The following is a 72,089-nucleotide window of genomic DNA, read 5'->3' as shown; positions in this document are numbered from 1 at the left end:
AAACGAGGAAATGGTAGGTGCGGGTAGTAACAGATGATGGGAGCAGGACGCACAAAAATTAGTAAATTACTGTGAACACAAAATGGCTAAGAAACCATTAGTTACAAAACAGATGTTGCAGAGAATGAAAGAGAAAAGACATGGAAATATGTTGATATAAAAGAGAGCAGAAAGATATACGGGAAACTAAACAACGAGTCACGAAGGGAAATAGAGAAAGCAAGGTAAGTTTTGTTTCTAAAGAAAATGTGAAGACATAGAAAAATTATAAAGAGTTGGGAAATATGAGGAAATGTTTATACAAGAAGGTGAAATCTATGGAACTTCGGAGGAAACAAGGGGGTATTAATACGGAAGTAGAAAATAACAATGTGAAGGTAGTCAGCGACAAAAGTAAAGTCGTAGGAAGATGGAAAGACTTTTTTTCAGGATATACTGTATATGAAAGTAGAAATAGATTGTGTGACTAGATGTTGAAGTAGTGAATGATATACACGAGTATGATAAAAGGGTTTAGTATTTTTTGGTATGAGATTGACAAAGCTATATCAGAGATTAGGAATGGAAAGGCAACCGCAATAGATAATATACTAATCGAATTAATTAAAAATATGGGGGACAAGAGCGAGAAAGAATTGTTTTGACATCAATATTTTCATTACGATGTTAGCAAAGTAACAGTATATACAGTATGTTAATGAAATGTAGCCCAATTTTCGATTAACCATTAAATTTTTATATTCCAAAGAAGAGGTATATATGCTATTCTGGAATTATACTGACAGATCTTTTACCCGAATTTACGGATAAATTCGACGCCATTTAATGGGCACTTCGGCGGAAATGTGCGAAAAATAAAACATCCACTAACGTAGATAAGCTTGCATTGTGTTGGAAATTATCTACGTGATATACCTGTTCCACTCAAGATCGTTAGGCTGTCGTCTGCTAGAGGATGTTAATTGCACGCGCTTGATTTCACATTGCGTTAAGAAGATGAATAAGCTAGGAAATTACTTGACAACTCTGCTATATTAAAGCTATGAACAAAATGAAAGGTATGTGTTTTTCTACGCACTAATATTGGTATAGGAAAGGCATAAGTATCAGAACAATGTATATTAATAAACTTGAACCATCAATATTGGGGGTGTCCATGATTGGTAAGATAAACGTGCTATTTACCAGTGTTAGACACCCTCCGTCCATTACTGGTAGAATTGGAAAATGTCTCAATAACACAAATGTCCACACTCCAGTCATGTACACCTATAAATTCGGCCAATAATGGACACTTCGGCGGAAATGTGTGAAAAATAAAATATTCACTATCACAGGGAAGCTTGCATTGTGTAGGAAATTATCTACGTGATATGAATAAACTCGCTCAAAGAAACTGGTAGCTTGTGACATTTACCAGTAATGGACAGTGGGTGTATATTACTGGTGTAGCTTAGTAACTTTCATCCAATTATGCACACTTTCCGCGTTCCAGTTCGTATGTACGGGGTGATTCAAAATAACTACTACAACGCTTACGAGGTGATTCTAGAGGTCAAAAGAGGAAAAAATATATCTGGCGTTGTTTCCTATAGGACATCATTCCATTGGTAGGGTCCCTTAAAGAGTCCAAAATGTGAATGATATGTTTGGATTTTCGGCAACTTTGGTTGAACGTGAGACAATGAAATGTGAGATTTTGGCGAGAAATTGTGTAGGACCTATTCGTAAGATAATATTCCGGCATTTGACTGTTAGAAGTCAGAAACAGACATAACAAACAAACGGCTCAATTCGATATCACAATTTCCAAATAAGCCACTTATTTCCATGTCTAAGTTCCAACGGAAAAATACCGGGATTTTATTTTACGAATAGGTCATATACAACTTTTTATACGTCCTATACGAATATGGGCAATATCCAACACCTTTTTCGTTTCTCATATTTAGCTACAGTTGCCGAAAAGCTGAAAATACAATTAAAATGTGAACTCCTGAAGGGACCCTACCAACGGCACAAGGCCCCCGAAGGAAAAACATGTCAAATAAATGTTTCTCTCATGTCGAATAAATGGTATTTCAACAAACGACTTCAGAACAGCTGTAACAGTTATTGAGTCTCAAATTTCACGAGAAAAACTATTACTATGTAAACGTAGTTTGGAGGCCTTGCAACCATGGAATAGACCCAACGAGGATGCATCTCTGTTTAATCTCTGGAAGGAATTAAAGTCACAAAGCTTCCACGAGTCAGTGCAAACCGAAAATGTATCTCATATGAATGATATTCAGTTTGTCCAAGAAATTCTTGCATCTTCCCACGATAATATTTTGCCAAATCCAACACAGCAGATTCGGATGAATATTTCAAAGAGTTGGGCCTTAGTCGGACCGTAAGTCCCGCAGCAGATGACGTTTCAAATAGTTTGTTCCTATTCTCTGAAACAATGTCCATGCCTTTTCAACATTCTTCTGCATTTAGAGAAACAAACAGAAATTCAGACGTCTGTGCGCCAGCATTCTTGATGACGGAATTTGATACAAGGGACGCCTCTTGAGAAACAATAGAAGTCAACAATTCAGAACCAATTTGCTTTCTTATCAGCTACATCGCACAATTCAATATGGTCTGATCCTGATGTGCCAGCTCCTTTCAAAAGCGCCCTCTTTTGGCCCGAGGACAAACCGAAGTTGTCCAAAATAAATAAGAAGGAACGGATTCCTGCCGACTAGTGAATAGAAACTTAAAGAAAAAGCCAGAATTCAGCAGGAGAAGTTACAGATAAAACGTGTGATAGAGTCGGAGAAGAAAACCGACGCGCAGAACAAATAAAACTGGAACGTGCAAAGCAGAACTCCAAATAGAGGCAAAAAAGATCCTTAAAGAACTTTTCTTTTGCGTTTATATCGGAAAATGGACCGGTGCCTTTCAGAATAGCCTTTTGCTTTATTGTCAATTTTTTCGGTAATAAAAGTGGTATTTAATTTCACCAATTGTTCCCAAACACATGCCACTTCTAATGAACATTGGGCTATTTTCATTTAGTTTTCACACAAGTACTGGTTTTGCTTAACTTTTTTCAAGTGCAAAACAAATAAGAATCCTACACACAAATGCCGGTTACGTATTAAATTACACCTCAACAGGTTAGACGTCAAAATTTGTTGATTTTTCTTGTATGTCCATCACTGGGTGTCCATAACTGTGGCATTCACTTTTTTTAAAAAAAATATCCAACACTGGTTACAAAAATCCGGTTACAAGAAGAACTCAAATAGTACTTTCTACTAGTTTTCTATAGGAGTAACCAGGGTGCGAAATCCTGGGGGGGATGAGGGGGAATTCCCCCTCACTTACTGTTTTTTTGGAAAATAATCCCCCCCACCACAAAGTTACTGGGGGGAAGAGAGTATGCAGGTATTTGCCAGAAGTCATACAAATTTCTTGAAAATGTAACGTTAGTTTCCCTACAAAATACTTTCAAAGGCACACGTACCACATTAATACAAGTTCTACACACCTATCAATATATTTGCAAATATTTCAGTAGGAAAAGTATAATGAAAGTCATCGAAGTGCAGTTAACGTTAAGCAAAAATAAAAATGCAATGAATAATTAAACTATGCTTTGATCTGGCAGCTCTGAAAACAAAATAGAGATGGGATCTGAAGTAGTTATTCTTTTTTTTTTTTCCTTCTACAACTAAGAGGATCATACTTGAGTGCGGTGTTATTGACTTCTTGAATGCAACAAAAATGAAACGTAGGAAGAGCGCTACGAATAATGCAATTACAAACTACTTCAACGTTAATTCTGAGTCAGACAATAAAGTTCGTAAACTAAATAGTGACAATTCACTTGTTACTAATCACGACCAAAAGCAGTGACGAATGCAGTAGTGGTGAAACGGGTAAAGCTGAAAAGAAATGTTTTAGTGCAAATGTGATGGAAGCTTCTAAAATACATTTGTCAGAGAGTTCGTGTGATAGAAGTGATAAAACAATATCAAGTAAAATGAACCAAAATGTAACATTGTTCACATCGAGAAAGCAGACGCAAAACCAATAGAAATGGAGATCATTGAAACTTTCGCAAAGGATGGCATTGATTCTGATATTATTAAAGAGAAGTTTGTGGGTCTTGGATCAGATGGCGCATTGGTTTTCATTGGCATGATGCAGTTGCTGCTCGTTTTAGAAGAAATTTTGCTCCTCACTCAGTCAGCATGGCTCATTGGCTTGATTTAGTAACGGAAAAAGTTTTTGGAGTCATGAATGCAGTACACCACTTCGAAAATCTGCTTGACGAACTTTATAAAGTCTTCAGTAATCCTTCTGCATTTGCTCGCCAAGAAAACACTGCCAAAGTCATTGGCGAAGAAGGTGTTTTGAAAGTAAAGAAACTGTTTCGAATCCGTTGGATTTCCGGTGAAAAAGATGTGCTCTTAGCCGTATACAGAGACTATCCATCCATAGTTAATTAGTTGTCTTCTGCCGAAGTGAGAAAAGAGTCCAGTGAACAAACGGTGGCAAAATTTGAAGTTCTGTATCGTAAGCTAACTTCAAGACAAACCATAGCTATGTTAGGGTTGCTTTTATACATTGCACATGTATTAACTACGGTCAGTACAACAATACAAAAACAATCTGTATTATGTCGAGAAATAGAAACTCAGCTACATACTGCCTGCACAACTCTTACTGAAATAAAAGAAAATGATGACATTTATCTCACGAATTGCAAAGAGAAGTATCTGTGTTATTGTATTGACAGTGACTTGACATCAATTCAATTCGAGCGAGTAAGATGTCAAATCTTACAAGGGATTTTAGATGAACTACAAAGAAGATTTCCAGCAGATGAACTGATTTCCTGCTTCAAAGTATTTGATGAAACTTTAAGCTCAAAAAACCTTAGCCCATTGTTCGGCAATTCTGATGATTATAAGGCTTCTGAATTATTGAGTATAGATCCATCTATAGCTGTAATGGAATGGAGACATTTGAAATCTGGTCTCAAATCTATTGATGATCTTCCCGTATTTAAACTTGTGTTGTGGAAAATAAAATCAGTTCCATTGTCGACTGCAGAGTGTGAGCGTGGTTTCAGTGTTGCACATGACTTGAAAAGCTATGAAAGAAATCGATTAACAATAAATACATTAGAAGTCTTAATGTGGCCACCCTTGAATTTGTGGAATGCATTAAGTGGCACAGTATTGACTTAAAGAGGGGCATCATATTGTAGACAGCATATATATACCACTATACAGACAATGAAGATGAGTATGAACATAATTTGTTTCTAAAAAGAGTATTAGCAGGTTACCGGTAGTCTCGTGTTTGTCAGATTTAACGAATGGCTGTAATTCTTATTTTTTAATACAGCTTCTCATTTCGGTATTGTTCTAACTGATAACCTACCGAGTTCTAACCTAACCAGTATTCTTTTGACTTGTGGTTATATTAATAAAGGACATGAGCCAATAGACACGGATTTATATTTGAACAAAAATAAATACTTAAAATGGCCAATCATTTTCAGGTGTAACACAAGATAATAACCTAGCCTGGTAGGTCACCAGCTACACCAGTACCATTATTTCTATTTTGATGGCTTATTAATGCAAGCTTGTAGAACACATTGTAGGTCAATAGAATAAAGCACAACGTTTTGGTTCAGAGTATACTTTTCTTGTATTGTTCATGTTTTATTCAACACGGAATAGCATAATTAGAAATGAATGTGCCGGTAAGCTTAGGTTAGCTTATTTTCTTCCTGATAGGTTACGATTTTGTGTACAGGTATTACGTTTAAAAGAACTTCCCCCTCACTTTGAACGAGATGATTTCGCACCCTGGGAGTAACGACTACTATTTAATAGACGCAAGTGTAAACTATGCCTACCACTACGAAACAATAAGATTACTACAATTATTTTCCATCTACAACATATTTTGTCAAAAGTGCTCTTAATAGTATCCATGACTGGGGTGTTTACCTTATTCAGAACCTCAATACGAGGAAACAGTTTATCAGCGATTTCGGCCGAAAACGACTAATTATGGAGACGGAACAATTTAAGATAATTAAATGTGGAATTGGTAGCAGGAGAAGAAGCTACATTAAAACGACCCAATCTCCGTAATTAAATGTTTCCGACCAAAGTTATAGATAACTTTTTTCTCTTGTATTAAATGTCCTGGCAACGTATTTGAAGTTCTATCGGTTGTTTTATTCAGTGTAGCAACCTTATGATTATATTAAGTTGATCTTATCTCCTTAATTAGACACATGGTGGAAAGACTTCTTTCTTTCCACCATGATTAGACCTTTATTACTAGTGGCTGATAAACTTTTTTTTGTGTATTAAACTCCTGAACACACATGCACAGTTTATAGATTTACTCCAGGAATACCTTGTATACAAGGGCGCCCATGTTATGGTTTCCAAGAGGGAGTAATAATAAGCGATGTTTCAAAAATAGTTTCAAATTTTGCTGTAACTAATGTAAAAATTCTATTGGATTTTCGTTATTCTGAAGTACAATTTCCTCTACGGGGGGCCAAGCGCCCCACCTTGACCCCCTGATGGGCGCCCTTGCTTGTAGAATCGATAGATCATTTTATATTGAGCAAAATAGCATGTTTAATGTCAAATTCTTATGTGTACTTTTCGAAGGAAAGTAATAATTCCATTTTTTATTTCCTTATTAGTAAGTAATAATTATATATGCCACATAATTTCACGAAGATATCTGTAGTTTTTTAAAAATATATTTTTGACAGTTTATCGTGTTTTACTTATTTTATTTCAACTGACGTTTCAAACGGATTGACTGCATTCATCACCAGAGTTCAACTAATTTCAGAACGTTTTTTAAAAAAAATAAGTCTTTTGTGGTCGATATGATGGAGTTGATATTGTTGTGTTCGCCTGCAATAGATTATTTCGTTTTCTTAAGAGTATATACTATGTATGAAAAATATACACCGTTAGATACAGATTATAATTAATATATTCGTTTTAGTTCTAATAATGATACACACATGCTACTTGTAAGATTTCACAATCAGGCAACAATCCTACCCGCTTCCAAATAATTTGAAATCATTTATAATGAATCCAAACTTTTAGGTTACGTTTTGGCGTTGCTTTCTCATTATTGCACTCATATTTCTCTTAATGTGCAAGTATTGCACGAAATAATATCGTTAATGATTCGTGGTAATCAGCGATTGTTCTTTTTTCACAAACAAAAAAAAAAAAAAAACGAAAAGCGAAAATTCATTACGCAACCACTCAGACAAATTACTTGATATTATACAATTCTTAAAATATCAGAAGATATTAATGGTAAAGGTGTATTCTTTCATGAAACACGGTATGCAAGTTTATTATGTATGACTAACATTGTGCGAGGAAGAGAGAAACCAAGACGAACGGAATTAGAAGGAAGAACCTCCTTTTTGATTAAAGACTGATTAACCGGCGGCGTATTGCACTCTGGGAAAAGTTCACCTTTCTTTACAGTTCACACGCGGAGAAAGGTGAGCTTGTAACAGCACAAGCGGTAATAACAAAGCACCAAATCATATCTTAGCTCATCTGTGGAAATAAAGGGGAGGGGTGATATAATGCTTGGTTTTCTGCACAGCTATATGAAAATGTTTAAATCGTGGTTCTTCTCCAGGAATGTTAACTATTACTTCACTCTTTAACTTCAGCCGTATCTTTTAGTAGCAAAAGAAACCAATTTGTTTTATGACACTCAACTTCTCGGATAATTTACTAAATGAGAACTTTATTTTATAGTAACGAGATTATAGGTTAAATGATTTTCTTTTCTTTTTTCCAATCTGTGAAATGATGGTAATGAATTAAAGGTATCAGTAGTCTTAAATTATTTCTCGCATTTACCTACTAACCTACATTCTTGCTAGAGTTCTATGCTAAGATTAAGTCGAAAGGGCTCTACAAAGAGATTTCTACGTATCTCAAATTAGTTACAGACAAAGTCAAATGAATAAATCATCTATGTTTCCAGAACAGAGTTAACTCTTTTTAATAATATAAACGAAGAAATAATGAACTAGGTTAATTTACCAACTTATCCCATAGATGTCCATTTTTTATCAGAATTGTTTCTTTTTGAAGAAATTAGTCCGGCGTTGCAAGAAAAACGCAAGCGTATCTTAGAATGTCCTCTATTTTATGCGTTCTATTTTTGGCTCGTAGTTGCGTAGTACAATCACAAAGTGTAATTTTAAAGACACTTCATGTATGAACTGTTATTTTATTCTCAAGAACTACTTGATGTATCGCCGTCCATTTTTCCAGGATGAGAGGGTCAAAAATTACAGATAGAGTTTGTTAATTGCAATGAAATTCGATTTTCACATTGATCACTATTCGAATGAGAACACAAGCAGTAATAGATAGCGTCGAACAATTTCCTGCAATCGATTAATCGTCCTAAGAATATGTTTCGTCTCCATCTTTAATTTTCTACTAAAACCGGAAGTGATAAAAATCTAGTACAACTTCCGGTGTCAATACACATTGACTGCCACTGTGTTACTGAAAATATACCTCTTCTGGGCCAATACGATTTTCCTCTTTCAGACCAAATGTAAAGTAATTATATATACATAACATTTCCAAACAATGAACGGTAAACTCATTGTTGACGTTTTTTGTATGTGTATGCATTCTTATACACGCGGCGCAGGGTTGAAATTTTACCTTGTATGCCACCTGTATTCGATTTCATACACGCAAAATTTGTACTATTTTTTAGTATATTCTACCTGTTTTGTTTGTAAGTATCAAATTAATTTCAAATTGTTGTGAAATAAATGTTGTCCGCACCCACTTCCTGTGCTTTGTCACAAAAAAAGTTTAAAAAATCCAATTCTGAAAATTATTATACAAAGATTTATTATTTTCCAACAATGAAAACTATTTATGACATGGCTTTGCAACAGTGATAAAAACGACTGAATGCTATGTGTATGCTGCAATTTTGTTGAGAGTCGTGAATATTATTGTTCTATATTTCCTGTGAGAAATGGATGAGGACCAGATTAGACTTTACCTTCACGACGATGAAGAATTGAGTGATATGAGAGGTGAGGATCTAATTTACGATTCCGATCATTACCCCGAGTGTCTTCCAAGCGAGGATTGTGATGACTGTTCAACTTCCTACAACCAAAGACTAGAAATCGCATCATCTTCGAGTCAATCGCCTTGTGGTGATCATCAAGACAGAGATAATAATGAGGAAGAAGCTACAAGTCCAGCAAGCGGATACTTCTCAGAACACTCGCCGTGATTTCAGTAACTTACTCTGGGACATTCCAAGGGGTAAGCAACCCAATATTCTATTCAATGGAAGAGCGGGAATAGATCCAGATTTGGCGGCAACGTTATCATTAGGTGAACCGCAGGATTTTTTTTCAGGTCTTCATAAATGATGACATAATACAAGTAATGGTCGATCAAACAAACCTTTATGCAACACAAGTTATGTTGGAGAGTGATGTGAGCCCGCATTCTAGACTTCACAATTGGGAGCCTACCACCAGTGAAGAAATGAAAAAATTCCTTGGTCTGTTAGGATGGATGGGCTTGGTAAAAGTACCAAAATTGTCCGACTACTGGAGCACTAGTGGTTTGTACGATTTTCCTCTTCCTCGACGAGTAATGAGTAGAAACAGATTCGAATTACTCCTACGACTGTGGCACTTCGCAGACAATTCACGTGCTGTTTCAAATGATAGGTTATACAAAATTAGGGACATCATTGAAAAACTAATTTCACGATTTCAGGAAATATATACACCAGGAGAAAAAAATTGTGTTGACGAAACGATGATACCATGGCGAGGAAGACTTTCGTTTAGGCAGTACATTCCTTCCAAAAATAATAAATATGGTGTGAAACTTTTCAAAGTGTGTGCCAGCAAGGGCTATATGTGGAACATTTCGCTGTATGTTGGAAATATAAATACGTCCAATAACATGTCAGTTCCTGAAACAGTTGTTTTCGATCTTATAAAAGATCTTTTTGGTGAAGGACGGCGACTATACACAGAAAATTATTACACTAGTGTTCCTCTTGCTTACCTTGCAATTGACAATAATACACACCTAATCGGTACAATTAGGTCTAACCGTAAATATTTGCCACCCGTTGTTCAAGACAAACTGAAGAGGGGTAATATTGTGGGTAAGGAAACCCAGGAAGGTGTGACGGAATTGAAGTGGAAAGACAGTAGAGATGTATTAGTGTTATCTACAGCTCACTCTGCTGAAGAAGTAACTGTGACGGAAAAACGTGGATTAGAAATTAGAAAGCCTACTGCAATTGTTGATTATAATAATGGCAAGTCCTTTATTGATGTAAGTGATCAGTTAGCTTCGTATGGCAAATCTCTACGAAAGACTACAAAATGGTATAAGAAAGTGATTCTAGAATTGATATGGGGAACGTCGCTCGTGAATGCCTATATTCTGTATACTGAGTGTATCCATCTCGATAACCTACATATAAACGAGTTCCGGGAACGTATAATTCTAAGTCTATTATCAGGACAACTACCTCCAGCAAAAGACCTTTCTTCACCTGAGCAACAAGGAAGAAAAACTCCAACTCATTATTTGATATACAAAGTAGGGGATAATGGAAAAAAGAAGCAAGGACGCTGTGTTCATTGCTACAAACTATATGGAAGACATGGAAAATCTGACTCGACAGGGAGAAAATTTACTAAGTGGGTGAAGACAGTATGTGACAAGTGCCCCAAGAATCGTTTTATGTGCCGAGTGTGTTTTAATAAAAATCAATGAAGTTTCAAAAGTACTCAGGCAACACTCATAAATCTTTATAGGTTATTTAGAGAAAAACCTAAGACTAAAAAAATTGTACCAAAATGATTATATATTGAAGAGTTTTCTAAGAGTTTAGATGTATGATTGATGAGGTACATAATGTATAAACTTGTGAAATCGAACTTGAAACACACTGTATTTTGCGAAGAAAATCTCTCTTTCAATTGTAAATAGTAAATACAACAATTCGTAATAGTAAATAAAGTTTTCAAAATTTTTTATCTCTTGCGAAATGAAAGAACTTAAAATTCTTACTGCCCCGTCTTAGCTGTACGCCATAACTGTTTAACGATCATATAGTTTTGCTTGAACTGTGTATACATTTTTATACACAAGGCCTAGAATGAAGATATTCCTTGTGTATGGAATAGCATACACGCGGCGCAGAAGCAAGACGCCATGTGTATGAAATAGCATACACATGGCAGTCAATGAGTTAAAACAAAAGCAATAAGAGATGGGAAGAGATAGCGAGAATGCTTATTTGTAATCAGAATAGATATCATCTTTTCTCTTTAACCCTGTATTCAAAAGGAAAGTTAAAAAATGAACCACTTCCGATTTTAACGTTGACCGCTGTAGAGTGGAAACAGCATTAGATACCGAGAAGGGGCTTTCTGCAATTAAACAAGCGTTCCAGAAATGTCTTAGCTTCAGAGCTTAAAAGGGAGATTTAAACTAAAAGAAAAAAGAAAATACTACCCCTTTTTTTCAGTAGCGAATTCTCAGAAATGTTGAAAGGAAAAAGATCTAGCTCGAAATATTTACAAGTTTTACATGAATTAAAGTTATAATGAGTCACAACAAGATCCCTTATAATGTATTAACAGTTTTTAAAAAGCATTGGAACTGGAATAAAATTATCTCAGAGTTCAGCAAAACCTACAGTAAACTACGAGTAACTTGTTTTACTCTCATCTCAAACATAGCCACTAGGCCCTATACACGCTTTGAGAACATTAACATGTATCTAATGATAATGTTCTCAAAATGGAAAGGAAAAATAATCGTAACACAACTGTCGAAACATTTTTGTAAAAGCAAATACGCATTTTGAATCTTTCCTCCATGAAATTTCCGCGATTTTTTATAGTGCGTCATCTTAGGCGAAACAAGGATTAGGCCAAACGATGCAAGATCAGAGAAATGACACACGCAAAACAGAAGGATGGAGAATCGACGGACGGAAAAGATAAATGAATTAATGCCAAGAATTTTGAACAATTTTGAATTTTGAACAAAATTCTTGGTTATTCTGAGTATTTCAACAACTAATACTCACATAGAAAGTTTTTTTTTCCTTATATGAACAAGGAATAGTATGATCATATTATGATGTAATTTAAATTTAGTTAATGCTGAATTAAGAATCACAATGAATTTTGAGTGTAAACTGACACTTACAGAGAATTAACATATTATGTAAGGAGAAATTCAGAAGTTTAGGCTGCTGTATAAGATATACCTACCTACACAAATACAGCTTTAAATAAGGATTTTTGTAGCCTTCAAATTATTTCATAATTATTATGTGTTTTTCTTTAATAAAAAGTTTTAAATCTAAGCACTTCTATTTATTCGAATAGTCGTAAGGTTGCAAGTCTTTCTCTCTCTCTCTCTCTCTCTCTCTCTCTATCTATCTATCTATCTATCTATCTATCTATCTATCTCTATCCATCTACCTTTTCTTAGAAATTGGGCAGTGGAGGAATCAGAATAACCCCAAGAAACACATTGGGATAATTCTCATTACGAATTGGTATGTTCTGGGATCGAAACGGAGACTCTTTGTATCTAGTGTAAGTGCCACATTATATTATATACATGCAGTGAAACATCTAAATAACGGACACCTGCAGGACATGATTATCTGTCTGAAATTAAGAAGTATTTGTTAAAGAGAAGTTACAGAAATTTAGATTATTCATCACGCATGTGTTAATTGTACTGAATATGTAGTAAATGCGTTATTTATCAGCATAAATATAGGCTAATATTGAAATATTGTACTTATAATTCCAATTTTAGGGGTAATGAGAAGAGAAACAACTCTGTATAGAAACATAAGTATCTCTGGGAGATAAGCCTATACTGTATATGTGCGCACATAAAATTTAATGAATGTGTGATAATTTTCTTCTTAAGTAGATGTAAGTCCCTCAGTTTGTTGACCACTGGCGCAAATCCCAAGGGGGATGTGGACGACATGTTATCTTTAAACTTGGAACTGTGAAGACTGTTCTCCCAATAATCCCATTTGAAATGTGTTTTTTTTTTGGGGGGGGGAGTTGTGATGATTTGTGTCCAATTGCCACAAAAGAAAGTGGATTAAATTTTTTGTCACCCCAGAATAAGCCTCGAAGCTGCCCGCCTCCCAATGTTGAAGACAACTCTGCTAACCTGATCCTCCACAGCATCGTTTTCAACTTCAAAATATTTTGAACATTGTTTCAAAAATATATTATTATAGAAACCCGTCTTACTGGTCTCCCCCCAATGTTGAAGACAGATTTGCGCTGCTGTTGCTGACTGGCTGTATTAAAAAGTAAAATTAGCCCATAAGAACATGTAACATTATTATTAAAATGTAGACTTACAACCAACCAATTACGACGGTTTATTAATTTCTTGAGAGAAATGTTTACGATAGTTATCTGCCTTGTAACTTCGGAGGCACTAATTTTAGGTCAAAGCTTACGCACTTCTAAATTGCTTGATCAGTTGAAGGGATTAATTGAATAACTATTTTCAAATTGCAGACATTTTTTTTTTTTTGGTACTAAATACGTATGAGCTGAGAATAAAATCTTGTTCGTTATGAAGAGGTTAGTAAAACATTGAAGTTAAAAATAATTTAAAAAAAAAAAAAATCTGAGTCAGTACCTGAGAGCATCCGTATTCTCTCCCATAATAATACTTATAATTATGGCTGAACAGAAAAGTCTGTCCATACTATAGATGTAGCCGTATTCCAATAAATTTACTTCTGATGTACATTATTTATTACATCTCTGGAACGTATTACATAAATAACTAACAATTTCTGACCAGAGCTTCATACACTTATTTATTAAAACTAAAACTATCGTATAGTTTCAAGTGTCTGATTGAGTACCTGATGAACACGATCTTTATTTATTGAAATTATTCATCATCATAGGTTTTATTCCAATATTAGCAGGACACTTGCCGCAAATGAAAAGTTTCCAGGATTTTCCGCTAACTTCTTCGTCTTCACGTACAATTTTCCTGTTTTGATGTTGTCCATCAACTGTAGCCTCCTTCGCCTCTCCTCCTCTTTCCTGCCATCACACACTCTAGTAAGTCCCTCACGATACAGTTCCTTATTAGCCAATGTTTCTCTTCCTTTCCTTAATAATATCTAAAATTGTTCTTTTCTCCCGTACCATTTCTAACACCCTCTTATTCGTTTTCCGTTCGACCCAGTTAATCCTCTCTATTCTTCTCTACATTCGAAAGCTTCCAACCGTTTTTCATCATTTTTGCGTAATGTCCACACGACAGTACAACACGCCATACGAAGCATTTTATGAGTCTTTTTCTCAACTCTTTATTCAAAGTCCCACAAAATAACTTCTTCTTTCTCCTAAAGGCTTGTTTCGCCATTGCTTTCCTTGTTTTTAGTTCACGTTCACATTTCATGTCATCACTAATAAGACTACCTAACTATCAGAAACTAGACATTTTTCTATTTTACCACCTCCTACTTCTGTATTTGACATCAACCGCTTCGGTTTTTGTCTTACTAACATTTATTTTCCTCCCGTATTCTTCAAAGCGCTTCCCCAACTTTTCTAGCATCTTAATTTTTTTTTTCTTTTCAGCTTCCACAACAAGCGCCATATCATCTGCAAATCGTATACATCTAATCATTCTACCTCTTACCCCAATGTCAGCTTCATTAGGTAGGTTCTTGTTCTCTATTTCTACTAGATAGATATTAAAGATTGTTGATGAAAGACAACATCCCTGTCGAACGTCCCTTCCTATTGCACTCTCTTCTGTCATTTCCTCCCCTATTCTAACACTTGTTGGTTCTTGTAATACTTTAATTTTAGTTTCAATAAAAATGTGTAATACACTCTGCTCAGAACGTGTTACGTATTTATGTACTTAGCTTCTTTGGGAAATGATTCTTCAAGGTCTCATTGATCAGAACAAGGATATTCGAAAACAAAGGTGTATGTGCATCTATTGATAATATCCAGGTACGAGTCAGGCAAAAGTAGAGTAAAGTAAAAAAAAAAAAAAAAAAAAGTTATCACCATATCCTACTATGAGAAAATGTTTACTCTGACTACACAAGAATTTTACCATCTACTATTACATCACGCTTCACGCCGACGAATCTTCTAGATTTTCATCTAAGTATATTTTGCACTCACATTTCCACAATCTAAAGAAACATAACAAGAAAAATTCTCTCTTAATAATGATAAAAGAAAAATCTGTAGTCGTGCGAGTATAGTCCAATAATACTTATATATAGACAAATGCTTGCTCATGTCTTCGATGACATAACCAAGAGAAACGGATAATTAGGGATAAGGCTATTCAAGGATAATAATTTACTAGAAATTACAGCCTAGAAGAATAAAGGTTTAGAAATAATAATGAAGCCAGATGATATTCTTGCAAATCACGATCGGCGTTGTTATTATTATTGCGCGTTTTGCTGGAACTGTGGTTAAGTATTTTTGTCCAGTGGAGCCTTGTAGGGATGATTGCTGTTTTCGTTACGTTACGAACTGAAAATAACGCCAATATCTATCAATTCTGCTAACACTTTAATATACTCGCTGTCAGTGATTTCAAATCACTCTTTTTTTTATTGTAACAATATAGATTATGATCCTCTCTGTTTTGTATTAGTTCTGTTGAATGAAATGTCCAATATTAGCCTTCAAAGTAGAATGTTAGCAAAAGATGACATATTTTGCCTTTCTTTAGAACTGGTAAGAGATTTGAACCCTTAAGTGGAACATCATTTTTTTAAAAAATAATATAGTGAATATGGTTGGAAAATTGTCATAATAAACACGATGCATCCTAATCCGTTAATGGAGAAAAATGTTACCTGTAGAAAATTATGTAACTTAATAAATTGTAAAAATGCATTAAGAAAAGAATTTTAAAAAATACTTGGAATCTCTTTTCCGCAAAGCCTTGGGACTTGTGTTGGTACATTATAACATCATTATCATCGTTAATCTCTGCTGTCACTAGCAGGTCATCTGTTGCAAATTTCGAAGTTTTCACGCACGAAAAACACTTCATAACCTCTACTTTCTCGTCTTGATATACAGGTTTAGGTTATCTGCTTTCAATCCGGTAGCATCATTTGATGATTTTGCTGTGGAAAGGCGATAGTACGTTCCGATGTTGGTAGAGTCTTAGTTTCTTCATTAGTTTATTATCATGTTATACACTAAAATATAAGTATACAGTATATAAAACTTAGGACGAAGAATTCTTCCATTGCACCTCCAATTTGATACCCTTGTTTGTATGTGAATTGTTCTTATTTTTTTGTGGTTCTTTATTCAAACAAATAGAAAATAAATTCGTATTCTTTCTTGCTTGTTTCCCTGTAGATTGTTCTTTATTTCTGTTTCTTCTTTTGTTTTAATTTCTGGAAAAAAAATCTTTGAGTTTTACGTCCCACGGTTATGCCGGTTAGGCTAAAGGAGACGGTGATTATGAGAAATGAATGAAATGGTGGAATGAAGAAAGTGGGAGGAAACAGGAGAACCCCGAGAAAACCCACGCACATGGTGTTTGTCCACCACAAAGTTCACTTGGCGGAAGCAGGGTTTGAATCCGGGACCCCATGCACCAGAGGTGAACGCTCTAGCACTGAGCCACCACGGCCCCCATTTTAATTTCTGGGTTTATATACCAGTTTGTTATGAATTCTTAAAAATCCCTATGTCAGTCACTTCCAATTACCGGGAGTATGACGTAATTACGTGCTTTAGCAATTAAAAAAAGCAATAGGAAACACAATAAGCAAAGGAGGAGAGGGAATAAAGTAGAAGCATAAAATAAACTATGGTTGACAGTAAAAAAAACACCGTGGTGGACAAACACCGTGCTTGTGGGTTTTCTCGGAGTTCTCCCGTTTCCTCCCACTTTCTTCATTTCACTCATTTTTCATTATCACCGTCTCCTTTAGCCTAACCGGTATAATCGTGGGACGTTAAACTTAAAGATTTCATTTCATTTTACAATATGCTTCGAAGGCATAAAGGGATTTATATGTGTCATTAAAAGATTCTTCCATCACCAATTAGTCGACCTCCTTTAGCATATCCAATAGTCTTAATAGCTGCAAGAAGAATTTCAATCTTCCGCTATTAGAACAAGGGTAATAACGGCAGATCATTCTTTCTCTAAACCATTAAGTTCATTTGTAAGAACCGAAAATTTTTCTTCACTTTAGTTTCATGTTTTTGCATCAAAACGTTGTTACACAAGAACGGGAACACCAGACGTGAAACACATAGTTCTTTTTGTTCTTCATCCAATAATAAGAAAAGAAAAATGTCAGACGACCAAATTCCTCACAGCATCCCTAGTTTTATTCTCTTTTCTTTTTTTTCTTTTAACTTCAATGTCTTCCCCACCGTTTCCTTTCATCATTTAGCATTCCCAGAGACCTCTCGTGGCTCAGTAGGTAAAATGACGTTTTTGCCCTTTACGAAAGAAGAACACACGCCCTCTGCTACGGAACGATAGATTGGTATACGAGCCAAGAGGGCAATATCCCACCGCTACTAACCAACCATCATCGTCATTATTATGTTGTGCATCCCTTTCACTTTCTGTTCCATTATGATGTTGTTTGTACGGTGTGTTGCAAATGCCCCAGAATTATTATTCACTTTTTTCTCAGGACACAAGACGAGCATTATATTACAAACGGGGCGTTGCAGAAATTGTATGTGATAGAATTCTGTTTAGTAATTTAGTTCATCTTCACTTAGATATCGGGTTAAATGAAAGCTGTTTTTGATCACTTACACGCTAGGTTAATAATGTATTTCTTAACATAGAATTTTGAAACTCATACCTAATAAAGAATGCAAGTCACAATGGTATTTCCCATAAAATTGTGCACGTATCCAGTATACAAATTACAGTTGTTATGGTTCTAAAGCATGGTCTAAGACATGTTTAGGAAACGGTTATAGTTTAATTTATAGGTTGAGTGGTTTGGCATAATTTACCGTAATTCATGCATAATCTTCCCATATATTAGCTTTCAAGGGTAGGATGATTCCTTGCTACTGGTAAAACACTAAAAGTGAAATTGTCTAGTTATGAGATACCGTTATTATGCTTAAGACTTTGAAATAACTTCATGAATGTGAATTCGCTTTAGTGCTATCTCATTTTTATCAATTTCACCATAGATCTATCTTTCCTGTCACAGGAAAGGTCCAACTTCAATTCCAGGGCATATCTGATCCAGGTCCGTATCTAGGGAGGTCTAGGGTGGCCGCCCCCCTAAAATTTTCACGATAGACTTGGAATTGAACTATAATATGGTTGTAAGAGCCCCCCTAACTTCAGCCGGACCCCCCTACATTTTTGGGCTGAGTACCGGTCTGATCTGATCTGTGCCTCTACAGATGAACATTTCTAGTGCTGCAATGTCATTTCTCACTATCTTTACATGTTGATTGTATTTAGGCTTTATCGTTAGTCTTGTGGAAACAATGATAGCTTTCAATACCGGTGACGGAATGTATCACCAATTTCGTGACGTCTGAACAGCAAGACTTGGTGATCAAGTATGATGGATCAGACTAGGAGACCATAAAACTTAGACATAGGCTGCACACGCATGTCCAAGAATCTAATAACATATTTCTAACAAGGGATCAATGCTACCTATCCCTACCATCGGATACCGCGTTATACTGTAAACCTGTAACTTAATGAGATCCACTTATAATTTTTAACTGTATAGTGATAAAGAAATAACGTCACATTGGGATTTTACTCGCTTCGATTGCTGTTTAGCATCCATTTCAGCATCAACATTATAAGAGAAGTGGATCTGCAGCTTAACTTGCAATTCAAACTTCATGAGGTCGAGTTGGAGTCGAACCCGGGTCTCTCGTTATCACATCGGGAATTGAACACATGAATAATTTGGAATTGAGTAGTGAGTATCATTCATACGTCTTTCAATTCTGCAGTAATGCTGTAGAGTTGATATAATTTACACTGCTTCCCGATTAGATTGGATTTTGATTTTTTGATTTTTTTAATTTTCTGAGTCAAACATCTGAGAAGCAAGATACACACAAGAAAGACCCAGGGAGAAAATTCGTGACCCAAGTAACCCAGGGAGATCCTCGTGTCACTAGTTTTCTGTATGCTCATTTTGAAATTTATACACTATTGGAAGTAGTAGGTTTAATCGTATCATCAATAGTTGGTCCTGTCCTTCAGATCTCTTTGCTCGAAAACGTAAAATTCTAATTAATCCACTTTTAATTGGGCGCTTACAACATCCTCATTTTATTAATCTCAAAATGGATAGCAATGACACTTCAATCAAAAAAATAAATAAATAAATAAATAAAAATTAAAATAAGACGTTTGAAAGTCGATGTGGAAGAGGAAACCTCATGGCATCGTCGAACATATCACAGAAGAGAAGTAATATAGACGTGTTAGGAAATCTAAAACGGACACAGAAACAATAGATTTTGGTTGTCAAAATCATTTAACCTTCAAAATGAATTAGCAAAGCACTAGAACTGAGAACCTGAAGGATATTAGGAAAGAACAACTACGTATGTTAAAAAAAAAAATCCAAATCCAGCTGACGTGCCCGTTCATGCCTAAACTGGGGATTAAATGTCATCTAACTAACTAACTAACTCTATGGCCTATGGAACCCGGAGGTTCAATGCCGCGTTCACAAAAGCTCTCCACTGACTTCTATCCTTAGCTAACTGCATCCAGTTTCTACTTTGTATTCCAATCTCCGCGAGATCCATTTTAATATTGTCCTTCCATCTGCGCCTAGGTCTTCCTAATGGTCGTTTTCCGATTGGTCTTCCAGTCAAGACTTTGAAAGCGTTTCTACTTTCTTCCATTCTAGCTACATGACCCGCCCACCTAAGCCTCCTAGACTTGACGACCCTAACAATGTTGGGTAAACCATATAACTTATGTAGTTCCTCGTTATGAAGTTTCCGCCATTCCCCATTCCCGTTCCTCTTGGGTCCGAATATTCGTCTCAGGATCTTGTTTTCAAATACTTTCAGTCTATGTTCTTCCCTCAGAGTAAGTGACCATGTTTCGCAGCCATACAAAACAACAGGCATGATTACCGTTTTGTATATTTTAAGCTTCAAATTCCTCGACAGAATTCGCGACGACAAGAGATTTTGAACCGAATAGTAACACGAATTCCCTGCTTTTAGTCGAAATTTAATTTCTTCGTGAATATGATTTTCCTCTGTTAATATTGATCCTAGATATATTTGAAACTATCCACTTTATCAAAAGTATTATTTAATATTTTAACGCATCCATAATTTGCTGTATTCCGGTCCCGATGCACTTCCATGTATTTAGTTTTATCTGCATTTACTTCTAACCCCATGTCCCTGCAAGCGTTTAATAAGATTTCTGCATTTCTTTCTATTGTTCTCCTATCATCCCCTATTAAATTTACATCATCAGCATATGCCATAACCTGGTGAATACCGTTCAACTCTAGGCCCTGGTTGCTATCTTTGATTTTCAATTAAACGTCTACGTCATCACGATTGTAATCTAATAGCTTGATGAACCAGGCCGGTAGCCAGCCCCAAAATGTAGGGGGAGGCCGGTAGAAGTTAGGGGGGGGCCGAACCAACCATAATATAGTTCATCACTATATTATAGGTCATTTGCAAGCCTACCGTGAAAATTTTAGGGGGGCAGTGAAAATTTAGGGGGGCTCGGCCCACCCTACCTCCCCCGTGGATACGGGTCTGTGATGAACCCAAACTATGAATTTGACGTTCATCTTAGCCATTTGAGACATTTTGTTTTCACCCCCTTGCCGATGGAGTCTGAACTTGGTCTTTAAAGCTATCGGGAGTGTAATTATTAACCTCAGCGACATCTAGAACTATGGATTTGAAACTAATATCGGTCGTTTATCGATTATTTTTACATGGCATGGCAACACCTTCGCAACACCTATGGGGTGGGGTGCTAATAGAAGTTAAACGTAAACTGAAATGGTATAGGAGTGTCGCTAAACGGCCATTTAGTGAATCATTTAAGATACAAAACAAACGCAATGTACAGAGACGATCAAACAATGGAAAGGCATGTTTATTGAAGTCAACTTCAATTCCATATCAAGGTTATTAAAAAAAAAAAAAAAAAAAAACGAATTTTTGTCTCTTGTGCTAAACGTACTATTATTATTATTATTATTATTATTATTATTATTATTATTATTATTTTTATTATTATTATTATTATTATTATCATTATTGTTAAGGAAATGTAAAATATAATTCCCAAATAGTAACGAAACAAAGTCTAGAGTTGTTACAATAGTAGACCTACTGTTTATTAAGGCACTCCCACTCAAGAATGTTCTAAATTAAACAAAGAAGTTATTCTCGTATTAAACCTTCTTGGAGGAATGTATATTTCCCTTTGACTGCACTATTGATAAGAGAGATGTTAGAGGTATTGCCCCAAGGTGTCTACCAATCAATTTTCCATAGCAAGTGTTTCGTTTAATTAACCACTTAAATTCGACATTTCAGTTTGATTGACATGATATTTATTTAAACACTTTCAAATAAATATTACTTATCAATAGCTTCTTTCACTTACTCGTACATTATTGACATACATGACATTAAACTCCCATAATTCTAGCTGTCATTGTTTTTGAAGGTATTCATAACAGAAGGAGATGGATGTTGCTAAATGGATGACAATAGGGCACGCGCCTTTTCCCTAATGATAAAACTACATTTTCTTAGACTTCTGAACTATGTTATATGCAAAATATCAGAAATCTTTACAGAACCCCTATGACAGTCTTCTGTCTTTAGGCATAAGACCAAAAACGGTTAGTGATAGCAAGAACTGGTTTTTGTGGTATCCAGGGTTGGCAAGGTAATTTACTTGTTACGTATTTTACGTAAATTACGCGTAATTTACTAGTAATATACGGCATGTAGAAAACCAGTTTTTTACGCAGACGTAGAAAACTATATTTCTTTCATTAAAACTAAGATCATTTTGAATAGTCGGTTATATTGTAAGCTTAGGTTTCTTATTTAAGCATTAAAACATTATTATCTTCTAAACATTATATTTAAAAGTAATGATTTCATGCCAAATCATAGTAATAAAAGATAATTTTGGATAGCCCCTCGCCGGCCCACTACTACTTTCCACTTATTAGTGCACACCCAAGCACAACCACCCAACATATAAGCACACACATTAAAAATATGTGTTGGTTCGGATATGCTTGAAAGTATCAAGTAACCTTTTGATTATAACAATTTATTGTTATACCTTTGCAGCTTTTAATATAAAACTCGAAACATTTCAGTATACTTTGAAACTTCTATTAGAAAAGAAAAAGAGATTGACTGTTAGGCTCATTTCACCTTCATATTACACACTAAGATACGAAAAATACTGATCAGAATATTGAAATAATGAAATTTTAGAATAAACTGATTTGTTTTTCTTCCACGTCTCAACGATACTATATATACCACTTCATTTAGCACTGAGACATATTGAATTTTCGAATGATTCTCATTTTAAACACACAACTGAAAAAATATAAAAGCACCCAACAGAACATAATACTAAATTTTTCGGAATGAACTCATTTATTTTGCTCTTTTCTTCCAAGTCCAACAACACTAAATATATTACTTCCCTTAGCACTTGACTATCATTTGAACATTTAATGTAGGCATTTTTCATGCTCATAATAAATAGACAAAACTGAAGAAAATACTCAACAGAATATTGAACTACTTGTTTCTTCGGTTTTTTTTTTTTTTGTGTGTGTGTGTGTGTGTGTGTGTGTGTGGAAAGAAACAATTTGTCTTTCTTCCTAGTTCGAATACTGAATATATTTTACTTGGTTCCAATAAAACTGCGTATATCATTTCATTTAAAACTTAGCCACTATTTTAATTCTAAAAAAAGTTACTTGCCATTTCGATTATAGTTTAGTACAATTCGAACACAATACTCTTAATCACACTAATATTCATAACTTGAGTGGTCTTGTAATTTGAGGGTGTAGTGTATTTGAAGTAGTTTCTTCGAACGTTCGAAGCTGAGCCGGTTTCTTGTGACGAAGGACCAATTTGAGAAAAAGTCTTTCAATTTGCGCTGAAGATGCTAGGATGTTCAGTAACTTCATAGCAAATTCCGACAACTCCTTATGTTGCCGGGTAGCGAAATACCAGAATGTGCGTGGTGTTGTATTTCCCTTCTTCATAAGTTCTTCAAAATTTCCACATTTTCCCCGATATTGCTGGTAGCTAGTTATTCCTGAAGGGCCGAGGTTTTCCAACAGAAACTCCTCTACTTGTTCGTGGTGCTTTTCTCAGACATTGCAGAAAGTCGTCACAAATGGAGACCACGAAGGCTTACCATTGTTGTTATATTGCACAATAGTTTCTTCCATGGCTTCTCTGGCATAAAACTTTTCTCGATTACAGAAGGTTTAAAACATGAAACATGATGAAATGGGTTTTGAACAGTCACGCATGCAAACCTATTAATTATATAATGCTACTTTACAAAGCCAATACAAAATTCCCAGTGTATGCTTACGGATTAAGTTTTGCAAAATCCAGCTAGATTCCATACAATTTTAGGAAGAATTTTTTAAAGCTCAGCGCGTAGAACGTTTTCTTTTAATTTGTAGACCTGTTTTTAATTTTTTACGTACTTTACGTATTTTACGTAAATTACGCGTTTTACGTGTATTTTACACGTCACGTAGAAAACCTTTTATTACGCGTAATTACCCAACCCTGGTGGTATATATTCATAATTCCAAGACCAAATGCCATCTCCTTCAGCTTTCTATTCAAGCCGGAAGTAGTAGTAAACAATATTTTCCTGTGTTAACATTGATCACAATAGGACAAAAACAATCACGCATAGCGAGAAATAGCGCTTTGGAATTGGCTTAGCGTCCCAAGAATAGGTCTTATCCTCACCATTAGCTACCAAAAATGGAAGTGATAGAAATTTACTACCACATTCTGCTTTAATATTGTTAATATATATATTTTTTTAAAATTTGGGATTTAGCACCAATTTCAACACCGATACTATGTGAGACGTAGACCTACAACTTGGCGTGGGATCCAAACTACATGGCTCCAGCTGGGAATCGAACCCGCATCTCCAAGCTTCATAGGTGCCTACGCAATTGATCCGATTAGAACAATAACTGTAAGGGATAGCGAGATATTTATTTTATAAGTGTTAATTCACCGTGTCAAGAAGTTTCATCAGGACCTTTATCCTCCTATTCAAACAAGAATTGGTGAACTTATTAATTTTTTTTGTTTCAACACTATTCGTCATAATGAAAAACTGCTACAGGTAGCCAAAACGTATCTATCTGTATATACCTAGATAAACCTAAAAATTATATATTGTTTTATGGATTCAGTGTGCAAGAATAGACGGCATCGTCGAATTTAATCCTCTAATTCAACCGAAAGTGGTAAAAGAAAACTTCATCCACATTGGATTCGGTGCTATATTTTGACCTACGAAAGATCATTGTATATACATATGTTCTTCTGCTGTCAGCAAACTAGGAAAAAATGATGGACGATATCAAAACAAAAATCGTATGGCCGGCAAGACGAACAGGTTAGCGGAAGACCATCGAGCATGGAATCTTCTCAGTTGTGACCTGCTAATAATGGCAGAATACCTATGATGATGATGATGATGACGTTGTATTTCCAATATTGTTTCTTATAGTACGTAAACAGTAACAGGAAACAACAGTCCTTGTAACGGACCTTTTAATGGATTAAGATCTCAAGCAAAGATTTCATCTCGGCTTTTGTTCTACGAAACCAGGAATAGCAAAACCTAGTAGAACTTCCGGTTTTAATGGAAGCAGGTAGAAAAGTAGGTATTTATTTCAATACGGTAATAATTGTAAGAGATTGCGAGAAACTATATATAAATTCAGCTTACGAAAATCTAATTTCATCTATGTCCTTATCCTAACACTTTACCTCGATCGGAAGTTAAAGATATACTACAACCAGTGTCAGTATTAAATTCGCATAGTTTAAAATTGTACCTTAGTTTGGAAGTGTGAAACGAAGCTCATTTGTAATTCGGTAATTTATTTTCCGTGTCCATTCAACCATTTTATGTTTTGATAGAGTACTACTATGTTTTCATGAGACGTTAAATCGAACCCAAAAAGGAAACATTTGTCGCACTCTATTACCATGTGTGTTCTACGGCGATCAACGTTAAAACCAAAAGTTGTTAATTTCAATCATTTACGGTTTCGAAAGATAGTTAACGGAGAATTTATTCTTGGGACGCTGAATTGACTGCACAAAATGCTTCTCGAAAACTCTGTCATTGTCACTCGGATACTTGTCGACAAACAGATAGACGGAAGGAAGGATAGACGAACACAGCCATTCTACGAAACTTTCGACACATCATGCATAGCATAGTTTTCAAGTCTAAAAAAAAATCCGAGATTGAATAAAATGTAATTTATGAAGCAACTTTTCTCGGTTTTGCCACAAAGAACTCCTGTCTCCTTTATTACTTTTTCTTGTGGAGAGTAATGATATAATTTGGAGAAAGTTGCACTGAAGCAGTTTAGGGGAGAGATGGGTATCCCTAGGAGTGCATTATCAATTCGCTAAGTAGCTCCATTCTGATGTATTGATAAAATTCATAATGAAGGATTGGGACTAGACCCACGTTTCAACTTTGTCTTATTTTTTCATGGCTATTGCGTAATTACGACAAAATGTTCCAAGCTTAGCGAAATGTAGTTGTGCTTATTTGTTAGACTCCCAAACTAAGCTGCACATAAGTATTAGAAGCGTTATAAAACGGCTAGATCTGTCGATCTATTTGTCAATAGAAATTAGCGAAACACAAATATATCAAGATTTTTTTTCTTGAATCAACTCAGCGTCTCAAGAATAGATTCCATTTCATCCCTTAACCCTCTATTCAAACCGGGAGTGGTAGAAATTAACCATTTCAAGTTTATTCCTTTATCGCGTAGAATAAAGGTCAATATTAGGTAGCGACAAACTTTTTTTTTTTTTTTTTTTTTTTAGAATTGAATCAAAGTCTTAAGGAAAAATACCTTGTTCGCCTACATCCTTCAACTAAACCGGAAGTTATAGAAATTTACTAGTACTTCCGGTTTCACTATGGATTTCCATATAGGTAGCGAAAATCAGTTTTCTTCCCTCGATTAGGCTCCCGAAGATTATGCTTTATCTCAATGTTATTCTTCTGTGCTACCGGAAGTTGTGTATATCTACTAACACTTGCAATTTAATATTAATCTTCATATAGCAAAAACCGTAAGATAGCGAGAAATGATATTTTGATATGGCTTCAGTTTCCCAAGAATATATGCCATATTTTTTCCCTATGCCTGTATTACAAATAGGAGTTATAAGTCTTCACAAGCAGATTCAGCAGTTCGCATAGTTTGTCTTCCGTAGTTCAGTGGCGTGGCGAATTTAGAAGGTAAAAAAACTAGGAGGGCAATTCGATTTTTATCAATTCGTTCATCTTCCGCTTATCTTCACGACCTCCAGATTGAGAAGCCCTCCTAGCCACACTGATGACCTGTCTATTCCTATGAAATGAGATATTCTTACTAGAACTCAAGAGTATCTGACTTGCTCAACTGTTTTAGGATATCAGATGGCGCTGTTAATGTGGTGTTCAGTCAGTGTAAGGAGCTACGGAAAGGAAACTTTTAGGGTCTTATAAACTTAAAGATAAACTCCAGATAAGAAAATAAATTTAAAATATCTAATATCTGATCTTCATAGTGTAACTATAACAAGGTAAAATTTTAAGATGTAGTCAAACTAGGGTAAAGTAATAATTATATAGATTACATTAAGAACACGAAGAAGTTATATTATGATTGTACAGTACTTTATTAGATGGATCGATAGCTAGATATGATTTCTAAAAATTACATCTTTCTTTGTTAGCCTAACAGGCATAATAGCGGAACCTTAAACTGAAATAAAGTTTTGGCCTCCAGGTCATGGGTCTATCCGGATCACTTGGATATCTCAAAATAATGGCAGTCCTGGTGAGATAAGTATACTCTGGGTCATGGTCCGGTGGGTTACTCCTACTGCTCACCGATGATGGGTCAAAAAATTCATCTCTGCTGGGCTCACCAACCTGTTTGCTGGAAGTGTAGAGTTTGCGATGTCAGACGCATAACCTTAGTTCAACCTTGGGTTGCATCGCTCAAGCGAGTTTTCCACCAAACACCAAAATGGACATTCCATTCGCACCAACCTAATACAAATCAATGAAATAAAAACTATATTCAGAAACTCGAATCATTACTCTCAACAAGTTCTAAATATGATTACAGCCTGTTAGTGGTAGCATGCTCCATCTGGGTTAGCGACAATTCTTGTTAAATATTGCACTGTCCTGAAGGTAAAAGGTAACAACTGCCTGTAGTTTATACACTGTGTATGTATTTGCTTAATTAATAAATTATATTGTGTATGAACATGGAATAAATGCTTGAGCATTTTATACACTCTGTAAAGAAAAAATAGCGACACCTCAATTCTCAAACTAACTTACACAGAAAACCATAGTTGCAGCCCGTTAAAAGAGGAATAGAAGGAAATGAAGAGTGGGATAGTTCATTTGCGTTATCTGTGACACCTGTGGTGTAGGACATCGCTTGTCAATTGTTTGTGTATCAGTAGTATTTTCGATAGATGGCACTGAATGCGTCTCGTAAATTATTGTAGTAAGAATTCTGCATTGCATTTGTGATGTGTAGGATGAGGTAAATAGCATTTTATGATTGTTTTTTGCTTTCTCATTGTTTGGACAGTGTGTCAAGTGGCAAAATTTTTGTTGTGCAGTGTTGTTTGTGTGTGATATTGTTGCTACATGTGGACTGTAAACAAATAAGATGGGTAAGAAATGTGAGTTGTGGCAAATCTCTAAAGGAATAGATGGGATTCTGAAAATCCATCATTCTACGGCAGGAAGAGTAATTCACAAGTGGAAACAGCATAACAAATCGTCCCTTCGTCAACAGTGTGAAAGAAAAAAAGAAAGCATCACCCAGAGCAGATTGCTAAATGAAATCAATAGCACTGCAGATTTAATGAGTGGTTTCCCCAAAAATCGCTTTTGTAGTTTGACATGATCTTGGAACTGCAGTCACTTGTACAACTGTATTGTCTTGACTGTATCAAGAGGATATTACAAAGAAAAAACCGCGTAGAAAGTCGAAACTGACAAAACACAGAGGACTTCAACATGTAGTTTTGTGGGTCGATATGCAACTTGGACTTATGACAACTGAAACCATGTCGTTTTCTTCATTGAAAAGAAGATTAGAATAGTGGGAAACGATAGTGGTGTGAAGTTGTGGATACGAACAAGCAAGGAACTTGACAAGGATTTTGTTTAAGAGATTCAAATATTCAGTTACTGAGTGATGATATGGGCATGGTTCACCGTTAAAGACGTCAGAACGACGGATATATGTGAAGGATCGTTTGATGCACGAAAATATCTTCAAATTCTGGTACGTAAAGTTCTTACAACAGCTAAAGATGACTTTTCTGAAGAAAATATGGACTACTTCCTTTCCCAGGACGATAATGCTTCATGTCACCGAGCCAAAATTGTTAATACGTGGTTCAAGAATATGACTATTTAGAGACTCGTGTGGCCTACAAACTCACCCGACATGAATCCAGTTGAAAATTTGTGGATCAATATGAGTAGAAATTTCAATAGACAACTATCTCAAATAGAATGGAATTCAAGGAACAGATAATCCGGGTGTTATTCCGTGATATCGAGGTTGCATTTTGCAATAGCTTTGTTACCAATGCGGGAAGCCCATGGTGCACATACAGAATACTAGTTTGGTGTATCGTACTTTTTGATGTTTGCACACAATATGTCTTACCCTAAAGAAATTCCATTTCTTGTTTTCTGCTATTGTTGTTGATCTTTTTCAGTTTTATGAATTACTCTTTCTACAAACGATTTTGCTCAAAACACACATAGCTACTTATATATGCATATAAATTCACTAAATTCATGTCAAAAGCCTGAAACTCTGGCGCAAGTATTAAGAATGAACTGCTCATTAGGAATATGCCTTGTAATATTATCAGGAATTCATGTAAAAATTCATATTGATTAAAGTATGTTGAGAAAACCATATTAGAGCAAGTGTCGCTATTTTTTCTTTACAGAGTGTATAAGCTATGTCAACCTTGTTTGCATTTAATACAACCCTTGTCTTAATAATGAGAAGCAAAGCACGTTTATGATCACTATTCATTTTGAAATAAAGGGAAGCCGGTAGCTGGGCTGTGAACGCAGCTGAGCGGTGGTTGTTAAATATTTGGAATTAGCGTTACTCACAGACTGAGATCATTTTGTATTATAAACAGACAAACCATCAAACATCGCCTTAGATTAACATACATTTCTTGAATTATTATTAACAATTTATTATTGCAACCACGAATAATGCGTAACGCACCTACGAATCAATTGTTAGGACTACGAATAGAGTTTGAAATAAAACAGCAACATTTTAAAAGAAATTCACTTGTGACACTCGTTGCTTACTTACTTACTTACTTGCTTACTTATTTACTTACGGAAGCTCAGCAGTAGAGTTGTCATCTTTGGTGTGAGGGGGGCCCCTTTTCAATCCCATCTCATGTGAATTGGTGGTGTTCAACATCGAGTCCGTGAGTTTACTTCAGGGTTCTCTTGTTTCCTCCTACTTTCTGCTACCACCAGTTTTTAAAAATAGTGATTCACTTTCATCAATCACCCGTTTTCTTTCGCGTACATTGCGTAATAATCAGATGTGTTAAACTAACAATATCATTTCTTTCCATTTATTTTCATGCATAAATAGCTATGAAAGAAAAGTAAAGGAAATGTGAATAATATACATCCTTGCAGCATGCTATTAAAGTAGAAATTCTGTAAGAGAACTGTAGTAGAATGTCGTGCCTTCGGTTCCATTCTCGGTAGATGTCAGCCCTCTTTACTATTTTAATAACTAGTGCGTGTACCTTTGGTGCACGTGATTCCAGGTTTGATTTCCTGCCCAGACCTCGTATAGACTGTAGGATCTCGGTACAATAAACTCACATTAAAACTCAATAAACAAATCAAAGTAAACAAATAAACAAACAAATTTTAGAATTTTTGGTGTTCAACCATCACCATAAGCCAACAGGAAAACTACCTTAATTAAGAGACAGGAATTCTAATCTAGAAAGCCTAAGAAAACAGCAATAGAAGCCGATGAGCTATCCTCATATCACTCAACTGCAAGACGTATGGTTAGCTCTTTTGTAAGTTTGAGCGTGAGGGAGGTGATTTATGAAATATTGGAATAATTTCGAACCAGCGGTACCCACAGACGGGCAAACTGCGCTCATAAGACTTTTTTGAGGGGAGGGGGAATTTTTCATTGCAAATAACAGAATCGAATATTAATTGAACGATAATGATGATTTTCGAAACGCTAACTGTGAAGAAGAACTTAGCACTAATTATATTTTAAAATAATTAATTGTCATCGCAAAAGTGCTTTGTCTTTTAACTGAAAGGACAAAAATGTGGTAGGTGATATAAGTACATATCGATTATTTCAGTTTATGTAAAAAGAATGTGGCATAAATTACCACAACTTTTTCTTTTGAGAGAGAGAGAGAGAGAGATGGCGAAATTTGGCGCCAAGCAGTACTGGGTTCAATTCCTGGGGGAGACACTTGTCCAAAAGGTGTAACAGCTTTTTCAAGCTAGCCATCATAAATGAAGTTTTTCCTGGGATTTCTTCATTCACACCAGGCACATGCCGGGATGGTACCTGATATAAGAGTCCCTGGGCCCTTCCTTTCTTACTCTCTAATTCCCCTGGTAGTGTGATGGCCGAGAGACGCCATCCCTCATATGTGTGACGTTCTAACATATCCTTATATACCGGAAGCCCAGAAATCTAATTAATGGAATTGCGCAGAAGTACTTGGAAGCTGGGAGATGGGCCATACTGCTTTGAAGTACTGAAACACACTTCATCGTCTCCAATGCATGAGTCTAAACCAACATTCCCCACTTTTCATCTAAGTCATCAAATTACAACAAAACACATGACAGAATGAACTTGACATGACAGAAACACAAACTGCAACTATCATACGTACAACTTGCGTTTATTTTTCTTTTCTTAATCTCTCCGGCGCTGTCAGTGTTGCAAAGGGAATTTTCTTGTAACAATTCCCACAGTTAAATATCCTGCCATTGTTCTTGTAAAGTTCATATTGACACTAACTCTATCATTTGCAATTGGCGTTGTCATTTAGAGGCATCAGTGCTGTCTGTTGCATAATAAAAACAACGTACAATGCTAAACATTCCTGTGAGACATGTCTTAGCACATGTTACAGGGTGTAAAACAACAAGGTTGCTTGTTTTTTTAATTTGTAGGACATTGTACTGTACACATCACTTACATCTTCTTTTTTTGCAGGGATCTTAGATGCAATTTTCTTTTCTAACTTTCACTGTTACGTAGTTACCGCATACGAGGGTGTTCATAACTTAAATTTGAAAAATAGTTTTATAAACACGTTTAAAACTCAATAAGCACGTTATAAACACATAATTTTATATTTTCGTTTCCTATTTTGTTATAATATTCAGTTTACCCCTTTTATATAGAAATAATAGTATAAAGGACCAACGCTTGTATATTTCTAATTGCTGTTTTTTCTAAATACCAGTTTGAGTACGATGAATCTAGTACAGAGGCGTACCCACAGGGGTATCCCGGGTCCGGACTCCCCAAACTTCCTAACTCATTGTATATACAATTCCTTAATAAAACTACGTGTATTCGTTTAACAGGGAAATGATTGATGTAGCATGAACATTTGCTTTTACATTTTACCTATACTTTTTCTCTTATAAAAGCAATTAGGGGGGTCGCGGTGGCTAGGTTGTAGAGTACTGAACTCTGGTGCGTGGTTCAATCCCCGGCCAAGTGAGTTTTTCTTAGGGATGCTTACGAGACAAGATTTGTGGCTGTCTAGTCTCGAAAATGTGCTATAAAAGTGATGTCTCGACTTGAAAAATGTATATTTCTCTATTGGAAGAGACGTGTCTCGACTTGAATTTTGTCAGGAAAATCTTGTCTCGATTCGTCTCGTGCACATCCCTAAGTTTGTGGTGGACAACATGGTGCTCGTGGTTCTTTTTTCGGGGTACTCCCGTATTCTCCCACTTTCTCATTGCTCCAGTTCTTCCATCATCATTCAATTGCTTTAATCATCGTCTGCCTTAGACTATCAGGAATAATTGTGGGTAAAACGTTAAACTCAAAGATTTCATTTCATTTTATTTCATGAAAACAATTTAGTTATATCATTTTTTATTTTAAATTTAGGTAGACTTATGGTATAGGGTACAGAATAATACTTGTTTAATACTACAAAGACGTAGTGGCTTGTTGTATTGGATCCCCCAAAGCTTGGACATTCCAAACAAAAATTTCTGGGTGCGGGCCTGATCAAATAGAAAATTTTTAAAAATATACGTCCTTGAGGTCTCGAGAAAAATGGACTCAAATCCAAGGGCATCGATTTCTCTGTAAATTTGGGGAAGGGGGTCATTCAGATACAGAAGGCATATTTGAGGATTTTAAGACAAATTGCATTCAAATTATGCCAAATATTGTATATTTTTAAATAAAATAAGGAAGACCCACATCAGCTTTGGAGGGGGCGGGCCCCCTCGGCCCCCCAGGATCGGCGACTTTGCTCAAATCTGCTATTTTTAAACTACTACGGTTTATGACCATGGAATAGGGCTCACGCTTAGATAAATTTCTTTCCTCACTTTTCATACTTGAATCCAAAAGGAATTATTTTTAAACCTACATGAGATATTAGAAAAGTAATCTCAAATGTGGAACATCAATAAATATAAATATCCGAACTTTGAGATCATTTTGCTCTGACCTCCATGGACAGATATATTTTCAAATATTTTCATTGCATTCAGTGTCCTCAAACTAATATAGAAAGAGGAACGAGAAATTTATCCATGTCTGGGTACTTCTTTAATAATGTTAATTCTTTCAATATAAAGTTTTGTTTTTAAAAAAAGTGCCAAGTTAATCAATTTCGTAAAAAAAAAATGAATGGCAGAATCATATTTGAAGAACATACGAGACAAGACAAGCCTGCTTAAGTAGCTAAGGAAAATTTAAAATGAAATGAACTTTTTTTAGTTTAACACCTTGCTATTATGTTCTTTAGGCTAAAAGAGGTGGATAATGGACGAAAATGAACGATTATGGGAGATAGGTGGAATGACAGTGTAGTAGAAAACGCAGGAAACCTCACGAAAACTCACAAACACGATTTTGTCTACTACAAATTCAATTGAGCTGGGTTTAAACCTGGTACCTCTAACTACAGAAGTGAGCATTCCTCTATTCCGTCACTGTCCCCCTAGAAACTTAAGAAGATAAAAGATGAAGGTTGCTAAGACACATTTTTGACCTATGATATTAGTTTTTTTCTTCTTTTAAATAATTTGGATTCTCTTTTTATAAATGTATGATACCAGGGTATCTATGTTAATGTAAATAACATTTCTTCCGCCTATAAAAATCGTTCTGAAATAGTTTTCGAAAAAGTAAATACAACAAATAAATCGGAGTGAGATATCGCGAACTTTGTTATGTTGCTGACTAATTTGGGTGAGCATCGATCATCTCGACATTAAAAAAAAAAAAAAAAAAAAAAAACTGTAGTTTAATTTTAATATATTGAAATTTTGTTTACTATTTTCTTGGAGTTTTACAGTGTTTTTTCATCACTGAGACAACGTGAAACATCTACGTATAATTCTGTTTGGGATTTTCAGAAGCACATGTGCACTCAAAACAGCGCAAACTTACTGAGAATGGGCGAATTAATTCTAGAAAAGAGTAACTGAAATTTCTGAATGTAATTGTGTGTTCGTTTTATTAATTTGATTTTCTGATTGTAAGGATTTATTCCATTTAAATAGATAAACACTGTGTTCATACCGGGGGCGGATCCAGGGGGGGGGGGCGATCGGGGCAATCGTCGCCCCCCAGTAGGGGAAGCTTTCTTATTTTATAAATATATATAAATAAAAGCCATTCTAGAGTTTGGAGCCCTTAAAAGTAGCAGTATGACAACCCACCGCCGCCCCCCAGAAGTCGGTCCTGGATCCGCCCCTGGTTCATACAGTCACACTTTGCTCCTTTCCGTTTAACCTGAAATTAAAATCTGGAATATATTCTTAAAGCTATAAATTACTTATTAATTCCAGGGGGCATGGTAGTTCAGTGGTACAGCGTTTATATCTGGTGTATGGAGTATCTAGCTCGATCCCCAGCCAAGTAAGTTTGTTCTGGACATCATGTATGTCGGTTTCTCCTTTTCCTCCCACATTCTCATTCTACCAATTCATGCATCATTATTCATTTGCCTTAATCACCCATATCCCTTAGCTTAAAGGGCAAAATCGTGGAGCGTTAAACTGAAAGATTGCATTTCATTTTTTAAAAAAATTAATTGATTCCAGATAGATAAAATATGTGTATTTTAAGGAATTAATGTAGCTAATAAACACGAGGGAATCAAGTTCCTTTTTAGGTCATTTTTGGACATGTTTCCTCTTCAACACTTTTATCTGAAACTCCTTTCAGAGCTTAAAGGATTCATATCCACATATTGTAAAATATTTTTATACTCTGAAAAACATTGCGTTAATCTTTCCATGCATTTATGTATCATGTGTTGATAAATTGAAATAACATTCATTACCTTCATTATTTTTAACAAAGAACATTTGTAAGAATAATAACTAATTAACTAAGTATATGACCTAAGTTTCCCAGAAATTCAATTTAATTCACAAAGTGTATAAATAATAATAATAATAAATAATCGAAGTGGTCTATAATTATTTAGGTGGTTCCTCTTTTCAAGAAGAAATCAACCATAAGGGGTTCTAATAGACAGAAATTATTTACTTCTCATGATAATGATTTGTTCTATATGACGTCTCAAAGTTATTCTTATATATCCATTGTCATTAAGTGGGATTTGACAACAAATACTCCTGACAACGTCTTTGAGATGAAGTTACTTTTCTTCATAAAAAGATCCCACTCCAATGAAATCTTTAGATGAGCGAGACTGATTTTTGCTTCATGACCTAATGAGAATTCTAGCAGGATGGTCCTAAAAAAACTGGATATCCACTGCTGAATATTACATACCTATTAAATATATAGCTATCCTGAAATTAGATAAGAAAAAATGAGCTAGAATGCACAATGTGAAAAGAGCACAGACAAATCTAAAATCTTTATTAACTTACTGAATTTGTGCGTTCCATTCATAACATTGGTATAAATGTTTTCGCTCAAGAAATAACAGGGAAATTAGTCGGCCAATTATATTGATGAAAGACTACTCTCCTTGTGCCCTTCAGATCTTTGGAAGATCAATAAGTTTGTGGGCGAGAAGTGTGACACTAGAATTTACACATACAATTAAGGCATGTGATTAATACGTACCATGACACTCTTAGCCTAAGAAAGACAATTGTTTTCGTTGTTGCAAAGGACACACGTCGTAACAAACAGACATTATTAAAAATAGTCCCGTTAAAGAAATGGAATCCAAAAGAAGTTGATTACCTTCAACCCTCAAAAAAGCAAGAAGAAAAGGCAGGGGAAAATAAAAGATGGTGCAATATGACCTCTCAACAGATCCTCTTCCACTTCCAGCATCCTTTCAAATGCCAATACGATTAGTTCGTCATAGCTCTGAACCTATTAAGTTGTGGTTTTCCGTGTCCTTGGACAAACAAAAAGAAATTTCCTATTGAAAATTATCCATAACGACCATCGAGATACAAATATTCGATTAACAATGCCAAACTAAATCTTACTTTGCGGTCAAAAGTTGGTCTTTTTTGTGTGAGTGTGTTTGTAAGAGTATAACAAGAAGAGTCTATGATGAAACTGGGTTCATGACCCGAGATGCCAAAGAGAGTATCACCTCTCAGTATGCGGTTCACGATTCACCTTGTTTTCTATCTTTTCTACTCGGTTTGCAAATCATCATTATGTTACCTTATTTACGTAATTACGGAAACACCTTATCAGTGGCGCCTTCTGATTTTGTAAAAAAAATAATTTCTCCCTCCCTCCGTACTGAAATTGCTCCTTCGGCTACAGTTCTCTGTCACGGAGGACTGAATGATTCGTCTCAAGATTCCTTGTTTTTGAATCATCCTTATTTCTCTCCCTTTGTTTCTTTCTTTTTTTTCGAGAATCTCACTAAAGTTCCCCCGCCCACATTGCTTCTCATACATACTTAGACTGACTACCTCCTCCCTGCGCTTTCTTATGCGACGACCCCGTTATTCTTTTGTTTGGACACGTGACCTTTTCAGGTGGCAGGCGGGGATTCACTTTTATTTTCATCTGAAGTTGCAGTCATTTCTGCTAAACCTCTGTTGCTTCTCCCCTCCCCTCCTCTTTGTCTGCACCCGCCCCTACTCCGGACGTATTTCTGTTTTTTCTTCTCTTTCTCTGTATGTTAAGTCTGGAAATGAGGTCAGATAATAATGCTTTCGCTATTCGGGATCGGGACTAGCGTCCAAAGGATGCAACATATATAAACCACGGATGCTACAGTTGGATGGACCAGATTTACTTCTGTGTTTGCACCGTAAACACTACTTGAAAAAGGAACTATTTCGTATCTCCATCTATTCTCGTTTCATTACAGTACAACCAGGATGAGGATTTTGGTGAGTGAATTTGCATACAAACCATATGTGTTTACAGTGGATACGCTTCTCAGCTTTTGGTGTGAAGGAAGGTCATCCATCATATTCATAATACATCAGAAAGTGCTTATTATCTTGGTGAATTGTGCGAAGTTCCTTGTTTGGACAATACCTGATGCTTTTGCCCTGTACAGTTTTTGCAATTGAGTTTAGAATTTAAAGATATGAATTTTTGATTATCCTCCGCGTTGTGGATGCCAAAAGGCCATACTTTTATTCTTAGTTACTAGTTTTATCCAGAGAAAGGTTAATCGGGAAATCGATGGTTCAATACCCACGACTACTACTTATATAAAAGAGTTCTGTTATTGAACAAGCCAATTACAATGACGGTTTCTTCTCAACGTCACATTTATTTGAGAAATGTGTAAACATGTTCCTAGGGTCACGGTAGCTCAATGGTGCTAAGGACACTTGGTTCGACCCCAGATTTGTAAGTTAGTGATAGGCAACACTGAAACCATGGCTTTTCTATAGGTTTTCCCATTTCTTTCCACACGTTTACTCAACCAATTCGTTCAAAATTAATTGTTTTCATTAATCATTCCTCTCCTTAGCCTACATTTGACGTGGGATACCCGGGTTCGAATCCCGGCGGGAGCTCATGTGGTTCGGATTCCACGTTAATCAGTAGTGTCCGTCTCATATAGCCTCGCTGCTGAAATGAACGTCAAACTCAAAAATCATCATCCTTAGCCTACAGTGCATAACCATGCGACGTATAAATAGAAAGTATATACCATTTCAAGTATGCTCCAAAAATATCTAGAACCTATTTGTAAATATGATATAGTATCTCCAAAATATTTTACCTTTCTTGTTGCTTATTTTCGATGAACATTTGTGAAAGTTACAAAAATAATATCAAGCATTTTAAAATTCAGTGAATTGTTCATTCAGTGATTCGTAGATAATGGAATGTCGACCACTGCATATATTTAAAGTATAACCCTGGCATTTACTAATGGAACTGAAGGACAACTTTGGAAAACACTGTCACAAGGATTGTAGTCGAAATGACCCAATTGCAAAGCAAGACACTGTAACATCGTCGCTTGATCGGTATGTTTTGCAAAAACACTCTCCGGACTTTTTTTTTTCTTTTTGTAAAACACAAGATTTTGGTACGTGAGTTCCTAGATTCAAACCCAGCTGGAAGTACACTTTATCAGTACGCCCTATACTTTGTAATCGAATGAGGGAAGAATCTGAAGGCAACAACCAAAGATGCCAATATGGGATAATTGATAAGACATATGCTACATTTTAAGAGGATAAGCTTCAATGGCCTAGAATATCACTCCGAGTCATCTCATTTGTAGTAGTGGAGCCACTGATGTAGATGAGAATTTGTATCGAATTTCATATATAATCAGTAGCGTAGCCAGGATGTGTGTTTGGGGAGGGAGCAAGTGCTGTTATAGGTAGGCTACATAAGAAAAATTACAAACAAAACATATATGAACATAAAAATATATAAAAATTACAAACATCAAAGTACATTGTCGGACCTCTTTGGGAGGGGCCCGGCCCCTCTGCCCCCCCCCCTTCCCTGTGCCACTGTATATAATTTTGAAAGCGTTTTTTTCTTTCTTTCATTCTGACTGCATGATCTGTCCAACTGAACCTTCAAGACTTAATGACTTTAACAATATTAGATATAGATGAACTTCCAATTATGAATGCACTTCACAACATTAATAATGTACAGTCTTAACAACGTCTTACAAGGAGATGGTTTATCTTTAAATGTTATATTTTGAATCATAAGAATGGATTTGAAATAGCAAATCTATTACTCTTTCTGAGGAGCCTAATTCTTTCCTTCTGTCGCATATATCCCACCCACGGAACGAGCCTAATTTCGTTTGTGATTGAAAGAAAAAACAAATTCAAATTTGCTTAAAGAAGATTCAAATCCATTACTGTTTTTATAAATTACATATTACATGAAATAACCTTAGCTGTTTATGCATAACAGGCCGAGATATAGAAAATATTAACAAATTACCACTGTTTGCAATGCTATTTCTAATATTGTACATGATGGTCTTAATTATGAACAAAATTCAGAAATGTTCATGTATTTTTCTTATCTTCATTCTGTACGGTTGATGCTCCTGTATTGTTAACGTTGGATTCTAAATGCACCCAACAACTGGAATTGAACCAACAACTACACTCATACAAAGGAGAGTTTACGAATTGACAAATCCATCTATGATTCTGTAGTTAGTACTATACAAAATCTGTCATCAAATTTTAACTTCAAAATAGTAGACTATTCTGCACACTTTATTATCTTACATAATCTACCGAGCCCATATGAGCCTAGGACCCTCAGTTTAATGTCGGATCAAAATCACATAAGCTTCCACTGGGAACCGAACCCGATTATTCGCCGAAAACTCGTACGATAACCATTTAGCCACAAGAGACCCTCGGGATAATTATGGATACGAATACGGACGAATTGAACGCTCTGCTTTTTAACTCAAACTTAGAGTGAAAGTTAAAAAATGAAATCTTTAAGTTTTACGTCCCATGGTTATGCCGGCTAGGATAAAGGAGACGGTGATGGGAAATGAATGAAATGGTAGAATGAAGAAAGTAGGAGGAAACGGGAGAACCCTGAGAAAACCAACGCACACGGTGTTTGGACACCACAAAGCTCACTTGGCGGTAGCTGGAATCGAACCAAGGACCCCATGCACCAGAGGTGAACGCTGTACAACTGAGCCACTGCGGCCCTGAAAGTTAAAAAAAAAATATATATATAATTAATACGACATGAATAAACAAGAAATTATTCAGTAAGTACTAGAACGTAGAAACGCTACTTTTCCATCCCAAAGATTTTCTGTAAGATTTTCGTAATAATATTACGATAATTCATTGCAAAGTTTTATGTATAAATACAATAATAACAAACCATTACTAATTGCGTATTGCCAAGATATCATTGAAAAATCATGATCAAGCGTAAAATAAGCTGAACGATGATATTACAACAAGGCACAATTAATCATTATAATAATTGTTAATCGTCATTTCAATTTCAGCCACAGTTCCATTTAATAACAACCTAAGTCCTAGTAATACCTTTGATTGTAATTGATGTTGTAGGGTCATATTTGCCAGTGACTCATTATTTACTAGAAAAATCCTATGGAGTAGAAAACTATACAAGCTTTCGAAGGTAACAGGCAAGCAGTAGCAAAGGCATCACTAATATCTAATATATCCTGTTAAGTTTTTTTTTTTTCTTTTTTGCAATTTCATAGCTGTATTTTAATCAGTACCTTTTTTCTTCTTATTAATTAATATTTATTCTTGAAAGTTTACACTCTGGAGCTTTTAATGTCATTTAGAAATGCCTAAACGTTTCCAAATCTAACGTATATTAGCTTCTTTAACCTGTATAGGATGTAAGTTTATTTCTATTTAGACAAACTATTTGCTTGGATATGGGGATACTATTTTATGATAATTAAAGTATTGAATTACTAAACTGCTTTTACCTTATAAAAACGGCTAGTGATTGTTTGATTGAACTTCCTTCTCAGCTGAGGCTATGAGAGACGGGACCTATTACTCAAGATACTGTACAATCGGATCGGAGGCACTACGTGCGAATGTACTCAGTATGCACCCCACAACACATTACTTATTAGTGATTAGTAGTGCGAGATAAGACAAGATGAGAATATGTTTTTTTTTATATAGTCTCGTTCCGTAAATTTTGTAAAAAAAAAAATCTCGCCTCTATTCACAAAAATGTTTCTCAACTCGCTTTGTAAATTTAAATTACAAAATTTGTGCCCTTATTATTATTCTTAATTTCATCAAGAACTTATCAAAATCCTTCTGCATCGTGAAAGATAGACGAATAGTGTGATGTTAACATCATTTACAGCATAATTCTTATTGCAGTATATCGAGTAATGACTAGTATATCTGTAAGCATTAGTTAATGCTCTGCATTGTGTTCGTACAATTACTTTATAGTTTTATACTATGAAACAGTGTTGAACATTGGAAACTTTGGGTGAAGTAGTATTGTCTACGAGACAAGAAATATCATGTATTTTGTCTCGGCTCGAATTAGAAATCTCACGTCTCACGTGTATCACTTAACTGTCATAATTTGGATATAAGCCACGCAATGATTACGCTGTTATATCCTTTCATGACCCAATGGCTAAAGTAAGTGCTCCACTGCCCGTTGTTGATTATCATCAGGGGACTTCCCTCGAATTCAAATCCAAGTAGTGTTGTCCCAAGATTGGTGTGGCCCCCGTCCAGCGTAGTCGCTGACGCTTTTGCCTTCAGTTCGTTTCCCGGTGGGGGCACTCGGTCGAAAATGTGTAAAAAGCTTTATCAGGCCAGTCATCCTCAATGAGATTTTCCTGGGGTTTTCTTATTCACACCAGGCAAATGCCGTTGTAGTACCTAACTTATAGGTCCCAGGCACCTCCTTCTTTCCCCAATCCTTTGTTCCTTCCCTTTCCTCGGATAGTGTGATCGCCGAGGGACGTCTAAATCCTAAATTCGAGTAGTGGTGGCCTCATTGCTGAAAAGGAATGCTTAAATCCAATCAATCAATCAATGAATATGCTATTTATACAGACATAACGTAAAAATTACACTTAATACCTTAAGTCAGTTTCTCAACCTATGGTACGCATACCACTGGTGGTACACCAGCCGGCCTTGGTGGTACGTGCGACTTATAGCGGTAAAGCTTTGGCGGTACGCAGTGTAAAAGGTTGAGAACCCCTGCTTTAAGTTAACATATAGCGCTCGCCCTGTGCGTTACTTGGCTTATCCCGTTCCGCTGTGAGCCTCCTTTTGCTGTGTGTCACAAAATCATATCTAGCAAAATGACAATCCGCTAACAGAATGTCTATGTAATACACTAGTTTTTTTTTTTTTTTCAATAAAGCACTCTATTGCAGCAACTCTTAACTAACACTCTACAAAAATTAAACTAATGTTCTGACATTTTGTTTTAAATAAGAGTGACATTCGATGTAGATTTAAAACTCTAAAATATCATCAAATTTTCTTCCTATAAAGCAGAAATGACTAAAGAGTGGTTAACAGGAATTGCCCTAAAAGTATTCTTAATGTACCTGAACTTCTGACATGCCCAACTATGGTACGGGCAGAAATGATTTGTAAATAGGTAAATGGTAATATTTAAAAATCTCCAAACATTGTACTAATTTTACACACCAGAATTTCAGATACATTTTCATCCCTCTCACGGCCTTTTCTATTAACCATACGGTTAGAAGAAATTCTAGACTTTCTGTGCGCACTGATAGAATACTTTAGGGCGTTTAAGAACATAGTAAATAATGACCAAAATTCGTTTCATTAAAAAAAAGACCAAATCATGTTCAAACATTGATTTCGACCTATTTTTTGCAGTGGTTGTATGCTGATATGCTCTCAATGTGCTCGTATGTAAACTTAATGTTCCTTAAAGTACAATTTGATTTAGACATAAATATTCAAATTATATATCTATCACGTAACTTGGGCAAGATAAGACATTTAAGTAGACCTAAAGAAAAAAGTAGAGGAATCCAAGTTCCCCGTTTCACAGAGAAATGAATACTTTCACATACGCATCTTATGGCCTAAGAAGTAGAGATAGCTCGAATACTCAACAATTTTTAAACTTGAGTATACACTGTTCAACTTCACTTTTAAATTAGATCTTTTAGTATGCTGGAAGCTGAGAAAGAAATGTAAAATATTTGCTGCGCGTGTTAGCAGTATTTCAAATTTTATATTGCTAGCTTCATGTTACAGTGCACACGCAATTTTTGTTCATAAATTTTATGGTTATAATAAAAAAGACTGGACAATATGTCGTTTATATTTACTCAGCTAATCTTTCTTCGTTTATACTTGTTGGAACAGCGTACAGTGAGTTTGTTTTTCTTACGAATATAGATCTTAATGTACGTATTAACGGATTCTAAAGAAGTACTAATTTCTAAGGAGCTTGACTTACCAAAACTCTTTAAACCATGGATGTCCGTGTGTCCATCTCGGAGACAGAAGTCAACCGCAAGAAAATGAAATGAAATCTTTAAGAATTACTTCCCACGGTTATGCCGGTAAGGCTAAAGGAGACGGTGATGATGAGAAATGAGTGAAATGGTGGAATGAAGAAAGTGGGAGGAAACGGGAGTACCCCGAGAAAACCCAAGAGCACTGTGTTTGTCCACCACAAAGTCCACACGGCGCGAGCTGGGATCGAACCAACGACCCCAGGCACCGGAGGTGAACGCTCTACCACAGCCACCGCCCCCCCCCCTCCCGCAAATCGCAAGAACAACTTGGTGAATCAGCATCAACTTTGGCCAGTATATTGAGGGCCAAAGGTCAGAAATCGAGTTTGCTGATGGAAACCAGAAGTGGTTTATGTACGAATGGACAAGGGCGCCCATCAGGCGGGGGGGGGGGGCAAGATGGAGCGCTTGGCCCCCCCTAAGAGGAAATTGTACTTGGGAATATCGAAAACCCAACAGAATTTTTACATTAGTAACATCAAAATTTTAAACTATATTGGAAACGTCCCTTGTACTTGCCTCCCCCTTGGAAACCACAATATGGGCGCCCTTGCTCACTCTTATTGAGTAAAAACGGTGATATATAGCGAGAAGCGGTTCATGCAATCACTTAACCGTCCCACAAATAGGCTACATTTCACTGGCATCCTTAACTCTTTGTCTAAACCGGAAGTGATGGAAATCTACTACCATTTCCGGTTTCAATATTAATTGAGAAATTATTATCACACCACACAAACCAAACTTACTCACGTGCTGTATTCGTGACATTGCTAGTTCTTGTTCCTGTGTCTTCCTTGTATGTTAAAAAAAAAGACTGAAAAATCCGATTTCTGTAGAGTATTAAGTGACCCTTAACAAATACTGAGCGTTAACGAAAATAAGTTCACTGAATTAACAGTCTGCAAAGGGATGTGGATGGTTAAACGTTTATTTATTGAATCATCTTTAGACAGCATATGATTTCCTATCGCATTGCTAGTTTTCCGGATACTGGTTCGATGCGTCTTAATTCAAGTAGCTGCACAAGTATCTCTCGACTTTGAGTCAACACAAAACATTCTGTGCACCTCCGCGCAACAAACTAGGGCCATGTTTATCAGAGACAAGGAAACTAGTTCTTTGGATGTTTGTTTTGTCTGCTTAACTTCAGGGTTTAACGTCCCTTATAGCATCAAGTCTATTAGAGACGTGAACCTACAGTTTAAAGTGGAATACGAACTACAAAGGTTCCAAATTCAGGAATTTTCACACTTTCAGTTTTCTTTTTAATTCATACGAAGAAAAAAAAAAGAAGTTGTTTAGTTTTAGGTTCTAAGATTATATCCTTTAGTGCAAAGGAGTTGGACGCGTTATGAAAGTGAATGATTTATGAAAGAATTGGTAGAACGGCAATGAAGGGATGGAACTTGAGCACACCAACAGAACCTAAGGACACGATGTTCACCACAAACTTCTATAGTCTAGAATCAAAAAGTAGGATCTGTGCAAAATATGCTAGGAGAAATAAATAACAAAAATACTTATATGATTCTATGTAAAGCAAAGTAGGAAGGCATGAACTTCCTGGTTAAAACTATGCAGTGAATACCGGGATTGTTCCATACAAATCAGCCTCTGGGTGACTTCTTTTCAAGCTCTTTCCCTTTTGGAGCTAAGCCTTACATGCAAAAGGCCATTAAGAGAAAAAGAACAATAAATTTACTCCCTCCTGCATAAAACCCGTGTCTACACCTCAAGGTGACAATTCAACTTCTAGACTGAGCTCCCTCGTGCCTAAGCGGTTAGCGTACGCGCCTTTGGCGTGGAAAACCTGGGTTCGATTCTCGGCTGGAGCTCATGTCCTTTGGATTCTACGTTAATCAGTAGGTCCATGTCTCATATAGCCTCGCTGCTGAAAAGGACGGTAAACTAAAATCAACTCAACAACTCAACTTCTAGACTGGTAAAGAGAGAAAATTATAGTTGCTAAAACATATTGTTAGATTTCCGAATTATACCATGCATAAGTGGAGGAAGTATTATACATCAGATTTGTCCGTCCATCTCTCGATAGGTATTAGAGCAAATATAAAATGAAATCAAATCTTTGAGTTTTACGTCGCACGCTTAAGCCGAGATGAATGAAATGGTGGAATGAAGAAAGTGGGAGGAAACGGAAGAACAACGAGGAAACCCACGCACACGGTTTTTGTCCAACACAAAGTTCAATTGGCGGGAGCAAGGTTTGAACCCGGGACCCCATGCACCAGAGGTGAACGCTCTACCACTGAGCCACCGCGGCCCCCATATTAGAGCAAAATGGTAAGAGATATTGAGATGCAGTTCTTTGCAATTGATTCAGCATCCCAAAGATAAATTCAATTTCCTTTGTTAACCCTCTACTCAAACCGGAATTGGTTCAAATTAGCCATATCCGGTTTCAACATTTATCGTCATAACGAAAACGGTAACCGATAGCGAGGAGGTGTTTTCTTGCAAACGTTTGAACGTACAGAAGCATTACATCATGACCATACCAAACTTTCTAACAAACCCAGAACTGGTTAAAATTTACTACCACTTTCGGGTTCAATACTGATTTTCATAGAGCAAAAACCGTAAGAGATACCGAGATGCGGTTTATTGCAATTGGTTTAGCATCCCAAGAATAGGTCCCATCTCCTTTGTTAACATTGAATTCAAACCGGAAGTGGTTAAAATAAACTATCTCCGATTTCAATATTTATCCTCATACAACAAAATGATATTACGTAACGATGAGCGATTTTCTGGAAACGATTCAGGCTGTCAAAAGAGCAAACCATCAAAACCCACAATACTCTACGCAAAACAGAAAGTAGTTGAGATTTACTACTGTTTTCGACTCAACTTCCAAAGAGTAGGTTCTACCTTCTTCCTTAACCATCTATTCAAACCGGAAGTGGTTCAAATTAACGATTTCGGTTTCAAGGTTTATCACCGCAGAACAAAAACAGTAATTCATAGCGAGTAATGGCTTTCTAATATGGATTTAGTGTCCGAGGAACAAGTTCTCTCTTTAATCTTATTAATTTATAGCAACCAGTAGCTATAGATGTACTATTTAAAGTTTTAGTATTGAATTGTGAAATTTTGAGAAGTCTACCATAATTTCATAATATAAAGCGAAAGTCACTTGTTTCAATATATAATTTCCATTTAGGCCATAGGATAATTACCATTAATATAGTAATACTTAAATATTGAGCATATTGAAAGATATACACTTTTCGGTTTATACTTATCGGTAACACAATCGGACACAATTCTAAGTTATTTTCTGTGTGAAAGTATCTCCTTGAAAGCAATTTTTTGACGGAACCAAGTTTTGTCGAGGTCTTCTTTTCGAAGCCATATTCAAACAAATTAATTTAACCGTAATTAGATGGAGCTACTAAACCACCAGCGCAGTGGTAAGGGACAAGTTTCTTTCCTGTCTTGTTACAAGTGGTTTGTAATAAACTGCGAAATGGACTGCAGGAACACATTGAGAATTACAGTTACAGATATCATGCATGCAAAAATTGGCTAGTTTTGGATTCATTTAATGTCTGATTACTAGCATAAAATTAGGAAAACAAAAAAGCAGAATTTTCCGAGTAGATGAAAATCTGATATAACTAAATCAGAGTTGTAGGAGAAGGGGAAGGTGTTAGAACTTTCTTAACTATGTGTGATGTGTAATGATGAAATTTTTCTAGAGAGAAACGATCAACCTTTATCCCTTACTTTCTGAGCAGTTAGGTACTTTCGAACTTCATCGCCGTATTCTCATGAACTGTTGCTTGCAGTAATTTCTATTAACTTTTCCAATGTTTGTTGATATTTATTCCAACTAATGACGGGGGCGCGATGGTTCAGTGGTAGAGCGTTCACCTTAGGTGCTTGGGGTTCCTGGTTCGATCCCAGCTAGCGCCATGTGGACTTTGTGGTGGACAAACATCGTGCTCGTGGGTTTTCTCGGGGTTCTCCCGTTTCCTCCCACTTATTTAATTCATTTCTCACATTCACCGTCTCCTTTAGCCAAACTATCATAACCGTGGGACATAAAACTTAAAGATTTCATTTCATTTTTTCCAACTAATGACTACCACATAATATGAGATTTTCTATACCTTAAATATTAAAGATATTCATTACTGTGGGATTTGAACATTTATTCCCATCGTAATGACGTAAACATTCTTGAAAAATATGTCCTTATTTAATCCAGCAGAACACTAATATACCTGTGATTTCTTTTGAGCTATGAAATAATGTCTTTGTCTGCTATTTTGGAAAACGGTTGCAATCAGTGTTTGTTCCAGACATACTTCCAATTTCTTCCTAGAGTCAAGATAAAATAAATCACTCTTGTGCAGGACAGGCTATTCTGTATAGTCCCCTTTCAGAATTTAATTTTGGCCCTTATCCTGGACATTTTCCGAAAGAAAAGTTGATTGTTATAACAAGAACAAAATAAAGTGTTAATAGTTGTCTAACTTCAATGCCGTCTCAATGTAGAAACATTAAGTACACATACAAAATTTAGGCACATCCCAAAGAGAGTTGACTTGAGTTGAGTTTTAAGTTTAACGTACTTTTCAGCAGCGAGGCTATATGAAAAGAGACATACTGATTAACGTGGAATCCGAGCTACATGAGTTGCGGCCGGAAATTGAATCCTGGTTTCCCACGCCATCCTGAAGAGAACTAACTTCTGAAATGTATATCCCTCCTGTCATACACAGACAAGACATAAATGCTCCAATATATATCTTCTGAGACCATTTCACTTAATAATTTAATATTAAATTAATATTCCGTTAACACTCAAAATCTCTGTAGATTGTAACGTGAATTCATAGATCGAAACACATCCATGGGAAAGTAATAAATTGCAACCTAAAGAACGTTGTTTCTGGAGGTACTTCTGATCAGACTTTTATTCATAATAGGTAGCTACTTACAAGACATAACTTTTAAGTTACTTGTTATACAAACTGTTCCTGGAAAATGTTATTTTCTTCCTGGGAAAAGTCTCTGCTTGTAATGTTAGATAAATGCCAAAAAGCTAGGGTTATCCCTATCTTTTGCTTTCTTGTTTTAATAGATCATGAATGTTAATTATTCAATGTTAATACAAGATTAAATATAAATTTATTTAAGTTTGAAGCCATCTTTGGAAAAAGAGAACCAAACTGTTCTTAAATGTTAAAAGCCAAGTAAGTAATTCTTACTGTTAGGTGTGCCGAAAGAAAATATTCAATCTTATAAATTATAAAATTATTTTCTGAATGACGTCATAAAGGAGAGAGTACAGGATGTATCACAAGTCTCAAACATTATATTTAATGAATTTTCGAACACAGCCTGTGAATAAAATTTACGTTACAATCAGAATAATGGGATGGCATGGTTTGTGATCTAACGGATTCTTATCTCGAAAACGAGACGATTGGTAGCGGGGAGTACAATTTTTAAAATTCGAGACGAGATGTGAAACAACAATTCTCGTCTCGTTTTCGAAACGAGTAGAGAAATTTTACGAATCTCGTGTTCAATAGTAGTTTATTTAACGATGTTATAACACACTCATCGTGGACCTGTCGTGATCGTAAAATATTCTAGTAACTTCTAGATCAAATTAAAGAAGGAGATCAGGGTTTATCTTTTGTAAGTAAATTTACAAAACTAGAAGAGACGATAAAGGGGTTCCGAGAATTGAAACGAGACAAGAAGTAATGCTTCGAAAATCAAGACAATGCAAACTCTATACAAAATTTACTAGACAAAACGAGACGAGAAAACCTTATTTCAGTCTCGTCTCATCTAGGGCGAAACTATTAACTAGGTTTTCTATGTGCTCCTTGCTCTTTCTGTGTGATTTGGTGAGAATGAGAGTAAGAAATGATGATATCACACAACGTCCGGTTAAAAATGACTGCTATATAGTGTTTAGTAGTGTTGATTTAGTTCCTTGCGCAATACACATGATTAGGTCAACAATAAAAATGCTTACATGTATTAACCGCTGAAGCACGGTTAAAGTTGGACTGGCTCCATCAATAGAGCAATTGTAATGATATTAGGCAGGGAGGGCACTGTACCACTTGCTCGACAAGGTGACTATTATGTAATTTACAATTGTCTGTTGCTACATGACTACATATGATGTTAATTATACCATAAGACATAATTTTGAAATAAAAATACTACAAACCAAATTGCTGATTGATTATAGATTTGCGCAACGCCCTGACAAAATAGCTGTAGCTTTAAACCAACTAAACTAACGCATGTCTTGAATAGTTAGTGCTAATAAAGTTCTCAAGATAACAAGAAATATCTTATGTATTGTTCCAGAAAAATAGTAAAAACATTTCGGATTTTTTTCTTTCACTTTATTTTCTTTAATTATTATTGAGGAGATAGACTGAAAGTGTTTGAGAACAAGATCCCAAGACGAATATTCCGACCAAAGAGGAACGGGAATGGCGTAAACTTCATAACGACAAACATCACAATTTATACCGTTCATCAAGCATTATTAGGGTCATCAAGTCTAGGAGGCTTAGGCGGGCAGGTCGTGAAGGCAGAAACTAGGAACGCTTTCAAAGTTTAAACTCGAAATTCAATCGGAAAACGACCATTAGGAAGACCTAGGCTAAGATGGGAGGACAACATTAGGATGGATCTCGCAGAAATAGGAATACAGAGTAGAAACTGGATCCAGTTGGCTAAGAACAGAAGTCAATGGAGAGCGTTTGTGAACGCGGCATTGAACCTCTGGATTTCAAAGATCATAGAAAGAGAAATAAATAATTGGGTAGGAGTGGCATAAAGGGAAAGGTGCAGCTGATATTTGTCCGGACACCCAGTCCACCTCTACTGTGTGCGCAAGGAAAGGTGGCTTCTGACAGTTGGATAGAGCAGGTGGAGTATTGGAGGTACTATTGCCAGAGGCTTCGCAACAGAGACAGCAGCTCTGGCGATAAACGTAAGACGTTTAAGAAGTCGTCTCAACTAACGGCAACAGCGCGGTCAGTGACCTTCGTTGCCTAGCAACAGCGTGTAAAAATACTGCTGTGATTGGCGGACAATCCTTCCTCTCGTTTTGTTTACATGTGCAGCTATGTGTCAGAGGCCAGCTTTCAGTAACTAGATAATAAGCACAGGGCACAAATATAAGAATTCTGAAGAACACACTGTGAAATCATGAGAAAGATGAAGAGCCAAAAACACGTCGTTGCATCAACAATATTTCTAAATATATTGTAATCTGAATATGAGTTGCAATTGTGTTACAGTGATAACAGGTTATAATTGCATTCAACTAACATTATCGTAAGATAACCTATATTTGTCTTGATTTGCAGAATCGAAAATCCTTGTAAAAGAAAGGAGATAAAGATAGGGATCCAAAACATTATATTTGAATGAAATGTCCAAAAGTAGATTTGATTTCTTTATGCACTGAAAACGCCATATTTCACATTTATAACTTAATTTATTATAAATATTTTTTTCAGGCTTTGTTCCCCGTGTTCTTCACACTAGCTCAATGCCTTCCACAGTTTGGTGGCCAGTCTGGATTCTCGACCCCAATCCCAATCATTCGACAGGATACTCAAGTTAACTTCGATGGAACATATCAATACAGGTAAATCTATTTCTATTAGAAGTCTTGAATTATTGATTGATCAACGTCCAGGTCAAACTGTTTAAGCTAGAAACTTGAAAGTTTGAATATGGATAGTATTTGTGACATAGGTACCACTAAGGAAGCATTTTTGGAAATATGACGGGGAAAGGAGAGAGACGGGGTGTTTTTCTTCCTGGCTTTTTTCTTCTCTTCTTAAAAAAAACAAAAAAAAAAACGCTGAAACACCTGTCTAAATATTTTAAATGGAAAGTCCACATACCGAATTTCACGTCTCTACCCTTCCGAGATTAGGAGACTTGGACATATTCTTCTCTACATACGTATAAAAGAATAAGTTCTGAGTTATGCACAGGATTTGTGAAATAAGCTATCACTAAGGAACGATTTTTGGAATTCGACGGGGAAGGTATGGCGATTATTATAGAAAAATGCCAACATCTCCGAATCTCTGAAAAGTAGACTCATAAAATTTGGTATTTTGAGTTCCCATTTAAAATAATTAGATACGTGTCTCACCGTTATATATAGTACATACTCGTATAATGTACTATATTAGATTCTTATACAGTAGCGTACGCAGGAATTTATTTCGGGAGGGGTCCAAACTCAATATGAGGGCATTTTATATTAAAATTCCTAAAATTGCCCCTAAAATTAGGCTAAATTTACACAAAAGTCGAAATTTCGGGAGGGAGGGAGTCCAGGACCCTCAGGACCCACCCCATGCGAACGTCCCTGTCCTTATAAATACATTGGATAAACAGCTTGTTTATAAATCCATGCCCTGTTTTGTTATTCACGAAACTAGATTTGCAGCTATTCTAAAAAAACTTATTACTTACGTCAGAACACTTTTTTATCCACATATGTGTATCTTATTACAGCACAAATCACTTCTAGCTAAATTCAGTTTCATCCTTTCTGTTTACTGATATATATAGACTTATCATCGCTCTAGCTTCAGTAAACATATTCGCTTAGTCTTGCACGTAACATACGTCTACGCTTTCCTTGCCTCTGCGTCACTTGCCAAATGTAGTCGATGGTGGACGATGTCTTCTAAAACGTATTTACTTTAAACACGTGATGTACACTCATGTCCAAAATTATTGTCGCATATCTATAAATGTCTTCTTGTAACAATATAATTTGAAAATGATTTCGCAGGATAGTTTTAATACTGATACTATATGCATAATCGGGAAATGCATATTTGTGGTAAATTTCATAGGAAAAGAATTATAAATACAAAAATTAGAATGGGTAAAACAAAATGTTGCTAAATGTACAAGAAGGTTTTATTTTCGTTTTATTGTTCTTATTTACTATTCTTTTGACATGAAATTTGCCACATACATGTCTTTGCCGATTTATACACATACTAACATCATAAGAAATACCGGGCAAATTCGTTATCAAATTATATTCCTACAACAACATATTTATAGATATGCGACAATAATTTTGGACATGAGTGTACACATGGTTACATCCAGCATGGTGTGAAAACACATAAAATCTCACAATATTCATTGGTGTAGAGGAAAAATGTTAATAGATAGTCAGAAACAGACTTTTTAATGTGGATTCCTCTCTTGAAACCATAAGCAATAGATTTATCGCTTTTGCTTTCAATATTGGTTTGGTGGCTATAGACTGGATATTGCCGTAGTTGGATACTTTACATTTTTCTCTTACTCCTCTTCTTCTTTCTTTTTATATTAAAGAGTAATAGTATATCTGCCTTCATAATTTATTTCAAGGACATTAGCTGTTTTATTTCCGGATAATCTTACATTTCAATCCAGCTTCCTCGAATGCTGTTCATTCTAGCTTTCACACTCAATTAAAAATAAAATATGATAGAAGAAAAAAGACACTTTTAATTAGTAGTGTTACAGTTTCAGCAATAGTTAGAATATATCATTGTTTTCATCAGACACATTATGAAATAAAATCTTAATGCTACAGCTTTTATATCTAAGAAAATGATTAGAGGTATTTTCTAATACTGAATGAAATCTTGTCTTTCATTTTTAACAATTTTTAATTGCATACAGATCTCAATTTCAATTTTGGTACAATTCGCCATAAATCTCCGTACGTGGAGGTATAGAATGTACTTAAATGTGCCTAAAGAAATAACTAAAACTTTCACATTAACACTACAAGTTTTAAATCGTTTTAATACATTAATCTGTATTAATAAGATACGTAGCCATATTTTCCTATAATTGTAAGTTTGATTGAGCATTTGTTATTCATTTGGTAAGCAAATGGTGACAGAGTTGGCTTTTGAAGTGGTTCTTTCTGTACTCATTTGATAGTATAATACAATCCACATCAAACACAATGTGTATGATTATCAAAAACACCAGTATGATAATAGCTGAATCTCAAATCAATAAAAAGAGAAAAAAAAGGTTTTGTGCAATCCTCTAAAAAAAACGATATTTTCATATTGAACTTTTTCTTTTTTAAGCACAAGATATTATGAATTTTTGCTTCACTAAGGACAATTGGGTATACAAGGATGGGTTGAAAAGCTCTCAGCCTCACCAAGAAAACAAGTAGATAGGAACCAAAGCTTGGTGCTTTTATTCAACATATTCCCCTTGTAGTGCAATGCACTTTTCACATCGCTGCTGCAGTGCTTGCAGGCCAGGCAAATAGAAGTCGGATGAATGCTCTGCAAACTAGGCCTCTGAGAAATAACGTCATCGGCGCCATTGAAATGCGTTCCCTTTAAAAATATTTTCAATTTAGGAAATAGATAAAAGTCTGATGGAGCCAAATCAGGCGAATAACGTGGATGCTCCTGTATTTGAAACCATAGTTTCGGAATCAATTTTGCCGCGACCTTCCACATACCCAAGTCTTCATGGATAACTAATGCCCAGTGTGTCCTCTATATGTTTTAGCGGGATTCAGAGATTGTCGAGAATCATCCGGTGAATGGCGTCGATCTTTTCGGGAGAGGTCACTGAAATTGGTCTGCCACTCTTTGGATCATCGTTCAAACCAAACTGCAAACGTTTGAAGTTTGCTGCCATTTCTTCACAGTGACATACGATGGTGCCTTGCCGCCAATGTCGTGACAAGGTAGTTGTGGATCTCCTCCGGCGAGAGTCTCTTTAGGAAGAGGTATTTAATGAATGCACTGTGATCAAATTTACTAATTTCTGCGACATGTGCTCAGAGCTGAAATTTACTAATTTGGACCTGAAAAAAATTGGTTTAGTCAAACCAAATTTTGCACATTAGCTTCACAAATTATAAGCCTCATAAACGTATATAACTTTTATATCTAGCTTTGTTTAAACGTGGGTAGGCTGAGAACTTGTCAACCTCGTATAGTGCAGATTGTTACAAATATACCTAGGTATTCGTACTAATTACTCACGGTGCTACCTGTAAGATTTATACATGCAAAATTATTTCTATATTTACAGCATGGACGTTCGGTACTTAGAATCTCAGGTACTTAACGGTGGACAGTGTTCGTAGTTTGAGGGAAATCTCCCGAATCTAACTAATTTAGGGAAATTTCGTAATTAAATTTAGCAAAAAGGGGAAAAGGGATTTTTTTTCAAAAGAACGTGAAAATCCAGGGAAATTCTCACGCTTGCTAATTGACCAGTATGAATTTTTAAATTTTTCTTTGTTCGTCACTAATAAACCCATACCGTAACCCAAATAACCATACCCATAATAACCCAAACGATAGCAGTAGTGTTTATGTGTGTGCGTGTGTTCAAAGTAGTATAATTTGCACTCGTGGTTGACAAGTGAAGAAAAAGCTAAAAAGATAGGAGCGAAAAGCAAATGAACAAAACAAATGTGATTGGCACTTACTTCAATATAGCTAAATTTAACTTATCACATCTTCCGTCTTAAAAATTGGATAATCAACGAGCTAGTGAAAACTCGAAGTACATAGAAATACGTAGGAAATTTCCAAGTCAATTCTAATAAGGTAAAAGGAAACAAGTTATTCTGTGACAAATTTCTGATATTGCTATGTACAGAGCTTCCGTCCATGGACTTTTGTCAAATATACGTTATTTCTTTGTTAAAGATAAACATGTTCACTCAGAAGGATTAATGAGGGCTTACAAATCTAGGAAGAAATAATTCTACACTTAATTTTTTTGACCAATCGCTCAGACATCTATCCGGGTACTAAACCTAAATGCCGGCGAAAAGTTGCTATCTAACGTTAAATGAAGTACATATACGTCAGGCTAATTTTATTTGTGTAGATACTACTATATTTTAGACTTTAAGAATTTTATTTACATAAAGGAACGGCAATTTACCCTTAAATCTAATATCGTGTGGATCTCATTAACTGAGCGACTCGGAGAAAGACAATGATAAGTACACCTTCCTGTGAAATTGAGCTATTAGGTGGATTGGGTTGAGATCCAAGCACAGAATAATATGTAGGTAGTTTTATCTTGAAAATGTACCTGAAGATGGTAGAGAAATGATGTTTAGTATATCATTGCATTGCTTTGAATGGAAATACTTTTTTTTTATTTTCCAATTCACTCGAAAGTTAGAAAAATGTCACTTATGATTCTCTTCCCCCGAGCTGTTCAATTCTAACGTATAAAGATATAAAAACAAGCATGTGGAAAAAGATGTTGAGGAGAAAAATTCATAAAATACCATCATCAACACTTCATTTTTGTATATTAAGGGAAACAAAAGCAATTTACACACACTATTGCTTAAGCACGGCTGAAGAAATTGAATCTCTTCCACCCAGCCCCCGCCAAGTGAACTTTGTGGTGGACAAACACCGTGTGCGTGGGTTTTCTCGGGGTTCTCCCGTTTCCTCCCACTTTCTTCATTCCACCATTTCACTCATTTCTCATAATCACCGTCTCCTTTAGCCTAACCGGCATAACCGTGGGACGTAAAACTCAAAGATTTCATTTCATTTTTTTGAATCTCTTCCACAGCTAGGTCATTTAGAGTAAAGGAGGCGGATTATTACGGAAAGTTAATGCTTATGAAATAATTTGTGGAATGAGATAGTCAAAAGAAACATGAGAACCTATAGTAAGCCTACGGAAACGATGTTATTGACTAGAGACACCATACACTAGAACTCTTCTACCACTGAGACCCCGTGTCCCATAGCACGAATATGGATTTCAGTAAAATAAATAAATAAATAAAATTAAATTAGAAAATAAAAAAAAGACTTTTATCTAACATTACAATCATTAAAAGTAACATTTAAGTAGTGAGAAAATTAAAATGCAATGAAAATGTCGCAAATATAGGAAGCAACATCGCACCCACGGAGGGTCACCGGGTCCTGACCACCCAAACTTCTTCACTTAATATATTACATTGTACACATTCACAATAAAACTTAACAGAGAAATTATTGATGTAGCATGAAAATTTGATCTTACACTTCATCTGCACTTTTTCTTTTATAACAACATTCTAGTTCTATCATTTTTTTATAAAAATATAGTTGGAAATATTTTACAATTACTTATTGTCTTTTCGAGGCTTGTAGCATTGGACACCCCAAACTTGGACCTCCCAACAAAAATTTCTTGATGTACGCCCGGTAAGAAGTATATATTTAAAACGCTAGGAACAGTGTTCGTAGGTTGAGGGAAATTTCGTAGGTAAATTTAGTGAAAAGGGATTTTTTCGATAAATCATGAAATACGAGGGAAATTCTCGCGCTGACTAATTGACAAATGTAAATGCTTAAAATTTTCTTCGTTCTTCAGAAATAAACCAATACAATTGCAATAGTTTGTGTGTGTGTGTATGTTCAAAGTAACCCAATTTGCACCCACTGCTGGCTCTGTGTATTTGTGTGTATTTTTGTGAAAGAAAAAAAAAGTTAAGGAAAAGTTAAAAAAAGCAAAATGTAAACGAATGAAACAAGTGCGATGGTTCTTCCTTTAACATAGCTAAATTAATCTTATGACATAATTTCTGTCATAGGAATTGGACACTGAAGAACTAGGGAAAATTTCATAAGGAAAGGGAAAGTTTTGAGTCAGTTGAGGGAAATTTTCTTGCCGAAGCCTACAAACACAGACTATGAAGTATAAGATATTTAGGCACGTATTCGCTACTTTGAATTCTCATCAATTATAGAAAGTTGTACCATAGTAATAGCGTAGTATTATTAAGTTGGTTTGATTTGAATGTCCAATAGACATTCAATAGCCAATTCTAAATCTACGGGTATTTTTGTGAAATGATGAAAGAAGACTCTGCAGAAGGAATGCCCGCAGGATCTTTTTAAGGTTAGTGTAAAGGGACAAGTTTGCCTATAGATGTCACTGCTGTCTTCGTATCTCTCCCATGTATTTTTTACCTTTCATGAAAATTTACAATTTCTTCTATAAATTTCAACCTAGCGACTTGAAATTTTTTAGAGAAGGAACTTCACAACCTATTAAAGGAACAGTATGTGCCGATTTTTTATTTAGAATTTTCTTCATTGTTGAAACAGTTCGATTGTTAAAGGTTTGGATATCCATTTCAACAATCAAGCCATTTCAACAATGAAGAAAATTTTAGATGAAATATCGGCACGGATTATTACCTTCGATAGATTACGAAGTTCCTTTTCTAAAAATTTGAAATCTGTAGGTTGAAATTTGTAAGACAAATCGTGAATTTTCGTGAAATATAAAAAAATACATGGGAGAGATGCGACGACTGTAGTGCCATCTATCGGTAAAGCTTGTTCCTTTAAACCAACCTCATGGAAAGGGTGACTGAGGGGAAAATAAAGCCGACACACAAGCGCAATCCATAGCCTCTACGTAATATGCAAAACCATTTATTTACGCACGTTGTTTATTAACTCCAGTAATAGTATGTGAGTAAGCAAATCTAGTATGTTTTGGCATACACTTAGAAGAATAGATTTATGTTCTAAAGTCCAAGGGAGGACAATTCCTCATATTGCCACAGCACTGGATTCAGTGCTCGTCAGTTACAATAAACTGTCCACCTCTTGTGTTCACACACTTTTGAAGAGCTCAGTCAAATTTTTGCCTCTAGAATTTCTAATTCAAATGTGCTAAATTACCAAAAAGTAATTTTAATTCTTGCTAGGAGAAGTTGCCTGTTTTTACCATTAATTCTACCATGTTCACGAGCTTCATTAAAAACTATTGCAAAAAGAACTAAATATTACTAAATTTGAGAATACCTAGGAGCAGTGGCGTATTTACGATTTTGTTTTCGGGGAGAGCTTTGCTAACTTTATTCCTGGAAATATAAAAATTCTGCAATATCTTTCATTTACTTTAAAATAATAAACAAAATTTCAGGAAGGGGGGACTTACGACCGGAAGCTCCCCCTTAAATACGCCACTGCCTAGGAGCAATTAAAAATGTGTGAAATCATTCCATTTTTGAAGAGCAAATGCAATATGAACAGTTTCTATAAGCTTTACATTGATTGATAGAGTATTGGACATTAAGGAAAAATTTATAAGTAGCTTGTGAAATTATTCGATTGTAGATGGTGCGACTGATTAATAATTCGACGTAGTGTAAAATTGTACAATAAACTACATAACCAGTGTTGCTAGTTTACTGCCAATCAGTGTTGCCATTTTTAAGTACTTATTAGCTCGTAAAAAATATGTATTTTAGCTATTACCTATAGTTTTGGTGAATTCTGGACTCATTTTTGCCATTTTCTACCTCTTTTACCTCTACTGATAGTTAAATACACTGCTCCACAAAACTTAAGCAACCCGAGAGAACGTGGTATAAGTGACGTGTGGGGCAACACTGGTTAGTGGCATACACATACACAGAGACACACAGGCAAGGCGAGCACCAACTATCGCATAAGCAGCACCGTTGTAAGCGCAGTGAACAACTTATGCCATGAGGCGTACACCACAGCCCAGTAGTGTCCGAGGCTCCAAGCATTGAGTTAGTGGTTCTTGTGTGGGGTACACACCTTGCAATGGTTGGTAGACGACATTTGAGTGACTTTGACCGCAGGCGAATAATTCGGCGGTTGGAATTGGGCCGATCGCAAGTGGAAGTGGCGCAGAAATTCAACGTGAACAAAAGTGTTGTGTCGAGGCTGTGGAGTCGCTTCCAAAGTGGAGGTGAAGACGTCATGGAGGAGGCCGTCCGAAGAAGACGTCGGCCGTCGAGGACCGATTTCTTACAATTTCTGCCAAACGTAACCGTCAAGCTTCATGCTCTCAACTGGCCAATGAGTTGTTTCAGGCTACAGGACAACGCGTGAGTCGTGAAACTGTTCGCCGGCGGCTCAATAGAGCAGGACTGTATGCAAGAAGGTCTTTGCTGTGTGTGCCATTGAAACTGGAGCACAAACGTGCGCGTTACACATGGTGTCAGGAACATCTTGCATGGGGGAAACGCCAGTGGGCGCGTGTTATGTTCTCCGATGAGTCAAGATTCAGCCTGTCGTCATATTCTGGTCGAACTTTAGTGTGGAGAGAGCCAGGAACACGCCATCATCCAAACTTCATTGCTGAACGGCCATCCTATGGCTGTGGTTCCATTATGGTGTGGGGTGGAACTATGCCGAATGGGAAAACGGACCCATATTGTGCAACATGGCACTTTGTCGTCACAACAGTACCGGGATGAAATTCTCAATACACATGTGCGCAATTTCAGCGGAGCATTTGGCCCAGACTTCCTGTTCATGGATGACAATGCCCGCCCACAGCGTGCACATCTTGTGTCCGAGTATCTGGAGAGCGAAGACATTACGCGTATTGCATGGCGTGCATATTCGCCGAATTTAAATCCCATCGAGCATGTGTGGGATGCTCTTGGGCGGCGAATAGCGCAGCGCAGTCCACCAGCACGCACTCTCCTTCATCTGCAAACAGCTCTCCTCGAGGAGTGACGCCATCTGCCGCAAGACTTGATCAACACTCTGATTTGCAGCATGGAGTCCAGATGTCGTGCTTGTATAGCTGTTCGTGGTGGTCACACGCCATATTGACTGCCTATGCCCTCGCACAATCCAGCTTCACCTGTTGAGGTATCGTTATGCTGAACTTTTGGTCACTCTGTACATCCTAACTGTATTGTTCGTCTTTACTTGTGTTGCATTGTGCATCTGGACCGTTTGTTTGTTCATTATACTTGGTGCAATGATCGTGTCGTCTTATTTTCTGCCACTTTCATCGAGTTGCTTAAGTTTTGTGGAGCAGTGTATTTTTAAATTAATACTTCTTTAAATAAATAAATAAATAGAAACAAAATAGATTATTATTTCCGATTTTAGTAATTCTAGAGCTTGCAGTAGTTCTTACTTACATTGGCACACAACAATACTTTACGAGAATTGTACTTGCTTAGGTGTCACGGTGTAATGAAAAATTGGCATTTTCCATTTTTCAATGGCTAATTTGAACGAGTAGTTAATTTGAGGGAGGGGTTTCGAGTGTATTTTTTAAATGTTTTTTTTTTTTTTTTTTTTTAATGTTGCGATAGACTAACAACGCACCGATATAAGCCAAGATTACATCAAAAATAGAGAAGAAAGAATATACTTAATTCAACGAATATTTAGCATTTCTACCCAATGAAGTACACAAATCATATTGTAAATATGTTGTTTAGAGTATGAATTAAGTGTGGAAGTTTTATATCTGAGAATGTCAGCAAAAATATTACAACATGCTTTGGGTGATAACAGTATAACTACGAAACATTTTGCTTGGTTTATTGTTAAATTCTATTAGGTATAATTTTATAAGAGCTACCGATTTAGCAATAAATTTAACCGTAATTTTATGAGTTTAGCCATATCTTTTTAAATAGATTTTGAGTATCATTTACCTGCTTTCTTAATTCACTTGTTGGCAAAATGGGCTTAATTCCCAATGATGGTTGTGCACACACGCCATACTACAATAGTTTCCTAAATTTTTGTTTACTATTTTATTGAAATTGCGTTTGGAGTTGTTATTAAGCCCAAATAGAAAGTTTTAGCGCTCATTCGTGGCTAAGCGGTTAGCGTACGCGCCTTTGGCGTGGTAGACCCGGGTTCGATTCCCGGCTGGAGCTCATGTGGTTCGGATTCCACGTTAATCAGTAGTCCATGTCTCATATAGCCTCGCTGCTAAACGAGAGGGTAAACTTAAATCAACTCAACTCAGAAAGTTTTAGGAACTTAGTCCCTATAAAACGAAACCCCATACCTCTATGTTATTGCTATTTACTTCAATGTATTTTAGTAACCGTTAGATGTAGCAAATTCATCCTCTAACTTTCTTTATCTTCACATGAAAACGGACTTTGAAAAGTGAGGACTACACAAACTTTGCGTGTCTCACGAACATATTTGTTATTAACTTAAAATTGCTTTTTTCGGTTGGTGTTCGGAAATAGTCGGCTCCAGGGCCCCAAAAGCCTTAATCCGCTAGTTACTCTATTGTGGCCAGAAGAGTGAGAATTATACCATTTCCGATTTTAATAATGACCTATGTCTATAGAGAAAACACAATAGAACATAGCAAGAAAAAATGCATATGGATTCATTATTGCAAGGACAGATGTCATCTGAACGAATACATTCGACACAGAATACTTAGTTTATGTTCAATATAGAATTAGAAAGATGGATGTAAATTTCAATCTAAATATTTCGTTCTTTGTAGGTCAATAGTTTTCTTATCTATATAACGTGACAAGCTTGGAAAGAAATTACTATTTAAACACTTAGCCTATAATTTTTTAAATGTTAATTTTATTACGGGCTACCAAATAGGCCAATGCTCAGAAAATGACCAGTTGCAACTTTCAAAATATACAACAAATTACTGCCATCTGTTAGTTTATTGTTCATTGATATGCTGAATAATATGCTGATATATAATATGCTTAATAATTTTTTTTGTATTATAATGTATATAATGAGGAAACTCCCTTAAGTATAACCGTACATTGTCGAAATCTGATCTCATTAATCGCTACCAAACTCAAAATGTTCCACTGATATGTTATTTAATATTACCCCGCTTGTAATACGCCATTTTTAATTGTACGTAACGTCATGTATTTGGTGTACTTTTCCTTAGATACGTCTTTCATCAACCTCAACAGTTAAAAGTTCTGAATAGGGCATGAGGTGCAGAATTGGCATACAATCTTACATACACGTGTACTACACGTAAATTAATCATGTGCATTGTATCTTATCTTCTTTACCCATTGCACTGTATTTTTGTAATGTCATAGCTATACTGACGTTCCTTCTAAGTTTATGGTCAATCTATGGCGAATCTATAGATTTCTACCAAACACTTTAGGTTCTATATGCGACTAAAGAAATTCAAATATACTTACATATACACTCTCTGTACATAGACACATATGGTAGAAATTTTGCCTTCCTTTTATATTCACCACTGTCGTGCAGTAAGAAACAAATATGGTAGATTAGGAAAGTATACCTATTCACATCGAGGAAATTCTTCCGTTACCCATTGGCCTGACGTACTTGAATGTATTATTTTTAAACGCAAGTTCATTAGTGGTTTGACAATCTTCACACTTAAGGTTCTTGTTTCGCAATGTTCTGTATCATAATCAATGCATCATGGTTTGCTTTAGTAGCCACTTTTCGCAGACTTGAAATTACTGGTTGTGTATTTTTATATGGAGACCTGGATTCAATTGTCGATGGGAGCTCATGTGATACGGATACCACCTTAAGCTATAGGTCTCCGTCTCATATAACCAATGCTGAAAAAAAACCTAAATTCCTATCTAACTAATCATCTTGCATGCTTTATTGTATAACATTTAACACGGAGTTTCGCTGAAGCATGTAAAAAAGTTAAGTATATATCAAATACCAAGTAACAGTATGCTTTACTATGGAAAACCTGACACAGTAATTCGAAAAATGAAATGAAATCTTTAAGTTTTATGTTCCACGGTTATGCCGGTTAGGCTAAAGGAGACGGTAGTGATGAGTAATGAATGAAATGGTGGAATGAAGAAAGTGGGAGGAAACGGGAGAACCTCGAGAAAACCCACGCACACGGTGTTTGTCCACCACAAAGTTCACTTGGTGGGGCTGGGATCGAACCCAGGACTCCAAGCACCAGAGGTGAACACTCTACCACTGAGCCACCGTGGCCCCACAGTAATTCGATGTATTACATCAGCATCACTATTATATATCACTACGAGGGGAGGTCGTGTGGATGTGCACGAAACAAGAGTTGAGACTTTCTCGTCTCGAAAACGTATGGTAAGAAGTATTCTCGTCTCGAAGAAAATGTATACTAATTTGTTTGTATTGGAAGAGTTGTCACGTCTTCAAAATTTTGTCACGCCTCGTCTTGTGCTCAACTCCATTCATGTCTATATGGGAAATAGAAAAATATCACTAAATTCCTTTAAATTCATCAAATGGAACGAGGGTTTTCCAAAACCTACGGTACCTGTTACATTCTGCCAAAATTTCTGTTAAATTGTATGCAATGTAGACGCTCATTATATTAATTGTGATGTACCACAAGGGCTACTAATTTCTAAAGTTGCGTGCAATCACCTAAAACCTGTTGTGTCTTGTTAAAAAATGTAGTAATCTTTTTGTTAAATTTCATGCTGTAATATGAATTGAAATAAAACTTGCACGTGCATTCCCCCCCCCCCTTCGTTGTAAATATACACTATCTAAAATGAGAAGCTAGCTCCCTTTGGGGCTTAAAAGAAAGCAGAGCTTTGCAAAAAGCAATAGTTTAAGTCGATTTTCGATAGGTTGAACAAAAAGGATTCACAAAGCAAAACAATATAGCATTTGTCAAGTAGGGAAGTAAACAGAAATCAGGAGGAGAGAACTTTTCTTTTTCCTGCTTAGAACTTGCGACCCTCTTTAAAATACTCCCCGTTCTATGTATCAGCGTTGTCAGATGTAAAGAATATTGTCACGTGCCACTTTGAAGAGTTTCAGTGTAATTGGTTATTTTGGTAGTTATTGGTGCACCCCCATGAGATAATCCTGGATCCGGTCCTGCATGTATAGACTGTATTACAGAGAATCTATAACTTTGTCTTAAAAACTATTTGAGAGAAACTTAACCTCTTGTCAGTATCAAGGTTGTATTAAAGTAAATACAACTCAATATCCATGCTATCACTGGTGTACGCAGAATTTTTTCAGGACATTAGTGATTTTTGTATTAATGCCTTGCTACAATAAATGTTTATATTTTTCGTAATATCTTGCTATAGGGGATTTTAAAATCCTAGTCACATTACGTACGACGCTGCGTGCTATAACAATTACAGTTAATTCCTACAATATTCCTTGTATTTCTTTCAGTTATGAAACAGGAAATGGCATTGTAGCACAAGAGTCTGGTTACTTAAAGAACCCTGGCCAAAAGGACTTAGAAGCCCAAGTGGCACAAGGCTCTTATTCTTACACAGCGCCTGATGGTACACCAATCACAGTAACCTACATTGCTGATGAGAATGGATTCCGAGCGGAAGGAGCCCATCTTCCAACTCCTCCACCAATCCCTGAAGCTATCCAGAAGGCTCTTGACTTCATTGCCCGACAGGGGCCTCAGCAGGGTCAACAAGGAGGTTTCCAGAGGCCAGGAAACAGACCTTTCTTCAGAAGATAATTCCAACATTTTCTCTCAAAATATAATTTTATTCATAATGCATGCCATATAAAATGTATCCACTACACTCTACATATCACGTGCACTCTGATATGGTAATGTGTAGTTATTATAGGGTTGGTTGAGTCTCACTATATGTGAAGGTTATACATATCAATGTCTCCTGATTGTATTAGGTTTATAAAAAAATGGATGTCATAATGCTATAAAATGTGTTTTGCTTTGATAGCTGCCTAATGTATGTATTATCGTTTTAGTAATACTAAATATTATAATTTAAATATAAAAGTAATATATTATGTATTTTGTAAGTATTTTTTCTACGAAAATATATATATATTTGTACTGTAGATATTTTTTGTATTGTGAAGATAAAATCAAAAGAAAAGAAGAAAATTGTTTATTTTTTAAATAATTTTTCAAAAGAAAAATAAGTAACTTTATTATTTTTTTCTAGAACATAGCCAAACTGTAGATATTTTTTGTATTGTGAAGACGAAATCGAAAAAAAAGACGAAAATTGTTTATTTTTTAAATAAATTTCTAAAAGAAAAATAAATATGTTTATTATTTTTCTAGGATATAACCAAACTACTTTACTCCCAGCGGCAGTGCAGAAACAACTCTAACATTGCATTGAATATAGTATTTTAAATACAGCAATTCATGGCACGTACTGCTCTTATGTAGTCTACCATAGGCAACTAATTTTATATATTTCTTCTACATTTTTAAATCAATAATTTTGAAATTTATTGTCTTATTCCATTAGTTTTCTAAGATGGAATCAGTAGATGCTATGGGAACCCCCTTGTAACTATACGGTTGGCGTAACACGCCTTCTGCACAGGAGATCTAGGTTCGATTCCCGGTAGAAGCTTATGCAGTTGGGATTCCACATTAAACCATAGGTCCGCATTTTATACACTGATCACCAGTTGAATTAGAGACAACTACCCAATACCATGTAGCACAACCTTTCGCTCTGATAACAGCAGCAACCTCCTCCCGTGTCATGGACTCCAAGAGGTGCCTGAAGTGTTGTTGTGACATCTCAATCCATATCTGATAGGATGATAAGTCCCAAGACTTTTTTACACATTTTTATCTATTTTCGTCTATTGATGTTTAGCACAGATATATCTAGTCTTGGGACCTATCATCCTATCACACACATTACATGTAAGCGCCAAATTGGACTCCACATATGCGAAAAGCACTGATCCTTTATTTTTTGTATGATAGTATCATACGGGATATGTTTCTGTTTTTAATCAAAGAGCGCCTATAGAGCGAAATAGTGTGTAAATCGAAATCTATGGTTCTTGGAACCCGGAGGTTCAATGCTTCATTCACAAGAGCTCTCCATTCACTTCTATGCTATGCCAACTGGATCCATTTTCTATTTTATATTCTTCTTTCTGTGAAAAAAAATGAAATAATTGAGTTTTACGACCCACGGTTATGCCGGTTAGGCTAAAAGAGACGGTGATTATGAGAAATGAATGAAGGAAGTGGGAGGAACCGGGAGAACCCCGAGAAAATCCACGCACACGGTGTTTGTCCACCACAAACTTCACTTGGCTCTTCTTTCTGTGAGATCCGTGTTAATATTTTCCTACTATTCCCGCCTAGGTCTTCCTAATGATCTTTTTAGATTTAGTTTCCAGTAAACATTTTGAAAGTATTTCTACTTTGTTCCATTCTGTCTACAAGACCTACCAGACCTTTCTAGACTTAAAAGCGCTAATAATGTTAGGTAAATATTACAAATTATCGAGTTCTTCGTTATGATGTTTCCAGCATTCCCCATACTCGTCCCTCTTTGATTCTAATATTCGTGGAAGGATTTCATTTTCAAATACTTTTTGTCTGCGCACTTTCTTCAAAGTAAGCGACCATATTTAACAACCGTATTGAATAGTAGACATAATTATCGTTCTATATAATTTAAATTTCAAATTCCTCGACAGAATTCGTAGAAAGAAAAGATTTTGGATTGAATAATAACTCTAATTCCCTGTTTGTAGTCGATGTTTGATTCCTTCTACATATGCGTTTGGTGTATTAATGTTGATCTTGCGCTGTGTTGTTAATGATAATTATTCGCTACAATAATTGTTTCTTAGGTTCGTTCTTGCATTGAAATTCGATAAAATGAACAGGTTAGAAAATATTAGGAAAACTTGCCAGTATACGAAATAAAAGTTAGTGTTGATTGTCGAAAGCATAGATGATTAGAAGGAAACGTAGCTGTTCCTCTGAAAAAATTGGGAGAAAGAACTTGCAGTACACAATGGAGTCCCACTAATAAGAACTAATTTGGACCGAACTCTGTTCCGATTAACCGGAATACAGAGGCGGATCCAGGGGGGGTGCGATCGGGGCGATCGCCCCCCCCCCCCCCCCGCAGAAGAGGAAACTTTCTTATTTTATATATATAAATAAAACCAATCCCAAAGTTTGGAGCCGTTAAAAGTAACAGTATGACAACCCATCGCCCCCCAGAAGTCAGTCCTGGATCCGCCCCTGCCGGAATAAGAGTTAAATCTCGGTTGAAGCGGATGAACGCGTCTATTGTGTTGTAATACATAGAATATAGTACTTCAAAAGACGGTTTTCTGACCACAGTATATGTACTGAACTGGAAAAATGTTTAAAATGTTGAAAAAACTTGATGCCTTTATTCTATTTCAAACTTTGTGTAATTGTCGTAATGTGGCTTAACGCCTAAATACAGGGTACAGGTATCAAAGGGGAAAAAACTGTATTTAACGAAAGTTAACTTTGTTTTCTACGAATACATGGACCCGTTTTCATCCGTTTAGTTAATTTTCTAAAACTGGGTATTTTCGCCATACTACTACTACTACTACTACTACTACTACTACTACTACTACTAATAATAATAATAATAATAATAAAATAGGCTAAGTTTTTCCTACCGGACTTGTTCGAATTAAACGTGTTCGGATTACCATGACTCCACTGTGGTTGTTTTCTTTATATACTATGTACTGTGTTGTATGACTTATGAAGATCCTAAATTTTAAAATTGTGAACAATAAAAAGAGATACAAGGAAATAAACCTTTTGTGGATCATTAAATTTAGAATTTAGAAAATCTCTTGTCCAGATATTTCCTTTGTGATACTATAGATATGAAGCATAAGTATGGACATCATGTAAAATTGATCAGACACAATTGAATTTTTTTAAAATTTGAATATTAAGAAAAGCGAGAATGATTAGCTGAATGCAATTTTAAACTAACCAGGGGTACTGTGCAGGGGTGCATTAATGGGGAGGGAGGAAGCCCCGGATGTGCACTCCCTTCCACAACTTCATAATTCAATATATATTTATACGCTTTCTCAGAGCGATGTAGCATTAAAATTTGGTCTTACATTTCATGTGTACCTTTTCTCTTATAGAAACAATCTAATTCTATTAGTCTTTTCTGAAAATATAGGTGGAAGTATTTTAAAATTACTTCCCGTCTTTACGGGACCGCGGTGGCTCAGTGGTAGATCGTTCACCACTGGTACAGAGGTCTTTGGTTCGATCGCAGCTCACGCCAATTGAGCTTTGTAGTGGACAAACACCGTGTGCTTTGGTTTTCTAGGGGGTTCTACCGTTTCTTACACTCTTCATTTCACCGTTTCCATTCATTTCTCATCATCACCGTCTTCTTTAACATAGCCGGCATAATCGTTGGACGTAAAACTTAAAATATTTCATTATTTTTAATCGTCTTTTCGGGTGCAGAATAATAGCCGTTCAATACTACATAGACGTGGTGGTTTATAGTACTAGACCCCGCACAACAGAAATTTCTGGGTGCCCTTTTAGTACTGTGTTTAATAGGAAATAAAAAACAGTGCTGAAGAGAGTTAAAAAGATAAACTGAAAATTGTTACGAAATTATTTGAGAAGAAATGGTTGTATAGAAACGTGATTGAGATTATGGTTAAATATTAATTGACGAGAGTAAGATCCTTTAAAAAAAATCTGCGATATTAACAGCGTCTAACGAAACCACAACTGTCCGAAAATAAGACAGATTACTAATCAATAGATAGCATTGAGCTAAACAATATGGTATCGGTGGGTGTAATTCCTCATACGAAGATTTCGAGAAACTCTACTTATATATATATATATATATATATATATATATATATATATATATATATATATATATATATATATATATATATATATATATATATATATATATATATATGAAGCTAAAGTTTGATGCTGCAGAATAATTACGCTATCTATTAGGGTGAAACTGATATATACTGAAGTAAACTTTCTTCAAATTTTTCAATATCATACTATCAGCATTTCAATACATGTTATGGTTAATTACTTATAGGCCTAGACCAAAAATTTGATTAATAATTTAATTTTTAACTATCGATTGGTTGATTAATTTAATAATGACGTCAGCAGCGAGAATATTTGGCCATGTCACTTTTTAAACCATAAGGGGCCGCGGTGGCTGAGTGGTAGAGCGTTCACCTTGGGGTCCCGGGTTCGATCCCAGCCCCTACCAAGTGAACTTTATGGTGGACAAACACCGCGTGTGTGGGTTTCCTCGGGGTTCTCCCGTTTCCTCCCACTTTCTTCATTCCGCCATTTCATTCATTACTCATCATCACCGTCTCCTTTAGCCTAACCGGCATAACTGTGGGACGTAAAACTTAAAGATTTCATTTTTAAACCATAATACTTAAGTCAATAGATCAATAGAGCGTACCGGATCACCGAAATGGCATATTTGAGGGTGAACTATCATCCGTAGTTTCCGGAAAATAAAGAAAATATGAACTTTTATGGCATTAGAATTTTATGTCCACCGTTATTATATTTTTCAATCTGCTATAAGAGATAATTTATTTATTTGAGAAGTGCATGGTTAGATAAAATACTTTGTTAGGTAATAGATCATGTGTATGATTGGTTTTTCATAATATATCCTAGGGCCTGGGTAGCGTAGTCTCGAGTATCTTTGGTACGAGCTGTCTCGAGTTCCATTCCCGGTGGGGATACTCGATCGATAAAGTGTGAGCTTTTACAGGCCAGGTCGTCCTGAGTAAGATTTTCCTGTGTTTTCCTCATTCACACCAGGCAAATGTCAGGATGGTTTCTAACGTATAAGACCCATGTCGCTTCCTTTCTTCCCATTCCTTGGATAGTCTTACCGCGGAGGAACGCCATCCTCCATACGTGACGATCTAACATAGCCATAGATGCTGAAAGCCCAGAAATCTAATTCCTAATCCCAGTGGCGTATTTACGATTTTGTTTCGGGAGGGGCTTTGCTAACTTTCGGGGAGGGCTTTGCCTGGAAATGTGAAAATTCTGCAAGATATTTCATTTAATTTACTATACTAAGTAAGATTTCGGGGGGGGCTTAAGCCCGGAAGCCACCCCCCTAAATACGCCACTGCCTAATCCTAATCCTAGTAATAAATCGTAAGAGTCCTAACATACATACACATCTTAAAACAGTGATAGACATTGATCCAGTTTTACGCGTACTTGTTGTTAATTGTACGACGTTGAAAAGAGTATCTCTTTCGCCTGATTATATTGATCAGCGAAAGTTACTAATTTTTGCAAACGGATTCTAATGTTATTAATGACTACCTGACAGAGAATCTAAAGATGCTTTAAATGTAGATGTTTACAAGAACAATGCATATAACCGTATCCACAACTATGTTTAAGATACGACACAATGATGGGTGTATTAATATTATATTTCTCTCGTATATATAAGCGAGAACCTAAATGAGTTTATGTGGATATAACTTACACCTGACGTTGTGATCATAAAATTGTGTCGTCGGATAGAAAACTTGTATTTACATTTAACAATGAAGAGCAGTAACATATATAAAACTCTATTTTTTTTTTTTTTTTTTTTTTTTTTTTGTATATTATATTGAAAACAAGAATAAAATTGAAGAGCTATCTAGGTGAACATGATGTCTTAACCTGTAAACGATATTCAAGAAACACTGAATGTTTTTACGTAAGGTAAAATTTAGGGTTTCCAGGTTTTGAGGTTAAACAACATTGGGACATCATACCGAAATTTACACTAGAAACAGTAACTTCTATGAAAAGTTATATTCAGAGCCGTAGCCTGGGAACCGAAAAAGAACGGGCCGCTGATAGCAAGGGGGCACCGAACCAGCATTAAAAAGAGAAGGTGTTGGAAATGAGTAAACCACGCGTCGCCCCAAAAAAGTATTGGCGCCCTATTAAATTAATATTGTTGGTTTGCAAAGAAATAGATTTATTAAAAATTTTCTTGCCCGCTACGCTCGCAATCCAAACGTTTCAATAACGCAACAAATTTTTATTTATCACTTAAAGAAAGTTATTATATATGATTTCTTAAAGTTGGTGTCCTATATATGCCGAATAATGACTTATAGTATACACAAGAGCGTTTTCAAAATTAGAAACTTTCAAAGTCTGAAATACATGTTCGGCGTTTTAATAGTGATGAGTTTGGTTGGTTAATTTCGTTTTTTTTTTACCCAATCAGATTAATCAGATGGTGAGAATGAAGGTATGAAAATGAGAGGGGAGAAGAGACACATGCAAGATCCTGTTTGTGCGGGAACACTAAAAATGAAGGAAAACAAGGTGAATAATAACATTTCTGAACTTGAAAGAGTTGTAGAATAGGGGCTTAAGGAGTCAGAACTTAACCCAACGAATTTTCTCTTTTTCAAAAAATTGATCACTCACTACCAGTGTAACCAGAATATTAAGATTACCCATTTTTGTGGGAGCTAAATTGAGTTAACTCATTTTCATGCACGTATATCAACAAATAACTAAAATTTCTGGGGTGACTGGAGATGGTCGTAGGGGAGATCAAGCGCGTTTTTGTTCACCTCCTACACCTACGAATTGGTGGTGTGAGAGAGTTAACGTGAGGTCGAATGAGGGCGAGGATACCTGTCTAAGGGCATCAGTTATATTTGAGGGTGAGTTTGAGGGTATGGGAGGCGGTATCAATATTATTTTAGGGTAAGGGCGAGTAAGGATATTAGTATTATTTGAGAATAGTGTTAGACAATCAATATTATTTGAGGATAAGAGGGGGTATTAATATTATTTTATTTTAAGGGGGTATTAATATTATTTATAAAGGTTTCAATATTATTTGAGGATACTGTGAGCAAGATAAATGAGATTGAGCAAGGGTAAAGAAGACATTTTAATATGGGTGTCAAAGCATCAATAATACAGGGTCTTTAAGAAACAATTGTGGGATTTCCTAGAATAGCTGTGCAGGAGTGATGAAAATTGAATGGTTGAATGATACATGGTTTTGTTTGGCTGATCAAATAGTTTGGTGCTATCTCATGAACGGCTTGAAGGAAGAGGTATTATTTTTTCTTCAAATGAGTGGAAGCGCAAGCTGAAACATCTACAGAGCATTGAGTGACGAGGTTGGAATGAGTCGAGGTCATGGAAACATCTTTAAACTATCATCCAGCAGGTTGGAGCACTC

General features: G+C 35.9%; 1 protein-coding gene across 1 annotated transcript; it reads left to right on the top strand.

The window, feature by feature from the left end:
- Positions 1-36,929: 36,929 nt before the first annotated feature.
- Positions 36,930-65,081, top strand: LOC145684822 (endocuticle structural glycoprotein SgAbd-8-like). The gene is made up of 3 exons (XM_081757190.1): positions 36,930-37,094; positions 50,755-50,885; positions 64,234-65,081. Exons 1-3 carry the CDS (start codon positions 37,083-37,085, stop codon positions 64,538-64,540), a joined length of 450 nt encoding a protein of 149 aa, XP_081613316.1. The 5' UTR covers positions 36,930-37,082; the 3' UTR covers positions 64,541-65,081.
- Positions 65,082-72,089: the final 7,008 nt, after the last annotated feature.

Source organism: Thermobia domestica, chromosome 5, assembly GCF_964235325.1.
Source record: "Thermobia domestica chromosome 5, izTheDome1.hap1.1, whole genome shotgun sequence".
Classification (NCBI taxonomy): domain Eukaryota; kingdom Metazoa; phylum Arthropoda; class Insecta; order Zygentoma; family Lepismatidae; genus Thermobia; species Thermobia domestica.
Note: the sequence above shows the minus strand (reverse complement) of the source record. Positions and strands in the feature narration are given on the sequence as shown.

Coding starts and splice junctions, on each gene's coding strand:
- LOC145684822 (XM_081757190.1), top strand. Junction 50,886..64,233: donor GATGGAACATATCAATACAG/GTAAATCTATTT, acceptor TATTTCTTTCAG/TTATGAAACAGGAAATGGCA.